Source organism: Cupressus sempervirens, chromosome 3 (genome assembly GCF_028749045.1).
Source record: "Cupressus sempervirens isolate cs-2001-9-10 chromosome 3, ASM2874904v1, whole genome shotgun sequence".
Lineage (NCBI taxonomy): Eukaryota > Viridiplantae > Streptophyta > Pinopsida > Cupressales > Cupressaceae > Cupressus > Cupressus sempervirens.
In genome coordinates this window covers 420,614,557-420,686,645 of record NC_143120.1, presented here as the reverse complement: position 1 = coordinate 420,686,645, position 72,089 = coordinate 420,614,557, and the positions used below count along the sequence as shown (strand labels likewise).

The window sequence follows — 72,089 nt, the reverse complement described above, 5'->3', positions numbered from 1 at the left end:
TGTATCGAGTCCACATCCTCCAAGTCACTGCCTTTCTCACCTTAATCAGTATGTAGGAGTAATACGTGCTTATTTAGGTCTTTGCTGCAAATCAGGATCAGAATATGTGCCCATCGCCTTTTGATCCTTGTCCTGTACTTTCCTTCTAAGTTGATTTCCTTCACGCTAGTTTAATGTTGAGTATTATTCACGTTTAAAACAATTCATTCCTCTTTGGATAATGTGAGTTGAGATATTTTCCCCCTGTACACTCTGATTTGTAACTTTTTGTACCTCCTTCGTATTTTGTCATTGATCCTATTCAATGCATTTGCCAACGAGTTTGATATCTCTTCCCATGATGATCTACTCTATTTACAATCTTACCCCCGGTTGCAATGTATTGTGTCATCTTTTGTATATATCGGCACTTCCTTATTCCACATACTCGATGTCTTTTCTTAATCTATCTCCTCCTTTCTTACTATGTGGTTCAGTGAGATGCGATCTGCTGCCCTTCCACGTTGAGTGCTTAATTCCCATAAATATGGTTTGATTCATTCACGAGTAGACGTGTTAGTTCACGTGAACGGGATCAGTATAAATTGTTTTATTGATCTATGTTTTATTAACATAAATTGTTGCATTAGTTGGCTTTAGGTTTCTAGATTAATTATGTTTGGGTAGTATTGACTAGGTATACTTTATTTGCTTTTCATATATTAATGTCTAAAGACATTAATTAATAATGTTTATAATTAATATCTTTATCAATTTATGTTATTATTAAATAGTTGAGTAGTATAAATAGTTTATAAATATTTATCCTTTCAAAGATAATATATATTTAAATATGTTATTTATATATTAATGTTTAAAATATGTTATATAATATTATATGTTATTATAACATATTATGTTATGTAAATATAATACCATATTGTATTATGGTTTTATATTAATTCTTAATCAATTTATTATAATATCATTAGTTATTAATATCGTATATATTCAAATGTGAGTATATTATCATATTCTTTGGTTTCATAATGTAATTATAATATTTATTATTATCTATTCATTGTTATTCTTAATTGTTATCATTATATAATATGTTATTCAAATATGCATATATCCTAAAATTTGGGGTCATGACATATGTTGATAGGTAGGTCGTGGTAATTTGATAAGCATGTTGTACACGATGGGTGACCAAATACCCACACTCGAACCAAGAATGGAGTGAAACATAAGTTCAAGCCATTAAAGGAGAAAGAAGAAAAGGTATGTAGTGCTGCTAGAATATGTTTTGTTGGTGGAAAAAAAATCTCAAAGGTATGAAGCGTGAGCATATGTGTTTTGCTATAATTTCAAAAGATAGTAAAGAAGAAGTAGAGGAGGTACCTACAAAAGTTGCAGATATGTTGGGAGATTTTTATGATATTGTAACAAATAATGTACCTGATGGGCTGCCCCCAATGAGGAAGATTAGTCACCAAATGGATTTGGTTCTAGGAGCTAGTTTGCCAAAAAAGGCAGTACACAGAATGACACCAGTAGAAAGTGAAGAGTCAAATAGACAAGTTCATGAGTTGTTGCAGAAGGGGTTGATTCAGGAGAGTCTAAGTCCATGTGTTATACCAGTCATATTAGCACCAAAGAAGAATGGAGAATGGAGGACGTGCAATAATTCTTGCACTATCAATAAGATCACAATCAAGTACAAATTTTTATTGTCGAGGATGGATGATATTATGGACTATTTAAGTGGGGCTAAGTATTTCATAAAGATAGATCTAAAGATTGGGTACCATCAGATTCATATCAGATAAGGTGACGAGTGGAAGACTGCTTTCAAGACCAAAGAAAGGATTGTACAAGTGGTTAGTCATGCATTTTGGGCTAACCAATACACCAAGCACTTTCATGCGGCTCATGAATGAGGTACTGAAGGAGTTTCTAGGTAAGTTTGTCATTATTTACCTAAACGATATTTTGATCTTTAGTAAGACATTAGAGGAGCACTTGATCCATATTCACAAGGTGTTTGATAAGTTAAGGGAAGAAAAGTTGCTAATAAACCTAAAGAAGTGCGGTTTTTATAAAGGAGTTGGTGTACCTAGGATTTGTAGTCTCAGCAGAAGGTCTGGAAATGGACCCAGAGAAAGTGAAGGCTATCCTTGAATGACCTACTCCAAGAAGTGCAATAGAGGTAAGATCTTTTCAAGGATTGGCTAGTTTTTACAGAAAGTTGATAAGAGGTTTTAGTAGTATTTGTGGACCCCTAGCTAAAACAATGAGAGGGGATATGAAAGAATTTAAGTGGATGGTAGGAGCAAATAAGAGTTTTAATCTATTGAAATAAAAAGTTATTGAGCAGCACGTTTTAGCACTTCCTAATGTTAACAAGGTGTTTCAAGTAGACTGTGATGCTAGTGGTATTGCAATAGGAGTTGTTTTGAGCCAAGAAGGTAGACCTGTTGCTTATTTTAGTAAGAATTTGAATGATGCAAAAAGAAAATGTTATGTTTATGATTAGGAATTTTATGTTATAGTTCAAGCATTGAAGAAGTGGAGACACTATCTTTTTCCTAAAGAGTTTGTTTTGTATATTGATCATCAAGCTTTGCAATATTTAAATAGTCAAGGAAAATTGAACCAAAGGCACTTGAAGTGGGTTGAGTTTTTGTAGAGTTATACATTTGTTTTGAAACACAGGAGTGAGAAGTCTAACAAAGTTACAGATGCTCTTAGTAGAAGACAAATTTTGCTGATAGAAATGTAGATAGAGGTGGTTAGGTTCAAGGGACTCAGTACTTTGTATCCAGATGATCCTAATTTTGGTGAAGCATGGAAGGCTTGTACAGAACCTATTACACTTGATAGGACAAAATGGTTGGATTTCATGATCCAGGATAATATGTTGTTCAAAAGAAGCTAGTTATGCATTCCTAGAAGTTCAATGAGAGAGAATCTCATCAAGGAGAAGAATAGTGGAGGATTGGCTCGATATTTTGGCAGAGAAAAAATCATAGCTTTAATTGTTGAGAATTATTACTAGCCATAGTTGCAGCAAGATGTGAAGAATATTGTACAGAGTTGTTGAGTATGTCATATGATGAAAGGAGTAAAGAAAAATATAGGGTTGTATCGGCCATTACCTGTACCAAAGAAGTCATGGGAGGATGTTAACATGGATTTTGTTCTTGGATTATCAAAGAAGCAATGAGGGCATGATTCTATTTTTGTGGTGATTGACAAGTTTTCAAAGATGACACATTTTATTCCTGGCAAGAAGACTAGTGATGTTGTTCATGTGGCAAAGTTGTTCTTCAAAGAAGTGGTGAGACTACATGGTCTACCAAACAGTATAGTTTCAAATCGAGATACCAAATTTGTTGGGTATTTCTGGTATACATTGTGAAAGAAATTGAAGACAGAGTTGAAGTTTAGTTCATCACATCATCAATAGATTGATGGACAGACAGAAGTTGTGAATCGCAATTTGAGAAACTTGCTGAGATGTTTGATTAGAGAAAAGCCAAAATGATGGGATGTGGTTTTACCATAGGCATAATTTGCATATAATAATTCTATGAATAGGAATACTAGTAAATCATCATTCCAAATTGTATACAAAAGTAGTCCTAGAAATGCTTCTAAATCAAAGCAGTTGGATAAAGGAGAGATAAGTAGTGTTGAAGTAGGAGATTTTGCTGAACATTTGAAGAACATCCATGAGGAGGTGAGGAAGCACATTATAAAGATGAATACATAATATAACACCAAGGTAGATGTGAAAAGGAGTTATAAGAAATTTTAGACTGGAGATGAAGTCATGGTTCACTTGAGAAAATGAGTGTTTTCCAATAGGTACATATAATAAGTTGAAGATGAAGAAGTTTGGACCCTACAAGATAGTGAAAATGCATGATTCTAGAAATGCTTGTGAAGTGGAGTTTCCTGTTGAATTGAATATTTCACCAGTATTTAATATTTTAGATTTGATAGAACGTTATGAAGGAGGTGACGGAGATGAAGTTGGAGAAGCACAGTGGAGTATTCCAATAGCTAGTTCGACTATAGAGGAGATTAAGGAGATACTAGATAGTCGTGTTGGCAAAAGTACAAGGAACAAAACTTGTGAAGAATACCTGGTCAAATGGAAAGGGAGGCTAGTAGGGGATTCATCATTGCTAGCAAGGGAGGAGGTTCACCATCTTGGTTTTCCTCTGAACACCTAAGACGTGACAGAGTCACTTCTCAAATTACCTCAGGTGTCTGATGCAGGAGCATCCTAGGTGTAAGAGCAATCTTGCATCACCCAAAAATATTTTCTTTTCAGTCTTTTCTATTTTAATAAGGACTACTAGATAGGGTAGTTACAATTTATGGGAACTTGCTATTTTTAGTAAATTTTTCATACAAGCTCGAAATGTTTTCATTTTCTACATGAAGGTTCATTTTAGAGTTATAAGCCTACCATAAAATCTCATTGCTCCAGCTTAAGTATTAGAGAAGTTATTGTAGATTTTCAGTGGAAAAAATTACATAAAATATTTAGGCTCATTTTTGGAGACCTTAGAGTGCCCGGATGAGGTTTGAAAACTTGATGGAAGGGTGCTTACACGATTTCAAGCCTATAGATCAGGAGCTGGCATTTCCAAAAAGTGGTTATAATAGCTAATCAGAGAAACAATTTATGAGTTTTGACCTTTCAAAGTTGGTTTACCTAAAATATCTAAAATAATTGTCACAGATGTATTTGGCCAACTCTATATGTATAGTTAGGGTCGGTTAGTCCTAAGTATTAAGTTTCAATATCTAGAACCTTCCCAAGTGGCATAAAATTGCCTATTTAAGAAAGGCCTGAACATTGTCTAGGACAACTCTAGGGGTAGTTCACAGCTTAATCTTGCAGATTACTGTAATGAAGGCACCCATGTGGGTTAGCATATTATACTTGTGAATTTTTTAATTTTTCATTTGTGGTGCAAATAAGAAGTCCATATTTTGTTCTCGCATTTGTTGTTGTTTCTTTGTTTCTGTTATGGTTTATGGTATGAAGGGGAGCACCCTTCGTCAGAAAAATTGGTCCAAATCATGTGAATGGATGTTCTAAAGGCTAAATCATGCCCATACATCCTAAAGAGACCATAATAGGCCTATTTGGAAGTTTCCAAGGGTCACGACAAAATTGCCGAGAGATGCAAAAAGTTGTATGACAAGATTTTTGACAAAAAGTTACATATTGTGGAAATGGTGGTGATATTTATTATAATTGTTTGAAACCTCTCGAGGAACCTATAAGACCACAAAGGAGACCCATTTCAAGGGTTGGAGTTGGTAATAAACAAGTTTTGAAAATTGAAAGACACGAGTTGTTGTTCAAAACTGATAGATTTTATAGTTTTTGATTACTCGAATGCCCTAATGGATTAAATGACATATGTTCTTGTTTGATTCTTGTATTCCATGCTCTTATAGTACTTTTTAATTTAAGTTTCAATTTTATAGGAGCTCATTTGTTCATAGTTGTAATTTTTTTTTGGTACATAGGCAGTCTGTTGTTCCTGTTTTGTCAATTTTGGGAAAAATGACTCCTCCATGAATCCTCACTGTGGAATCATAATGGATTTGATGGACATGGAAGTGGAGTCTTTGTATAGTGTATATACCAAAGTAGAGGCCTAGAAGAACTTGTTTCTTTTCTTTTTCCAAGTGATGCCCTAGGCAAGCTTTTAATGCATGACTAGGTGATCACGGTGCTTGCGAGATGAAATTGATTGATTGAATGTATTGGATAGTTCAATAAGAGAGTTTTAGAAGGAGGAGGGATGTACGAAGTTGGTATGTGTGCGAGGAGAAGTTTCTAACACAATTTTTTCTATGCATTCCATGAGACCCTAGCAGGTGTTGATTGGAAATGCTTGAAACCCTTATTTTTAGGCATAAAAGTAGCAAAGGGGTGTATAGATAGGTTGAGGACCTAAGACCTACAAAATCTTGAAGTGTTCCCAAAAGGGTATCCATATATGAGATTATTTTGCCACCTTGTCAAAGGAAATTTGGAGTTGTAGCCCAAAAACTAACTTTGGAGGCCTAATTCTACTAGGTTCAATTAGGACAAATTTGTCAAGTTTGAAGGAATCAATAAGGAGACCTATAGAATTTTGAGTCCAGAAGGATAGGGGTATTCTAAAAACCATCAAGTTGAATCCCTCACTACATGTTGAAGGAAAAATGACCAAGTTTGATGAAATTATGAGTTTGAAGGACAAGGGAAGCTATCTAAAGGAAGGAAGCAAGTTTTAAAACATTGGTGTGGCTAGATAGGGAAGAGAAGAGGATAAGATAGAAACCCACTTGAGGTTAGGGTGACAAAGTTGAACCCCTATAGACTAGGAGAGAAACCTAGGTGAGTCCTTAGAAAAAGAAAGGGCTTGTAGCATCCACTTTACAACCTATGTTAATAGCATGACCCTTTTAAAATAAATTGATTTTACTAGGCTTAAGATTTATGGTTTCTGGTGTACACTCAGTTTGTGAACTCCTCTAAACCCTTCTACATAAGGTATCCCATAGATTGGAACACTTGAATAACGACTTAGAGCTCCCTATCCATGGAGTGCAAAGGTGTGTTTTTGTGCATATAAGAAGCTCTCAGCTAAGCCTCAGAGACACAACCCTTGCTAGTAAACCAAGCAATGAGAGATTCCTTAGACAAGAGAAAGAGTGAAAATGTACAAGAGAGCTCTCAAACATGCAATGCAAGAATGAACTATGTTATGATGAAATGCAAAAATGCAACTAAGCTAAAAAAGATGAGCATGTTACAACCATTTTAACAAGATAGGTGATCTAAGCTATTGCAAAAGAAACTAGACTACTTGCAAATGAATCTAAACTAGTATGAGGATGATAATGAGAGAATGGGATAAGAAGCAACAAGTTATCCACAAAGCTCTAAGAAAGCCTATCAAGAAACCTACAGCATAACATTAGCTGAAAATTAAGATCCCTAGAGAGGCAGAAGGCTCTCTCTTTTAAAGATGTTCAGACAACTGAGATCATGATCAAGCAAATGATGATCAAGGGTGGGGGTTGACTTTTGGCATGATCCATGTGTAAGAGCAAGTCAACCAATGAAAAGGAGTTGACTTTTCATGTAAACAAAAGCCTTTTCTTTTAATTTGTAAATAGGGAAAAGACTTTATGTGTGCACATTGAGTGGGTTAGAACAATGGGGTCTTTTATTTAATTAAAAGGGACATGTTCTTTTAATCAAATATGGACTTAGCATATTATAGTCAAACTATAGGTTAAAATCAAATAAATTAATTTATAGCAGTTTGGTCTAGGCAAATAATTGATTAATTTAGCCAAAATGCTGAGAAGGGGGCTAGTAGTCTAGATGACCATTTGTAGGTGATTACACTTGGGATCTTGTGTCCTCCTATCCATTTTAAATTTGAATATCCTACAAGGGAGAGAACGCAAAACCTAGAAGCTGAAATAAGTAAAATGATTTCTAGTAAAAGATGAGACATGGTATCCAGAAGTCATACATTGAAAGTGTGACAAATACCTCTCATCGATCATGGGAGATGAATTCCTTGAATCTTGAAAACCTATGATATTCAAACTTGTGAGCACAATATAGATAGTTTTTGACTTGCAAGATATCCATTATTTATTCTTCATCAAAATCCCAAATTGTGTTTCCCAAAAAAAGACTCCAGCAACGTGGCTTACAATGTTGAGTTGTCCTTACACTATTAACAAGACTACTATTCAATATTTACTCGCATGACAAATGGGACCAATAATTGTTGTGTACTTTAGATGTAACAAATTGAATTCAAAATACTAGTCAGCTTGTTGTAAATGATGCAAGCTACTCAACCCAAGGATTGAGGTCACATGTGTTGTTGTGCCCACCTATAGTTTGTTTTTCCATTATATTTATCGAACTCTTTTTATACCTATTTCATGCATGTGTTAGTTTCAAGGGTATTGGATTTATAATTATGAAATAATTTCATGACATGGATTACATGTATATCAATAAAGAATTACTTAGTTGATAATATATCACATATTGATTGATGATTATGATTACTAGTGCATTAATGATGCTTTAATGATTCATAGTTAATAAATGTGATTAGTTTCATAGCATTGTCAAATGATGCTTTGATGATGATTACTTCATATTTGTAATGATGCATTATTTTATTTGAGCATTTGATGTTTGACTTATAATTATTATGGTACTTACCCCATACTTGTATGTGTATGGTGTGTGTGTCTGTTTTATCTTTCTGTTTGTCGTGTTTGATGTGGTTAAGGGAAGGAGTCGTAGTCACCTGCTAGTTGGGATCTACACGATGTACCACTCCCTGCCATTGTTTGTTTAGTTTAGATATATTTATATACATGTACATGCTTATCTTTTATGCAGGATTGTAGGTACTAGGCATCAACTTCCCTGAATTGCCAAGATGAGCATGCCCTATCACAATAACTCAATGGTAATGATGGGGAGATAATGTTCAAATTCAATCACAACCATAGCCTAAATACTTGTCTTACAAGGAGGACTTGTAATTGACTTTCCACCCTTTTTAAAACCTGCGAGTTTATCTTTGTCTGTGTTGTTTGATTTTGAATTTCGGTCTGTTTTGGTAATGTTACTTTTATTTGGATTTTGCTATGTGATTTATTTGCTAAATGATTTAATTATAGTATTTTGGTTAATCATATAATGTTGAAAATTATCAAATATTATTTGATTAAAAAGAAAATATTAAAGTATGAGAATATTTAATTGATTAAAAAACTAATTAAATATGTAATTCAGTTTAAAAGATTTAATTTAAAAGTCTAATTTGAGAAGTTGGACGAAGAGATAATTAAAATATTAAAATATTAGAGATTTAATATTGCTTTAATATAATTATTTATTTAATAATAATTAAATTATAGTTGCATTTAAGCAATAAGCTTTGATTATTATTATTAATTTAAATAATAAACTATGTTTTAATTAGTGCTTGCACTAATTAATAAACTGAAGGAAAATAAAATATAAAAGAATGAAATTTGAAGATAAAGTTATAGTTCTAATTGCTGTGCAGTTATATTTATTTAATTTAATGATAATTATTTAAGAGTTTTATTTTAATAATAAACTCTAAATAATGTTATTAATTAAATTAATAAATATATTATTAAAAATGCTTCAAAAATTAACTAAAGAGAGAAAGCTAATTATTTAAATTAAGATATTTTGTAATTAAATATCTAAAAGAGTTGTGCATGAAAAGGTAAAAGGTAATAAAGTAATAAACAATAATTGATCAGTGAGTTCCCTCTCATGATTGCACAATCAAAACTCCAATTTAGGGGAGAACTCTTTATCAGAGATCTAAAGCTCATTTTGCAAATACAAAGGTTTTGGGAAGTAAAATTCAGAATTGAATTAAAAGAATTGTTGAAAGTTTCAGATGGTTTGGATTTGCATGCATTCACAGATTGTCTCAAATTTTAGTTGTGGTTTTAAGGTAGGGTTTGAAAACTCATTGTAGAATTTTATAGAAAGATCTGTCTACTTTGTGTCTTCCTAGGTGTTTGCATATTGCTTATTAATTTACTATATTGATCTTTGAATAAGGAATTATGTTGTAGATTTTGAAAATGAAAACTTATTAATTAAGAAAACTTGATTGAGAAAAATTATAGAAAAAATGTAGAAAATTATTATGATTGTATTCTTTTAAAATTCTTTATAATATAAGGAAAATTCGATTATAGAAAATTGGAAGAAAACAATAAGTTGAATAATTTGGGTTTCAACTTTAAATTTGTCATTAGAACCATGAGATTATCATGATTTTTCTAAATATAAATAAGTATTAATCTTATATCTAAAATAATTTAATTGCAAAATTTATTTGAAAAAGAAAAAGATTAATTGAGAGGAAAGCATGTTGTAACAAAACTTATGCATACACATAAAAAATAAATATACTAAAAATAGAAACTAAGTAGAGTATGGTTACATGTATGTGAAAACAAATATACTAAAAATAGAAAGTTAAGTACAATATGGTTACATGCATGTGAAAATAAATATGCTACAAATAGAAAGCTAAGTATAGTATGATTACATGCATGTGAAAACAAACATGCTAAAAATAGAAAAAACTAAGTATAGTATGCTTGCATGATTTGAGAGATCAAAGTGACGTGAAAATACTAATTGCATTTGTATTTTTATTTTTTTAAAATTTAATTTAATTTTTAGATTTAATTATTATTTTTAAATTATGAATTAATTTCAAAATTTTAATTAATACTACTTGTGTAGTTAAAGTGGATGTTAGTATTAGTGATTATTTAAGCCTAATTAAACTCTTCGTTGCATATAAATGATTTTATATTTATTAATGCAAGAGAGAGGTTAATAAATAAATATTTAAAATTTTATTATATTTTAAGAGAAGTTGTGGTAGAGTTCACTTTGTGAGCATTTAGTTAATAACTATTTGACTTAATGAGAGAAATTATAAATAATTAAATTAAATATATAATTTGATCTCTAGTTGCATTATGAATTAAAGGGAAAGTAAATATTAATATTAGACTTAAATAGAAGTCAAATTTACATTTTAGAAATAAAATTGATATTAATATGTAATCTAATAATATATATTTATGTTATTAATTAGATCATTTATGATTTAAGATTATTTAAATTAAAAACATGATAATGTTGTATGATATTTTATATGCACAAAAGATTGGATATTTAAATACTTATTGTTTTAAATAAGTATATTAGCATAACAATTTACATTAACATGTATATTCTTACTTTATTTCTAAACATATCCTTATGACCCAAACTAAACAAGAGAAATTGGTGGAATTAAATCATGAGGATGAAAACTATGTGTTTTCTAATGTTCTATTTATAATTTTGTGATGTTTATTTTTTTGATAGTTTTTCTTTGTGGGTTGTTTAGTTGGCCAAGTTAGGATGTGTACTAGAGCTATTTTTGAGATTTCTTTTATGATTATTTGATTGGATGTCATGATGAACTTTATGATTTGAATTGAGATTTATGTTTTATGAGCTTTATGCTATTGAGCATTTATGAAAACTTAGGTTTTGAGAACCAATGTTATTTTTTGGGTTCCCTGTTAAGGAACCAAATTTGATCAATAGTACTCTTGTAGTATGGAACACTATTGTGGTTTGTATTTTTGGGAAGATAGTCTAGGTGCACGTCTATGGGAGTGGCTTGCAATGGGGGTCGGGGCCCAAAGTGGCTACTAGGGTAACTCATTGTAATTTGTGTAACAAGTGATAACATAGTAATTAAAATATCTTACCTGGGCCTTTTCCTTGAGATACATTAAAAAGATAAGTTAGAGATTTTTCCTCATCCATGCCTTGAGTACTTGTATAGACTAAGGATGAGATGGAGATGATACCTTGAGAGGTATGACTAGTTTTTTTGTCTTTACAAAAGGGTATCCTAGTTCTGCATAGAGTTAGTAGGGGGGCAGGGTCTTGAGAGATTGCTAGGGTAGCCTTAGAGATGGCTCATGTGATGACACTCTATAGTATGTAGCCTGAGTCTCCTTCATGGTTTTGTTTATATTTGCCTCTAGTGGTGTACTTGTTGGATATTAGTTTTGATGATGTATTTATTGTCAGTTGTTACTCATTGATTGGATGCCATTTATTATTGATAGTTGACTTTTATTAATGAATGATTAGTTATTCACTGTTGGAGTTAGTGATTGGTAGTTTACTTTATTGATGACAATTGTTATTTATTGGTCATTGTGCTTGTGATACTTGACATTGATTTTTTGGTGGTTGTATATTTTTTGTCTTGGTATTTGTATGTTGACTTGGTATGTGGTGTTGGTATTGGATGAGTGTTATTTCAACTTTGGTTATATCTTCTTCTTGAGTAGTTTGTGTTACCCTTGAGGTAGTTTTGGCTATCAAGATTCCTTGCTTAGGACTATTTTATGATTTGATCATTTGTGTGTGGATCGTACATTATCTCTCCTACACGGTGGGAGTGGGAGCCTAATTAGGTGACTACGTGGTCAAGAGGTAGTGTATTCTTTCCATTTGGATCCCCCTTAGATTGAAAAATATTGGATGCTCCTTGATACAGTGGTACCATTATCATTCTTACTCTTATCTTGAAGACTTCTATTCATTTTATGTATCTATGTATCATGTGTTTGAGATTCTAAGGGATAGTGTATTGTATATTGATGCACTTGTATCTATTTTCACATATCTTGTGACATGTGTAGTGGATGTTGTTCATTAGATGTGCCTTCATATTATTAGTTGTACTTATGCATTTGTTTATATGATTATGTATATTTTTATTCAATTTATGATTATGGACATTGTAGTTGAGACTTAATCTTATTAATAAAATTTTCTTAAATGTGACTCAACGTGAAGGAACCCTTGAGGAATTGAAACGGTAATTGTAATTGATTACATGTTCTTGATGTGTATGTATATATTGCTTTCACATTATTGTTACTTTGATGTTGTTTAAACTTTTTTTTTAAAATAGTTCAATAAATGTTGTAACATATTAGGTTTATTTCTTTTGGGTTCTCGAGAGGAGTGTTACATGTGTGCTTTTAATAGTTGCAACATATCCCATACTCTAACTTTTAGAGTCAAAGCCACCAATCAGGCACCCATGAAGACATTCCTTCAACCTTTTGGCCAAGACAAATAAACCAACTTGACCTATGGGATCCAACCCCATGCAAAACAAAGGACCAAAATGAACACTAGAAGGCACCCACAGTGCAAAGTGTCCTCTTAGCAAGGTCGATGCCCAGGAAAATTGAAAGAAGCAAACTTTCACCATGAAACCACACAACCTAGGGAAAGAAAAACAAAAAAAAAATAGAACCAAGCAAAGCTTCCTATGACAAAATGAATCCTATACCATGAATTCAAACCACCAACCAATGACCAAAATTCAAGCTACCAAGATCATTCTATGGAAGGAATTTTAACTTGTCCTACACATTAAGAGGGTGGAGCTGAAAAAACTTCACCCTATAATGAACAAATAGCGAAAATAAAATGACAACAAGAAAAAGACAAATAAAAATTGGTAAAACAATACCCGAGAAGGCAAAGTGAATATACACAAAGGACATGAAAGGTTCAAAGAAAGAAATGGACAAATAAGGAAAAACCAAACAAAAACACGACTATTAATTTTTTTATAAAGAAAAGGGCAATACACCAACTTGGAATACTAACTTGTAGAGACACCATGACACTAGGACCTGTCTTTATTTGAACACAAATCAAAACTAGCCCACCCCACCAAAGTACTTGCAGACTTAAGAAATGATCACACACAAGAAAGGTGGCAACCCAAATGAAGACTTTTTCTTGCATCGCACAATTGTGATGATCAAAAAAGTGACAATTAACCCCTTCAAACATCTTAAATAATTTATTAATCAAGGTAGTTAATGGGCACATTAATTATATTTTTTCTTCATTAATAAACCTTGCCACGTGTCCAAACCGAGACCACAAAAGCATTTTCCTATCATGGAAGACATAAGAGAAAGGGTTCTTAATAGGTCTAGAAATTAATTTTCTCATCAATCATAGACCTCTAATACAAAGCCACAAATCCTTAATTCCTTCTCCCACACAAGAGAGACCAAGAACCTGAACAAGTATGTGAGAACCTGAACATTGAAAACTGAAACAAACCACAAAGGACTTGTCTTAAATGAGACAAGAAAGAGTTGAAAAGAGAGGAGTAAACTTTTTTCTCACAAAAAGTAGGGATGGGTACATAGGGCATAACACCTCCTTCTACAAGTGTTGAAACTCCGCTACCAATTTTAACTTTTATTCCTAGCATTCCTACTTATGTGCTACCTCTTGTTACCATTGCAACCTAGTTTTCAATCTATAATAACCCCAACATGTTATAACTTCTTCAAACACCAAAATCTTCTCTAGTTCAATTGTTCAGCATTTTGTCAAACACTTTATAAGCAAGCTCTAATACCAATGCAATATCCTATTGCAAGTACAATTCCTTGTATATTTTTAATGCAAATACATAGAAACTAGATATGAAATGCATACTTACAGCCAACTGACATTTTGACAAACAATTGACATACAATAATGACTATAGTAATGCCAAAATTTGATTCTGAATTATCACAGCAAAATCCTATGTTCATAAATTACAATGATAACTATTAATAGTTGCAAGAGGAACCTGATAATAGTGATGCCCAAGAATGGAAATGAATCAAACATAAATACTACAATGTGACATCATGCATGCATACTGTAGCAGCCAAAATCTATTCTCCAATTTAAGCACAAATAGAACTCCTGAATTGAAGCTCTCCTGAATACCAAATTCAGTGGATATTTGACCACCTCAAATGGCTGCAACACTAAAGAGTTGACATTCTCCAACAGCTTATTGAAATTGAAAACCTTGGTTTCTTCTCCCAACTTAATATCAAATACAATTCACGATAATCGGATGATAAACAATGAAGCTCTCACCTCTATTTATACTTTTCCTTCACCCTTCTAGAAGAAAATAAAATATTTAATAATTGCATTCTCTAGAAGTTTCTCCCTTTCCAATAATTAATGTACTTTTAGGAAATTAAATTACTAGAAGTTTCCCCCTTCCAATAATTAATGCACTTGCTTGAAGCTTATCTCTTGCAATACAATAATTAATTGTGCTTCTAGAAAATTAAATTACTAGAAGTTTCCCCCTTCCAATAATTAATGCACTCTCAATTAATGAAATTAATTAAATATAAAGTCACCTTTTTATTTTAATTTATTTAATGACTTTATAAGAAATTAATTTAATCAATTTCTCCTTATTTCTCCACTCAGCCTTCAGAGAATGTCAAGGCTAAGAACTCCACTGAGATGCTTAAAAAGATGGGGACATTACAATCCACCCTCCCATAAATTGCTTGTCCTCAAGCAACTTCAAGTCTGGATACTGTGAAATCTCCTCATTCTCTCATGTCGCATCCTCTACTGGTAGGTCCTTCCATTTCACCACATACTCCTTTATAGTGCACCCCCTCAAGTTCCTATCCCTAAAATCAATGATAGCCTCTGGCACCAATATCAATCTTCCCTTATAATTTGAGGGTGGGAGCACTATAGAACGAAAAATATGATGGCCTAGCACCTTCTCGAGGCATGGCACATGAAAAACATTGTGCACCTTGCTTTCTGCTAGCAAATCTAACTCATAAGACACCTCTCCCACTTTCTAATAATCCTAAATGGACCATAGTATTGTGGCTTAAGTTTCTTGGCACCACTTTTCTTGAGAGTGGATTGATGGTAAGGTTGCAACATAAGATACACCATATCTCCAACCTCAAAAGTCTACTTTGTCCTCTTTCGGTCTACATACTACTTCTGTTGATTCTGTGCCTTGGTTATATTATCCTTGAGAGTCTTAACAATGTCTTGACTCTCCTGTAACAAATCACCTACACTGGGCACTCTACTATCACTCAAAAGTAGATCCATAAAATTGGGTGCCTCATACCCATAAAGGGCCATAAAGGATGATATATGAATAGACATGTGATAAGTGGTATTGTAGCAATACTCATAGAGATAAATCCACTTTACCCATGCCTTCTGTTGCCCTACTATATAATTTTTGGGATATCCCTCCACCCATTTATTCATTGTCTCTATCTAATCATCTGTCTGAGGGTGCTAGCTAATACTTAGAGTGAGCTATTTCGCACACAACTTGAATAGATCTTGCCAAAAATGACTCATAAACCTATTGGCTTTGTCACTAACAATGCTCTGAGTTAAGCCATGTAGTCGGAATATCTCCTTTAAGAACAACTCTACCACCTATGTAGCAGTGATTGAAAAGAAGTGTGCAAACTTTGTAAGGTGATCCACAACCACATATATGCAGTCCCTATGTTGGGCTCTAGGTAGTCTTATGATGAATTCCATAGATAAACACTCCCACTTCCTATCAAGAATCAGAAGTGGCTGAAGTAAACCACCTAGATAGGAGTGTTCCTACTTATTCTGCTGGCAGGTGGGACACTCCCTAATATATTGAAGTACTTCTACTTTGAGCCCTTTCCATGTGAAGCACTCTCTAATTTGTCGGTATGTCTTGTAGAAACCAGGATGTCCTGCCATAGGTGAATCATAAAAAGATTTTAGAACCATCCTCCTCACTATTAACCTGAAACCAAAAATATTTGCCCTTTGTAAATGATGAGCTCATTCACAAGGGTGTATTTGTTGTCCTGAATAGTTCCATCTATGAATTTGGTGGTCCATGCATCCTTTGCATACTCTGCAAGGAACAAGTGTCTCCAATCCTCCAATATATCTGTCAATAAGCTCAAATGGGGCCTACGTGATAAAGCATTATTAACTACGTTTTGTGTCCCTTTAAAATATGTAATATCAAAGTCATAGGACTATAACTTGCTCACCCACTTTTGTTGCCTATCATTGAGATCTCACTGCCCCAAAATGTGTTTTAGGATATTATGGTCAGTTTTAATACAAAATTTGCTACCTACCAAATATTGCTTGAATTTAGCCAAAGCATGCATAATGGCTAACATCTCTGTATTGTATATGTTGAAGCTCTGCTCTAGCCCTCTTAATTTCCTTCTCTCATAAGCAATAGGGTGCTTCTCTTACATAAGAACCACTCCAATGCCCTCTTCAGAAGCATCACAATGTAGCTCAAAAGGTTTGCTAAAATTTGGTAACACTAACACTGGACAGAAAGTCATCAACTCCTTGAATTTCTCAAAACACTCATGTGCCTTAGGAGTCCACAAGAAAGCTCCCTTCCTCATCAAATCTGTCAAGGGTATTGCATACTTGGAATATCCATCCACAAACCTCCTGTAGAAACCACATTATCCAAGAAAGCCCCTCAACTATGTAAGGTTCACTAGTGAAGGCTACATAATAATGTGACCCAAATACAACAACTCTGTCATACCCAAATCACATTTTGACTCCTTTGCATACAAGGACTCTTTGCCCAACATATCCAACACTGTGTCAAGGTGAACCAAGTGCTCCTCCCAAGATCTGTTGTATGCCAAGATATCATCAAATTTTCTCGACTGAGGATGGAAAACCATATTCATTGTTACCTAAAAAGTAGTAGGCATGTTAGTTAACCCAAATGGCATAACTACAAACTCAAAATGTCCACAATAACATCTAAAGGTTGTCTCCTCAATGTTCTGCTCTCTAACTCTAATCTGGTGATAACCTAATCTCAAATCTATTTTTGAGAAAAAGCAAGCTCCATGAGGCTCATCTATCAACTCATCAATCCTGAGAATAAGGTACCTATTTTTAATTGTCTTCCTATCAAGCACCTTGTAATCTACATATCCTTAATGCCCCATCCTTATTTTTCACCAACACCATTAAAGAAGTGAAAGGAGACTTACTTGATCTAATGTGGCCCATAGAAAGTAACTCCTTTATGATTTTTTTAATTTCATCCTTTAACCTCTTTAGATGCTTATAAGGTGTAATCGTGATGGGCTTAGCCCCCTCCTCTAATCAATGATGTGCTCAATACCCCTGTTTGGTGGTCCACCTGGTGGAATGTCACTGAGCACCTTTGAGTGTTTAACTGTAAGCTTCTAAATATCAGGAAGATATTCAATCTTCTGTTGCCCCTTTTGTGATGGCATTAACATGCACTCTGCTGCCCACTCTACTTGATCATGTCGAATCAATCTAGCCATCCTTTGGAAAGAGACCATTCTAAAATCATTGTTACTGATTGCCTTAAGAATCCATGTCTTTCCCATTTACTTTAAACATTATCTCCATCTCCTTGAGATTAAGAGTTAACTCACCAATATGGCACAACCAACTCATCCCAAGGACTATATTTGTATCCCTCATAGGCACCACATAGAAATCTACCTTAAAGGCATAATTATTAACTTCGAACAAGAGTTCGATGATCTAACAGTCATAATTGAGGACATAGCCATTGGCTACCATCACTCTAATTCCCCTAAACTCATTTTTTTGTATGCCACGCCTCTACACCAACCTAGCATCAATGAAATTATGAGTGGCACTGGTATCAACCAAAGTTATAACTCATTGTCTAGCAAGTACTCCTCTCATTCAAAATGATCCTTCTTGCTTAATACTAGTGAAACGAGCTTCCCTAAGTTTCCCATCTCCTTCCCAATCCTTGAACTCCATTTAAGACAAGTTTTCAGCCCTGTCTTTTTTTTTTCCCCATCTATTTCCTCCATATTAGATTGTTGGTCTGAATTATCTAATTCTGATTCCTCATAGTATGCCCACATAACTCTGTTAGCTTTTCCCTTTGGTCTAAGAGGATAGTCATGGTTTGCATCATAGGGTCCTTGCAGTAGGAACATAATTTTTTCTTTCTCGAATCATTTAATGTTTCCCTATCAAAAGGCGTTGGAGTTTTGTCTTTAGAATCATTTTTGAAATCAATCCTCTTTGATTTTTTATAAAATGGTTTGCTATCCTTACTAGAAGATGCTCCTTTGGACTAAAATTTGTTTGTTGGGACTGCATGTTCCATACTTCTCACCTTTTTCATAGCTTCCTATAAAGAAATGGGATCCAATGCTTGTATCCCACCTCTCAGTGGTTCGGATAGGCCTTCAATGAAAAGAACTATTAATCTACGCTCTGAAATGTTTGGCACCATGATTACCAAGTACTGAAATTCACTAATGAAATACTCCAAGTTGCCTATTTGTTTTAGCTGTGCTAATTCTCATAAATAAACCTTTGGATCTTTCTTGTCAAATCTTTCAACCAACCTATCCACAAAGTCTTGGTACTCTGTCACCTGATTATGCTAAAGTGTTACCATACCATAGTACCACCAATCATGTACCACTCCTTCCAAATACAAAGTGGTGTATTTGATAGCTTCAATCTCTGTCATTGGCCTTAGTGCCAAAAATGTGTCAAGCTTATGAATCCAAGCTTGAGCTATCATCTTACCACTCCCATGAAATGTAGGCATAGAAAGCTTGCTTGTAGCCCTCTTCAGCTCACTATTTTGATCCCTAGGCCTCCTATCCTATCTAAGTGACCTATAATGTGCTCTTCTTTGATTTACAAAGTGTTCAAAGGTCATCCTCTCCCAAACCTCTAGTGCCAATAATTCCTATTCATCATTTGCAACTATAAGGTTATCTACAAATGTCTTGTCCTCAACTTCCTGTGGTGGTTCCTATATTGGTTCTTCTCTAACAAAGGTAGGATGTGTGGGCTTGTCTACTATTCTGGAAAGAGTTCTATGAGCTCTAGGTGTTCCTACTACACTCCTATTATCCTCTTGTTCCTGATTCTGTCTATCTTATGGATTCATGCATTCAACCATGGTGGTGAGTGTCTGCAAAGCCTGAGTCATCCACTCTTGTCCTATTACCATTGCTCTATAAAATTCCTTTATTTCTTGATTCTCATTCCTATTATCTCTTGGTGGGCTACGCTCTTTCCTATCACCCATGGTGTCTGGCTGCCTATAAAAATCTTGTTTCCTATCAAATAAAGCTTGCTTGCAAGTGGAAAATCTGTGAGAGCCAACCCCAGGTGGTTGGATGTGATTGCTAAACCCTCAAGATGGTAGGATTTAGCTCTAATACCAATGTAATAACCCCAACATGTTATAACTTCTTCAAAAGCCAAAATATTCTCTAGTTCAGTTGTTTGACATTTTGTCGAACACTTTGCAAGCAAGCTCTGGTACCAATGAAAATCCTATTACAAGGAACTAATATGCAAGTACAATTATTTGTATATTTTCAATGCAAATACATGGAAACTAGATATGAAATACATACCTACAACCAACTGACATTTTGACAAACAATTGACATACAATAATGACTACAGTAATGTTGGTGGGCCAACATTTGATTTTGAATTATCACAACAAAATCAAATGTTTATAAATTACAATGATAACTACTAATAGTTGCAAGAGGAATCTAATAATAGTAATGCCCAAGAATGGAAATGAATCAAAAATAAATACTGTAGTACGACATCATGCATACGTACTGTAGCAGCCAAAATCTATTCTCCAATTTAAGTACAAATAGAAGTTCTGAATTGAAGCTCTCCTGAATACCAAATTTAGTGGATATTTCACCACCTCAAATGGTTGCAACACTGAAGAGTTGATGTTCTCCAATGGCTGGCTAAAATTGGAAACCTTAGTTTCTTCTCGCAACTTAATATCAAATACAATTCACGATAATCAGATGATAAACAATGAAGCTCTCACCTCTATTTATACTTTTTCTTCACCCTTCTAGAAGGAAATAAAATATTTAATAATTGCATTCTCTAGAAGTTTCTCCCTTTCCAATTATTAATGTGCTTTTAGGAAATTAAATTACTAGAAGTTTCCCCCTTCCAATAATTAATGCACTTGTTAGAAGCTTCTCTCTTGCAATATAGTAGTTAATTGCGCTTCTAGGAAATTAAATTACTAGAAGCTTGCACTCTCAATTAATAAAATTAATTAAATATAAAGTCACCTTTTTATTTTAATTTATTTAATGACTTTATAAGAAATTAATTTAATCAGTTTCTCCTTATTTCTCCACTTAGACTTCGGAGAATGTCGAGGCTAAGAACTCCACTAAGATGCCTAAAAAGATGGGGACATTACACAATCCTACCATCACGAGTCTCCCTAATCCAACTCCTCTTATGAGTGTCCCACCTATTTCATTGCCTTCATCTATGTCCTCCTACCATAACATTCCATTTACATATTCCAATCCTCTTCTAATTACTTTTACCATGCTCCATGCCTCTTTCCAACATTCCTTCTACTTCTCATAACTTTCCTAACACATCTAACGTATCGTATCATTTCCTCTACTACTTCCATCATTAATAACCTAGCTCAAATGGTTTCTTCCTTGCAATGATAACTTGCTTCATTGACTCAATCCAAATTCAACATTCCCACATATGACATTGATAATGCTTTGTCCTTAAACATTATTTAAGTTGTTATTCCTCGAAATATTGATGTAACTTAGCTTGAGACTTATAATGGTAAGGGTGATCATGCAACTCATGTTAAATCCTTTTAAACCTTGTGTAGTGATTTTTTCTCATGACTATAGGTTCATGACTAAGTTGTTCATTGGTACATTTCATATAAAATCATTGCAATGACATTGCTCCTTGCCTCCTTATTTTAATCCCTTTTAAAAACTCTTGAATGTTTTCATTCAACAATTTCAAAATAATATTGGTCCTCATATGTATTTGATTGAATTTAAGTATTGTAAATAAAATTTTAAATAAAGGGTTGGTCACTTTATTGGTAGATTCAAACCCTTGCATTCTCAAATTTCTTATTTTGTGCCTAATGTTTATATTCAATGCATGTTTATTTCTAATTTTAAAAAAGACATTAGATATAATATTATTTTGATTGAATTTACCTCTTTCTCGCAAGTATGTGCTTTGCATCATTATTATTAACTACAAGTGAGTCACTTTGAGAGATATACACTAGTGTCTTATGCGACCATTGGTAAGAGTGATTTCACATCTTATCCTAATAAGCTCATAAGCCTAAAAACTACATCAATATAAATAAATCATCTAATGAAATAGATGATCAAGTGGCAACCATATCCAAAGGTGTGCCACCCTTCTATATTCTTAGACCTAAGAATACCTATACTCCATTGTTTGAATATTTCCATGATGTCGTGATGAAGTTACTCAATGCTAACATGATTAAGCTTCACACCATCTAAACAATTAAACCAAGCAAACATCTTCCTATATCCTTTGATTCCAATGTGTTTTCCCTGTATCATTGTCATCCCGATCATGACACTGAAAGGTGTTATTATTTGAAGAATGTTATCCAAGATCTTATTGACTCTAATAATATATTTTTTTGACTCTGATGTTAATCATATAAATAATATTGTTTCTCCTCCTAATCATAAGTTGTAAATTTACACTAATCCTTCACCATCTCAATCTACCAATACTATTGCCCACCCTCTTCTTATGCTACACATATAATTTTTTATGATAAAGTTGAAGAATCCAACCACGTTGAGCATGTTTAATTTGAACCTAAGACTAAACCTCTATCGAAAGCCTCAAACTCAACCTAAACTTAAAGCTTGCACTACCTTTAATCATGTCAAGATAACTATGACACCTGATGGTTCTCTTTGCATTATTGCTAAAGTAATTGGTATTCCTTCCCATGGTGTTTTAGTTTACCCTTCTTCAATGGTAAATATTATAATTGAATAGCATCTTCATATAAGTATTTTTAAAAGGATTTTTATGATACAACTGATGTGTGAATTTGAAACTGCAATGGTTTTCTTTATTGTCCTCGTGGTTCTCTCTTTTCTAGTGAAACTTTGTAGTAAAGTTGTGAGTACTAGCTTTATTTTTATTTGTACCTCTGGTCAATTTCAAGTTAAGTTTTGTTTTCCTTGGCTCTTGTTCATGCAAGTAGTAACTTATCCTATTTACAAATGTCTTGAGTTTCCCCGTGATGGTGAGATTAAAACCATATCCATAGTCCTTATCATCCTTTTAGGCCTCAAGATTGTGTTGACCTTCATTTCCTTTTGGCCTTCTATACCTCAAACAACACCAAATCCTCATGATCATCTTTTCTATTCTTATTAAGCTTTCAAGATTAAGAAGATTCTTGAGCTTAATCAAACAAAGCTTGATCCTCGTCATGGTCTTCTCCTCCTCATATTAAACATCCTCTTATTCAAATCTCTCAATCTAGTGTGATTTCTTTAGTTATTTCATCACAAGATGAAAAGGTACCAATTTTGATTGATCCTACTCCACCCCAAATATCCACCAAAACAAAACATAATTGACACACCCATGATCATTGTAACAAATGTCAAGCTATAGATAAAGATCACAATCATATTTTTCTAAAATATTTCATCACATAATACACCTTCTACTTCACTTTCTTTGGACCATCCCATGGCTAATCTTGTGGAAGAAGCACATTTGAACAAAGATAAAATGGATAAAAATGATAATACTATTCCTATCTTGGATTATATTATGATTAATCCAGATGAGCACAATACTCTTGATGATGTTATTGATACTGAAAATTATATGCATGCTACTATTCTAATGCTTTATATGAGACTTTGATATTGAACATGATTTACCATACATGCTTTCTCAATAATTATCAATCATTCTTAGTAACAAAAATAGTGATCTAGCTTCATAATACAATCCTTTTTTGGAACTAGCTATTGTTCCTTTAGTTGCGCTCAACATTTCTCCTCTTAGAAGTTGCCCACATTCGCTAAACATTATAGATAGAGATGGGGAGGGAAGATGACATACTTTATTAACTCTTCTTATGCAATTGTCTTTATGTGTTTGCTTGTTGTAATTTGTTTTTCCCCATGATGTGTTGCATGTTATATATTTATTTCATATTTCTTTAAATGACACTTGTTACTCCATTGGTGCAAGGTGACAACATAATCAAACATGTTATGTTCATTATTTAATTTGTACCTCTATTTTTCTATACATTGTTATCTAGTGTGTTGTACATGTGTAATTTTTCATAAATGTGTCTTTGTATAGTCTACTTGAGATGTTGTGACATAGGAGCACAAAAATCGTTTTGGTATTAGTAATGTTGACCCAAAAAGACTCTTCTTTGTAACTATTGTGTTGTAGTCATACTTCCTTTAGGGAATGATGATATTTCATTTTGACATAATATTTCATATATTATTATATGATCATACTAACCCTAGAGTTGATAGATCCCTTTAATTCCCTATTTTTGTCATGTTCTCATTTCTCTTGATGTTTCCTTGCTTGGGAGCATTTCACAATGGAAGCACCTCCAGTAGATTTATGTATATCATTTTAAAGCAATTTCTGTCATTGAGGCCTTAGCAATCTTTAATGGGGACATGCACTCCACTCACATTTTACACACATACACTATGCCTCATGATATTTTGCATTTATGGATCCCCTATTGGATTACTAACAATCCTTAAGGCCTAATCTCTATAATTTTTTACCCCTCTTTAGATTATTAATAATCCTCGATGCATGATCCCCTAAGGACACACATTTATTTATGCCTAGACCACCTCTTGTGAAATTCCCCTTCTAGAAATACAAATCCCCAAGGATGAATCCTCTATGGGTTGACTAGCATGCCACACAAACCTACTAGATTATCAATACCATCTCCCTTAAAGGGCACCTTTTCCGTGATTCACATTAAGAGACACATACACCACTTTATTTTGTTTTTCCTTTTTGGTCAATGATGTCTCTATTGTCTTGATTTTGGATTAAATAAGAACTCAATCTTGTAGGAGGGCTAGTTGTTTCCTTGTCTCCTTAGTCTTGATGAGATCATATTATGCATTTGATCTACTTTACTACGAGTTTAAGTTTGGATCATATTCCTGCTAAAGTGGAGGCTAAGTGTATCAACTTGAAAAGTGTACACTTTCTTTGTAGACCTTTTAGCCCTCCTTTTAGTGACCTCCTAGGTTTATGGATACATTCATGCTCAAACTATTATACTTCCTTGATTTTTTGCTCTTTTTTGGCCCTTCATTTTCCATCCTTAAGATCTCTGTGGCCATCCTAAGGCTCATAAATCCTCAAGTAAGGGCCAAGTCCATCCCTTACCCTCAAATCCCTTGGTAGAGGATGAGGTCATCCCTTACATGAGGGGTTTTTACTTGGATCCTGAGGTGAATTTGGGTTTTGCAAAATTTTCTTGACCGAACGAGGTTGACTCCTCTTGAATTTGATTTTGAATTTGGTATAAAAAGAGGATAGTTCACTTCATTTGGACATCCATTATTTTTGTGCACATCTATGTTATGTTCATGCTATCAAGTTTATGAGCAAGATCCATTCAAGTGATCATTCATTAAAGCAAGTTTTTTAGTTGCAATCAAGGATTCCAAGCCAAGAAAGCAAGGATTCATTGACGGCATTTATTTTAATGTCATCAATCATGCATTTCATTATGAAGATCCAACTTCTTTCTTCATTAGAGATAGTGAATTTGGCCATCAAACATGAAGATCCACATCAATCCACCTTGCACAAGGATTCAAGTGTTCAAGAGAAGAATTACATTCATGGATATATGATTTGGCACTTGTAGATCTATTGTGTTTGTAGAGACACCCTAAATTATCATTATAAATCTTACACATATCTACATAAAAGAATTTATACATCTTTAGGAATAGTGGATCCAGATCCATCCATAAAGATTTAACAAGTGATGTAAATATTTACATTTGTCTTGCTTTTACATGGTTTTTCATTTCAAGGTTAATTCATAAATGGGGGATTGACCAAGAAAATATCACCCCCCCACCCCCCACACAAAAGCAATGCCATTTTTCTTGTGTGTAGGAGATAATCTACAAGTTTTTCAAAGCAATGGGTTTGGATATTGGAACAAGGGTTTTAGATCTCTGACGAAGTTTTAGTTTCTAGAATTTTGTGCAAAGTATTGACCTTGACCTTGACCCAAGTCATCTGCATGAGAAGTCCCTTTACCTTCCCCTTCCTCATCAATTCTCAAATCAAGGTTTTAAACCTTCTTGATTCTCAAATGGTTATACAAAATTAAAATAAGGCCTTGGTGCAAGACCATCTTCTTAGGGTTCTTCTCATGAGCATAAATACTCACAATTAGAGGTGACAACATCTAAAATGAGAAAGAAATGCAATATTTATGCCTAAAATGATTCAAGAAACAAAGTGAAAGAGACAAAGGCGTATGGACCTACCATCTAGATTGAAGAACTCCACAATGACTCTTAACATTCACTTCCATAAAGGTTTGAGTTGCTCAGGGTCATAGAAGAAATTATTTCCTTTGTCTAATAAAACTTTCTCCTCTTGCATCTTGGGATATTTTATGAATGCCTTATCTATGAATTTCTTATCATTATAGTATTTTGTTTTAGTAGTCAACATTCTAGCGGCCTTCACAATTAGCTCCTCATCGATGACGAAGCTAATGCCCTCAATGTTGATAGCCCCATTATCTCATTCCCTCACAAAAATGACCATGACATCTATCTTACCCTCTAAGCTTTTTCATGACTGACACCACCCCACCCTTGACTAGATTATTCCATATCTTTAAGCCTTTGTGAACATGTTCACAAGTAGCAAGCTCGAGTCTGTTAAGCTATCCTCCCATGATGCAACCCTTGCTTTGTAAACAATTCCATAAACAAAGAGAAATACCAGTGCCCTTCAAACCACAAAGTCATAAAAGCCAAATTGTAACCCATAAAATGTGTGAAGGGAAATCATAAATAAACACTTGTCATTCTTCCAAAAAAATATGTAGATTAGTGAAATCAAGAATACACCATGTCACCATAATTTGTCTTGCTTCCTATTAAATCTATTATAATTTATGAGGCCAGTCAAATCATGATTAAAAATTCCCTCACCTCTCCACTTTTCCTCATTATTATTCTTCTAAACTGAATTTGCTATATAGCCTACCACCTTATTATACTCCATACATATATGAGAGATGTGGACTTTATTAAATGCCAATTTCGCTATATAGTTCATCGCCTTATTACACTCCCTTTAGATATGAGATATGTGGACTTTATTAAACCCACATATGATATTTATCGCTTCATTTATAAAAAAAAATTATAGTCAAAGATGCTAGACTTTCCCCTCTTAAACATCTAATAGTATTTAGAGAGTCTCCTTCAATCCAAACTTTATCCACATTCATATCCTTAGCCAATTTGATACCCTGAAGGGCCCCAATGGCTTCTATGAAGTGGTTAGAATGGGTACCCAATGGCCCCCAAAAATTCATATTACGAAAGGTAACTGAAATTTTTTTGTTTACAATTTTAGTATATATATATTTTTATAGTTTTTGTCCTTGATGAAAAATGGGGATAACAATAAGAAAACATGCATTCACAAACAAGGGGGAAAATAGAAGAAAAAGTACATTGTAGGAGGGGGGAGTATAAAAGAAATAACTAAATAATGGTGCAAGGAGTGAGGGGCCTGACAACTTATCTATACAATTTTGAATAAGTTTTTATTTCTATATGTTGTCATCAATAAATATTATTGGAACTTGTCATTGATGAAAGAGAATGTTGTCATTTATGTCAACACGCTTCCATTGACTTAGCTAGCCATGGTTCTCAGATATTTAGTAATATAAGGGATACTATTTTGGTTTGTATGTCTTCATACGAATAAATATAACAATATGATTTTGACACATGTTATAGTACATATTTTTATTCAATATTCAAGAGTTTATGGTTTTTGGTGCTTTGATTAGATTGTAATTTTGGTCTAGTAACTCAAATTTTTAGTTGCTTTGTTTATCCAAAACAAAACATGTGATCATTGTGTCCACTCTTCATTGCGTGGATGTTTTTGGTCTAAAAATTTTGGGATAAGGAGGGATTGAAACATGTAATCACAAGTTGGTATTGATATTGGTTGGACTTTAGCTAACACATGCAAGTGAGCTTAAGATTTACTCTAGATGTGCAATGTGTGGTGAATTATCTTAGTAACTAATGTGTGGGTTTGGCCGACATGCTATATGTTTGAACTAGGTATATATATGTTTGTTATATCTCTCCTTGGTATGGATGAGATGTGTGTGTGAACCTATAAATGAATATTAGAGCTACATAGAAAAAACTCAAGTGATTTGGTGAAGAACAAGCAAAATATATCAAGTCAGTATTATGAGCTAAAAAGGAACCATTTTGTGCATATTAGTTTATTTTTGTTTACTTATCATTCTCTTTGTAGCGAGTCCTCCAACAATGAGTCATGCAATGAACACTTGTAATATTCTATAACTTTGTATACAATATTGAGAGATAACCCTCTCCATTTTTCCCCATTTGGGTTTTCATGATGAAAACTCTAGTGTTTTCTTGTGCTTTGGTGTTTTTTATTTCACATAATTACTTTGATTATGAATGTTAAGAATATTGTATGACCTGTGAATAAATTTGAATTTAAGTTTTTGGGGAGTATCAATTCAACCCCTCAGTAATTTAGTTGTTCAGCAATAGGGATATCTTCTAGACCCAAGGAACACATGCGTAAAATATGTATTTGATTCATTTAATAATTTTGGCTTCCCATACTTAATTGACTTATTTTAATACGATAACATAGACAAGTTACCAATAGGTTTGTTGGCACATAATCCTTCTACCAAATCTTCCATTAGTACTTCTTGCAACCATTTTGACACGAATGACAACCAACATGCCATATTTGCAACAATTTTAATTCATATTTTTTTCTTGAACTAGAACAAGCTCTCGATTTCCTTTAATACAATATTTCCTTAGATTAGTTTAAGGGAGAGATTCTCACTAATTCTCTTTCACCTAACACTTTTTACCATTACTTTAATTTCTTTGAATAAACACCTCAAAAGCTTGAATTAGATAATAATTTTTTATCATTCTAGAACTCTCATTGTTAATTATTAAACAACCATGAGTATCTGAAATTAATCAATCCTTGGACATTTTTAACTTTCATACTGAGGCACAATTGTTGGCATGAAGTGTCTTAAATCACAAGTTGCTCGACATAGATAAGTTAAGGTACATTAAAGTTAAACTAGCAAACTATCCTTTATGTTTTGTATTGAAATTATGAAGCACATATTTTGTGATTTATCTTTTGTTAGAAAATAATAAAATGTTGTTTAAAATTTTTTTTACACCATTTCTAAAATAAGTTGAATTGGAAGAAGCTTCTCGACATTGGTTCACATAATGATATCTTGGATAAGTCTATCATATAGGTTGTTCTAAGACATATGTGGACAACCATGTGTTCTACAATGCTCTCATGCAATTATTTTCATAAAATTGACATTTTGGTAATGCACTCTAACATAATTTTTTCTTCTGTCTTTCTTCTCTTCACAACCACTAGACGTTGCCAAGAAAATTGTGTTGTATATGGGAAAAGTTTGTCAAAATCATGATTAGATTGAGAAACTTCAAAATAATTTCCATATAGATTTTTAAAAAAAGTTTTCTATCTTTGTAATTTTTTTTGTGTAATGGTATCTACTGGCCTTTGTAATTTTTATGTGCTTACTACTATTTTTGTCTTTAAATGACATATTATATTTTAAATATGTTGTGACAATTTCTCTTTCGACTACCTTTGATAGCTATTGCTATGTGTAATGTTGCTCTATTTCAATAAGAAAGGCAACACACAATAGTCAATTTTAAGGATTGTTCAACATATAAGTCATAAAAGTTAAAATTTAAAAGAGCTGGTCATGTTTCCATGTGAATCTATCATGGGAGCATATTCACACCCATGGTCTAGTCTGAGAGAGAAAAGGCTTAAGGTTTTGATTTAGTATAGACCCATGTCAAAACAATGGTATGCACGTATAAGGTTATTTGTTAGAAAGGATAGGGTTGCTGTTGCACCAAAAGATTGGCTTGTTAATGCCTGATACAACCAATAGTCTTATATAACCACAGGAGGCAGTTAAACCATGTAGCGACCCTTGCGAGGGATGCTGGCTCATTACCAACAATCCCCCTGCCAACATCACTCATTGTGGCTTGCAGGATTCGAGCCCTTGACCAAGCTTTGATAACAATTGTTAGAAAGGATAGGGTTGCCGTTGCACCAAAAGATTGACCTGTTAATGCTTGATACAACCAATAGTCTTATAGAATCACAAGAGGCAGTTAAGCCATGTTGCGAACCTTGTGAGGGATGCTGGCCCATTGCCAAAAATTATAATTTTACTATAAAATTTGAGACACATTAAGCATCAAGACATTATTTTTAGGATAACGTGTAAAAAAAAGGGGCAGCAAAACAAGACTTGCATTTTTACATTGAGAGTGCTTACATTTTTTTGAAGACCTAAATTACTTTTCTTGAATTAGAATAGGAGCTCAATTTCCTTCTATTCATGATTTCAGTCAAACAAAGGGATGGGTTTCTCTTGTTCATCTTGTTTACTCAACACTTTTAACAATTACTTTAATTGCACTTACAATAAATACCTTGAATACTTTCTAGATCTGCCTTTCTTGATTCATAGATAACCATTATAAACTAAGTTTAATCCATTCAAGTAGACATTTTTTACTTCCAAATTATTTATTTCTCTCATAGATTCACCCATGCAATCATGCACTTGAATTGGTTTACTTATGCACCCACACATTTGAACCAATTTAGTTTGGGCTCGTGAATTTAACTCCAATTTTTTAGAGTTTGAATTTAGCTATAAACCCTAATCAACAGTTCTAGCTAGTTGTCATGTGTCTAGTTCTATGTCAAAACCCTCAAATATATGTGTAGACAATGTATGAAAAGACAATAAGTCTTATCCTAATATTATTGACCATCAACTACTTTCCATCAATTAGCTTTTAAATTTATCTCAGTGCGCCAACATATCAATTATCAATACAAGCTTATGGAAGGATCTATATATTGAATCAAAAACTTTTGGAATCATTCTTGCTTTCATCACCTCTAGGCACTTTAACATCCTAATCACCTACAAGACCTTATTGCCTCTTTTACCAGACTTAAACATCAAATATCACATCCTAATATTTCTAGATTCTTTATTATTCTCCTTACATTTATCATATGTTATCTATCCCCATATCTATCAAGTTATTATTTATTATCTTCATGTTATTAACAAATAGAAGACTTTATATTGACCATTTCTTATTAGATATTTACAAACACCACAAAATCTTATTGAACAACTACGTATTAAAATATATACAAATAATAGTTAATAAACTCAGACTTATGAATGGAACTCACATTTATCTTAAATTTAAATCCTTAATCTGAAATATAATTTAAATAATGTTTACGATCAGAAAATCAAATTTAAACAAATTTTAAATTTACATCAATTTAGATTTTGTAATTCAGCTTCTAATATTTTTTAAAATTAAAAAACCAGACATATTTGCCAAAACTAATTTGAAATATCGTCCTGATAAAGTACAATAGTGATCCTGTTCGTTGAAATTCTTGGGAACCTTTTGAATTGTTTTTGGCGGACAATTTTACTAAGAGGGTTGCAGTGCTGTTAATGTCTTGCGAAATACAGTACAGTGAAGATCGTAAAATGGATCCAGAGGGCAGACAGGCAGCTCAGTCTCTAGAATCCCTCATGCTTTCCTTCAACCGCCGCATTTCTGAATTGCAGGAAATGATTCTCTCCAGAAACGGTACATCTTTCTTTCTTTTCATCCTTTTTGAAAAACAATTCCTCTTTTTGTTTTAAATGCTCTTGCAGATCAAAAGGCTTACGAGTTATTATTTGCGATGCATTTGAATGTGTACAGTGGATCCGAATAGCTGCGTTGCCGACTTTGCATCAGTGGATTTGGCGGTGACAGGAATGGAAAAACAAATCGACGCTATTAAACTCTATCTAAAGGACGAGGCCCAATCTTTACCCAACGCTCAGGTCTTGAGTCAGTAACCTTCTCCTCGCTCTTAGATATGTTATTTGCTTGATTAAGGTTCTGCTAGGTTATAGGTGTCCTTTTAAAGTTGTGTAGGCTACAACCTTTTTCTATTTTTAAGTTTTGCCGTAGCCACGGAGATTGAATTTGGATCATAGTCTTGTAAAATCTCTCTAATAATTATATGCCTAGCATTTACATCAGTTTTGACCTTGAACTCGGGCAGGTCCTTTATGGCTTTGGACTCTGCCTCGGTCAGCAAAAACTCTTTAAACTGATTCAATCAAGACTCTAATCAAATTATATGAAAAATTTAGACGCCAGAATGAGGCTGGGGAATAACATTTTACATCTTTTATATTTTTGCCATAGATTTTCGCTCTCTTACTATTGCCCTCGCAATCATCACACCTCAACTGTTTTGACAATCCTTCTTATCCTAGATTTAGGTCTTCCCGAGGAAGAACCCTAAGCTACATTCCAAGTTCTTGCCATGGTTGTGATTTTTGTATTGCTTATTCTCTTGCTAATGTTTCCATTTCCACTACATTGCAACTGCTTGGAAAGCCGACGTACTTTCTCTGGGAGTCTTTTGGATAAGGTGGTAAAACCAAGTTCTATTATATAAGGATAAATAATATTTACACATTTTGCACTGGTTTACTGGTTTGAATATAGGGTACTATGCAAACATAATATAAGAGAATGTGGCGCAACTTTAAAAAGTAAAGGTGAATATTTACAAATCTATGATCACATTCTTTGTTATATTGTTTATGGGTGACCCTATCGATATGTGATGATCCATAATTTTTCTTGCTTATAGTAGCAATACACAAATCACATGCCTTTGTTGCCGCACTATTTGATTTATAGACATGGTTACCGGGAGACCCGTCTCCCCCCTAAAAGTCGCGTCTCGGAGACTTTTCGCGTCTCCGGAGACCTCAAAAAAGGTTGGAGACTTCATGACAAAGTCTCTTGAAGTCTCCCCGTCTCCTAATCCAAAAAGTGAAGTCTCCCCGAAGTCTCCTGGTAAAATATAATATTAAATAATTTTATATATTTTAGCCCTCATTTTAATGTTTTTAATACAAAAATTAAGACCATCGACAATTTAAATGATTAAATCATTTAAAATATTTTATTTAATAAATTAATAACTTTAAAAACATTAGAAACACTTTTAAAAAATTATTTTTATTCAACAATTTAAATGATTAAATCATTTAAAATATTTTTGGAGAGTGATGATTTTTTGGAGAGAATTATAGCTGAAAACCTTGAGATGGATGATCACAACCTTGCGGAGTAGATGATAGTACCATCGACATACTAATACTAGAGATATTTCTGTTTTTGGTTTATTGTACAAAGTGTTCATTTTTGTTTGCATATCAGCAATTCAGCATCAAACTATACTTTTTTGAATTTAAAATTTGAATATGTAATGATAATCTCAGTGATTATCAATCTGATGATGGTGATCATATGCAATATTCGAAAAAACAAATATGTCTATGAGATACAATATTGTGATAATGTGAGTTTTGAAATCTTTGACTCTATGAGTCTATTTTAATTTTTAATGTGACATTACTATTATCATTTACTTTAGTCTTACAATATTACTATTTTCAAATTTTGTATTTACTTTTAGTATTAGACTCTTTAAACTATTAAAAAAATTATTAAAAATAAAAATTTGCCGTCTCCAAGTACCCCCATCTCCTATTTGGAAAAATTGCCGTACCACTACCAGTACCAGTATCGGAGACCTCGAAGTCTCCCGTCTCCTGGTGACCTTGTTTACAGATGATAGCTAATAGAGGCCTGACATTTCAGTTGCAGCCGATAAGAAAATAACTTAAAACGACCAAATTTTTCAATGCAACACAACTTCCATCCTTGGAAAGCTGGATGGAAATATTGGCCATTGCTCATCTACTTGATTGTTGTTGCCTAGAGAAGATATGTACAGAGATAAGAGATACTAGTTTTAGTTGTTATCCTCATTGCCAAATCTGCTACACTAATTCTTATCTGGAATTCTTCTTTATCTAGATACTTCAGTACTCAAACTTGCTTCTCATGCTCTAGCTTGCCCTCCGCATGTCTTCAAATCAGGTGCTGAAAGCCCCTAACTATGCATTGAAAGGTCTTGGTTTTTCAGAAACAAAGACAAAGTTGAGCCTATTGTGTGCAACTTTCGTGCGATAGAGATCTTTATCTTTGATTTTGCCATTAGTTTGAAATAGGGATAATATTGTGTCAACAACTGGAGAATATATTTATGATAATATTTGAGATAATATAATTTGGAGAGACGTGTCATGTGAAGAGTCATGCATTTGGAAACATGAAGAGTGTTGTATTTGGAAATTGAAGAGACCTTTAGGTGTAATACGAAGAGTCTCTCATTTCACTTTACAAATGTGATTGCTTAGTGTAATGATACATCAGATCAAGTGGAAAACATTGTACTTGAATATTAATTATCGATATAAGTGATTTTTTGGTGTGGCTGGGTTTTTCCCTCTAGATTGTAGGGTTTTCCAAGATAAATGTCTTGCGTCTTTTGTACCTATTTTTGTTATTTATTGCTGTCCTCATAATTTTTGGACTAAATATTAACATAGTATCAGAGCTAGGTTAGCTAACAACAATAAAAGAGTCTGTATATCTATTGTAGATTGCTTTGTGTATTTTGTCTACAATTTGTATGAGATCTTCCGCATTTTTTGCTGTTTATCCTCTTTCATGTCCTTCGTAAATATTATATCTTGTTATTATTGTAAAGTGTTTGGGTTCTTTCCCAATGTATTTTTTTTAGTTTAGGTTCTCTCTTCTACTATATTTTCTTAGTAGATGTGCAATACAAGTGAATAGAGATCTTAACAATGTTGATAGAACATTTGTAGAAGCGATTGGGCATTTGAGACGTTAGAGTAATTAGTTTGAAGCTCCAAGCTGACCGTGAAGAAGAATTTGAGAGCATTTTAATGAATCATTTAGGATTCGAAGATAAGATTATTGGATGAGATTATTTTGAGGATAGACCAAATGACACTGAGGGTTCCCTTGCTTTTTGTCTCGTGTTCAATAGGGACATTTGATTTTGTTGCCTATGTTGTATATTTCTCCTCATCATATATATGTGCTCTCCCAAAGACACAATTACAATTAAAATGTGGGCCAGACGAGGACTTCCCAAAAAAGTAACAAGTATACATTGCATTTGTGGAGAGATAAATGAACTACGGGCCGCTAAGGGATTACTGGTTGAAACTAGATTCGAGGAATGGTGATCTCGAAGAGGCGATGTTGGCTTCTGGCAGACTTATTGAACTCTTCAAATGGGTTTGAGCAATAGGTGGGGACGCTTGAGGATGCAGATATCGTCTTTGTCCCATTCTTTGCTACATTCAGTGTAGAGTTGTAGCTAGACAAGGGTAAGGCCAAGTTTTAACATAGATCCTATCAAAATAGAGATTATTTAAGACAATGAAAGGTTGTGGATCTCATGAAATTCTTGCTTGCATGGAAAGCATCCAATGGTCAGGATCATATATTTGTTCTCGTAACAGATTCAAGTGCTCAAGAAAATAGTATCGTGTTTTAAGGATGGAAAAAGTCTCATAGTCAGTGTATCAAGAACTGTTGTTGATTTGAGATTGAAGCTTTTTGATAGTCATCATGTTCACAAGTGCCTTTGGAATATAAAAACCTTCAAGATTTGATCACCATAATTCCACTTCACTAAGTCCTGTTTGTGCATCATGAAGTTCTTTGCTTCATGTATGCGTATATGCAGGGGAGTATCTTTGACTTGGCAGTCGTGTGTATTTTCTTGGTAACACGACATTGTAAATTTTTGCTAGCGATGTGTTTCTTGGCTCCATATTAATCCTAGCATCGCTTGTTCTTATTCTCCTTGTTGGCATTTTGTATGTCTCGGCTGCCACATACTCTCCTCTAACATTGGCATCGATGCCTTCTTTTTATGGACTGGTGAATGCCTCTTTAGGTATTGATAGTATGTTTTTTAATATATTCATGAATGTTTCTTCCATATTGTGCATCAGATCATATTTTTGATATTCTTTGGGGAATATCCTATCACAAATGACTAAAGATTAGATGCAAGTAGAAGAAGAGATTTTTGGCAATACTAAAGAATCTTGATAATGCCATTGTCGACAAAACTAAAGGAAGGTTGGCCTTTTCATATTTGCATCGAGTTACTGAAGATTGCAGTGCTATTGCAATTTTTCTTAAGGCTACAAAGTCAATGTAAGGTGTCTCATGTGCGGACAATGCTCATCAGGTGAGATGAAGATTCAAAAGTGTGGTGGAAAGATATGGAGATCAAAATCTGGAAAGAAAATCAAAGATATAATTTTTTTTTCATATCCATAAATATTGATTTAATTCATATTAATTTATAATTGTATGCTATATTTCTCTTCATTATCTAATAATTTTTTGAAGCTACAGAACGAGAATAATGGATTGGCACTAGCATAGAAATAAGTATTCCATGGGTATAATTTTGTATAGATCATGATTTTTTGTTATATAACTAGAAATAGTATGCTTTTACCATTGATATTTATAAGAGGTTGATCTCTCTTGGTTGCAAGACACATCAACAAGTAATGAGATTATGAGAGATTATATGCAAAAGTCATGAACAAGTGAATAATTGCTTACAGTCGTGGGACTGAGTTGATAATGCAAAAAATGATATTCAGAGAAAGTATATTCAGCTTTAGAGGGAGATTACATGATAGAGGGAGATGTCTAACTATTTGCATATTTATGTGGAGGGGTAACTGATTGTGGTGATCAAAACTGTCCCTGTTGAGAGGGAGTCTCTGTTGAAAGAGAATCTCAGTCATTCTTATTCATGTGACTATAACGAGTTCTTCTATGAGAGGGTTAAGTTTGAGGTGAAATCCATTGTTCCACCTTTGCGAGTAGGTATGGTGGATCCACCCTCTGTGATGAGGCAATGGTGGAATTTATACGAGTGATTTCATGATGTTAATTTTATGCTAGCATGGAGAATTGTTATGCTGAGATAACATGTTCTTTTGAATCTATGTGATGAGAATTAATCATTGACATCTTTGGTTGCAGCTATGCATGCCTGCCATACTAAAGATCTCTCTCTTGCTAAGAGAAAATTGAAGATTGTAGCTGCAATAGAGATCTTTATCTCTGATTTTGTCATATGTTGAATCAGAAATTACAGTGTGTCAACAACTGTAGAATAAATTAATGATAATATTTGAGATGATATAATTTGGAGAGGCATGTGTCATGTGAAGAGTTATGCATTTGAAAATATGAAGAGTTTTGTATTCGGAAATTGAAGAGACCTTTTGGTGTAATATGAAGAGTCTCTCATTTCAATTTATATATGTGATTGCGTCGCCGTAGTGTAATGATACATCAGATCAAGTGGAAAGCATTGTACTTGAATATTTATTATCAATAAAAGTGATTTTTTTGGGTGTGGCTGGGTTTTTCCCTCTAGATTGGATGGTTTTCCTACAATAAATGTCTCGTCTTTTGTACTTATTTTTGTTCTTCTTTATTGCTGTTTTCATTATTTCTTGACAAAACATTAACACTTTTGAGGGATGTGATATTAGTTCTTTGTTGTGATTATAACCTTAGAATTAAGATCAGCTCCCAGCTTGGACTTAGGCAGGTGCATTGTTCAGAAAAAATGCTGCAAATTAAACCACTCAAGACTAAATCAAATTATCTGAAAAACCTAAATACGAGAATGAGGGAGGGAAGGAGCGTTTTCACAACTTTTATGTTTCCTCTGTAGATTTTCACACCCTCACTGATACCGTCTCAGTTATTACATCTCATCTGCTTGAAAACATCTCATCTTATCCTAGATTTATGTCTTTTTGAGGAGGAAACCTAGGCTACATTTCATGTTGTTGTATTTATAGTGATTTAAATGCAGTTTACACTTTTACTAATGTTCCCATTTTTACACCTCAACTCAGAAGTGCATGGATGCTTGTGATGCTTCCACTGGTAATCTGCTGGACAAGGTGGTTAAATCATGTGCAATTTGTTGAAGTTTTATAGCTGTGTGAGAGAATATCTACCTGAGATGATATGTCGTGGTTTCTAGAGATTCATCTGCCGTTCTTTATATGATGAGACATGTGACATGCAAAGAGACACATGTTTGGAAATATGAACAGGCTCGCATTTGGAAAATGAAGAGACTTTCGGTTATGATATGAAGAGTCCCTCCATTCATGATATATATGATTGTTTCGTGTGATGAGTATAGTATTCAGTTAGAAGTATTGTACTCAGACCTCTATTTTTAATAAAGGAGATATATTTTTGGTGTGGTTGGGTTTTTCCCCTCAAGTTGGAGGGTTTTCCCAGGATAAAATGTTGTCTTTCTGTGTCTTAGTGCTCTTTTTTTTGTTTATTGCTGTTTATCTTTACTTCTGGGCAAACACATTAACACAATTACATAGTGGTAATTTTTAATTCAAAGTATGCATTGGTTAAAATATAAGGTAGCGACTAAAAAAAGTATAAATATAGGAGAATGTGGTATGAATTCCAAAGGTAAGGGAGAATATTTACATATCTACGATCATGTGTTTTTTGAATATTATTATGAAGAGGCCATGTGGATATGTGGATGTAAAAAAAATTCAAAACCTAACATCATCATGGTTTTGGTTGTTTCAGGATTTGATTAAAGAGTCATGGCATCAACAAAAGAAACTGCAGCATATGCTTAACAATATTCCTCTTCAAATGCCGGGAAGCTTTAATCCTGTTTTAGATGAAAAGGCCATCAGGTGGTTGTTTGAACAAGCTTATCTCTCTTTTGTAGGTTACACTCTGATGATATGGCAAGTGGATTTATGAATGCTTGTTTTTATTGTGGTTCAGCTTGTCTAAAGCAGATGGTAATGATGTGTCGTCCAGTTTGACAGAGGAGTTAAAAATACAAAAGGCAAGTTTATACTTATCTCCAAATATTTTGATTTAAATCTTGGTGTTAAGCTTATTTTCTTTCAGCTTGTGCCAATTTTGTTTTGTCATTCTAAGCTCTTTGAAACAAATCCATTCCCCTTTAAAGACTACACCGTGATTGTGAACTTCCTTCTTGTTTACATTTTAGCTTTGATTGCTTAATACACTGTTATAACTGCAGATGTTGATCATTTCTTGTTGCTATGGGAAAACAAAAAATGTAAATTGCTGTGCAGATTTTAAAGGTTCATTGGCAAAACTTACCATGTCTGTGATACATGGCCTCAAACAGTAATTATATGCTATATGCTATATTAGTTTTTTGGCACAGTTGGATTTGCATACCCAGAATCTACTAGCACTTGCTAGTGCTAAGTGTAAGAATGCTCAAAATAGAAAAATAGAAAAGCCATTCACCGCTAACTCAGAGATACTGCTACTTTCCTAATATGTCTGGGCCAGATAACTGGGCTAGTTTACACAAAAATGTTGAGTGACATTAGTATTATGAATAAGACCTGATGGCTGATGATTCACCTGCCAAACTTGGCAGACTAGATTGAAAACAAATAATTGCCATGCTGATTTTACCTGACAAGTGTGGCAGGCATTGCAGAGTTGATGTTATTATTCATATCTCAGCCGAGTGGTCTTGGTGGTAGCTACAGTGAAAATCATTGATGATCACATGAAATTTTTGACAGATTCACCAATGAAGCATACCCTATTGACATTTTGTGGGAAGACATGAATTAAAGATAAGTCTGCTATCTATTCTTGTATAATTGTGCTTGGGAAAGAAAAAGAATCCAAACAAAACTAACGGTGAAAAAAAGGCTGTAGTAAGTAGACAGCAAGGGTTGGTGACATTTAACGTGCATTGTGCACAAGTGCCACTGCTATTAATTGCCTTTAGATTGCTTTATATTTTCAAGAAGACTTTCCATGGAATAGTAAGAGACTGAACTGGATTTGATTTGTGCTAAACAACACTAGTCATGGTCAACAACCAAATATGAGCTAATATTGTTGAACTTTTTATATGTTATCATTAAATAGGAAAGTGTTCCTTGTTTTCCCTCTAGGGTTAACAGAGATTACTTGCACACATAAGTAAAGTACTCAACAATGGATATAAAAATAACATAACAGCATTGTATTCATCAATTCATTGCTACATACAAGTTTCTCTATACACGTGTCTTATTCCAAGAGAGAAGTGCATACATATAGTGTTTGAGGGGGTGCGAGGTGAACCGTCGGGGATGCGAGGCTAACAGTCGCATCCGTAACTTCCTCGGACAGACCAATCATCTAACTACCTGTTTTCTTGACAACATTCGTGAACAGATCCTACCAAGGCATAAAAAGAATTAGAACCATAGTTACATCGGCTTGGGTACGGGGGAACAAGTTTCAGAGATGGGGGGATAGAGGTGCCTCAATTTGGGGATGGCGGCGGGGGATGGGAGGTGGGGACGGGGGTTATATAGTGTATACTATACATATAATACTTAAAATGCTAATAATGAAAAGATGTATAACAATATAAGACATAAATATGAAATATAAGTTCATCAAGACCGTTATTGCTAGTTTAGTTTTACATTGTATTGGATTGAACATTGAACAATGAACAAGGGAAGAGATCTAAGTTCTAAGTTCTAACTTGTATCAAATAACTTAAATTAAAATAGTCAAAGATTGAAGATTCAAATGGCATCAAAGAATGAGTATCATTATCTCATCAATCATTTAATGACACCATAAACTTAATTACATCAAATAGCAACAACCATGATATGATCACAATGTTCAATGTTCCAAACTTCAAATGACAAATATGATAATATCCAAGTCTCAAGTACAAACTACAAAATCAAAAGACAAAATGTCAAGTACTAAAGGCCCAAGGGCTGCCAAAATGCAGTAGAGGCTGCTTAGAGGCCTCTAATAATCCATGTCAACCTAAGGCTTAGGCTCAACAAACTCATCCTCCAAACTCTCAGCCTCTTCAAGGGTAAGAGTCGTGAGAGGAATACCAACCAACCCTGCAACAGAAGTATCTGCATCCTCATCAACCTGTTAGGGCTCCTTTGGCTCTACATCCCATCGTGCTGCAAGGCTCTCCTTGTACATACGTGTCTTGTGATCTTTGATATGCAAGGCACAATGTACAACCACTAGATTCTCTACTTTCTCAGAGGTAAGTCTGTTCCTCTTAAGAGAGTGGATGAAGTTATAAGTAGACCAGTTCCTCTCAAAAGTTGAAGAACTAGATACCTAAGATAACATCATAACAATCAAATGACTAGTGTGAGAATCAGAAAATTGAAATTGAAATTCATGACTAAAAGTAAAAGATTGAAGTAAAAGTGAAATAGAAATTTGAAAGTGGAAAGTAAAGGTTCTAAAGTTGAAGAACATGAAACCTGAGATAGGAGACAGATGGCTAGTTTGGTAGTTGTTGATTTGGGTCCATGACAATTCCACCACAGAATAGGATCCTCTTGTGCCATTGTTTTTATGTCGGCCTTTTCTCTAGCTGGATAGCCCCTAAGAGTAGCACAGTTTGGTCCACTCAGTGCGAACCTTTCTTGCTGTCTAAATGTCTTACATCCTATCAATGCACTTGAAGAATCCTTCCTTCACTTGAAGTTCAAATTTTAAAATTAGTAATTAACAAATTAAATATTTGTAAGCGCAAGTGTACTAACTTCTAACTTTCAAGTGCAAGTGTACTAAATTCGAAATTGATAATAGATTACCTCATCATCATTCGATGGTGTAACTCTCCCAAGCCTAGGCATGTACCACTTCGGATTCAATGCATAAGTAGTCATATGTAAGGGAGTGTTGAGGTTGTCCCATCTACACTAAATAATAGGCCGAATGTGCTCAGTGTAAAATGCTAACCTCGGTGCCTCTCTCGCACAACTACCCTCATCTAGCCAAGCATAGCATCAATGCATTCATACACCTCTCCAAGAGTAGTTGCATCCACATCCCCATATTTGGTGACATAAAAATCTGGATTTATGAAAGAGAGAATGTATTTTGCATCACTCCAAAATACATGGCTTTTCACTATCTCCTTCACCCTTAACCCTTGCTATGTCCTGGAACCATCCCACCTATTCCCCTCATTCGTCATAACTATGAGTTGTAATGGCTCCTGCAACTCAATCAATCTCTCCAAAGAAATGAAGTAGGATGCATATCGGGTCTCAATTGGTTTTAGGAACTCCTTCCTTGCGAAGCTCTTGAAAAGGGCATGTGATGAGTGGTGATTGCAGATAAACATTTGCACATCTCTAGCATCACTCACTACTCCCTTAATCTAGGGAATCTTCCCCATGTCCTTTAGTGTCTTGTTTATGGCATGCACATAACACGAAGTCCACCAAATATGTCTGTAAGTTGTCTCAACAAGTCTCCCTACAGCTCTACACACAGGTGTCGTATTTGTCACTACTTGGATCACATATTGTGGCCCAACCTCCTCAATAACATCCCGAAGTATATGAAACTGAAAATCAGCATCCATTCGATGCCTTGAACAATCAATAGCCTTACGAAAAAATGGCCCTTCGATGCATGTAATGATGATATTGATGAGTGGACGGTTCCTAATGTCCGTCCACCCATCCATGATGATTCTGCAACCATATTCCTCCCAAATAGGCCTCAAGTTCTCCTTCTGTAAAGCAATCTTGGCATACTCTTTATCTAGGATTGTAGTTTGCAAGTTGTGCTCACCTAGTGGCACAAATGATGTTCATCCTCCCCTTGCCACCAGTTGCATCATCTCCTTATAATAAGGAACCGTGTCACATGAAGAGGTATGCCATTGGAAAAAAGAAATCTACCAATGGCCTCCTCTATCTCATCTCTCAGGCAGGCATTAAATAAATCAGCAATGGGGTTACATTCAGATGACACCTTTCTTTTCCCCTTGCTGGACTGTGCTTTAGGCATAACACTAGATGTAGAAGAGTGACCCAAGGCTGCCTGTGCAAATGATGTAGCCGAAGGTCTTTGTTGTGGTCTACCCCTAGGACTAGGAGTAGAAAAATGTGGCTGCCCCTGCTCATAAGCTTGCTGAAGACTTTGAATTTGTTGCCTACCAATCGAGGTGGTAGGTACCTCAATGCCTAAGTCATTTGGACAACCCCAAAGATTGGTGAACTCAATTCTGTAATCAAATTTTTCGATTTCATCAAGAACTTGCATGCACCCACACCTTTTCTTGTCTAAAAGAGGAAATATGCATTCACTCTAGTGATGCTCCCAAACCATTCTATCTTACAAATGTTACATATCCACTTCCTTGTACCACCACCTGCAGCTGTCCGTGCAGCTATCCTTGTTGCAAATTGCTTGAGAGGAGATTTAGAGTCATAACTACCCCTAGCACACTTTGCCAAAAGAGGGGAGGGGTAATCTATCGCTCGTGGACCAGGTGGCCAATTATTTATTTGATTATGAATATGTTTCTTCATTCTCTTCATAATGCTCAGTCTCAGGGTTATAATCTTCTTGGCTGCTATGAGAATGGGCCTTTAAATCCTTCTCATCATCACCGTGAATTGACCCACTTGAGTCATGACTTTGGGAGCTCATTCTCACATTGCATCCCACAAAATGAAAAAAATATAAAAATAAATTCATGCTTTCAGCCTATGCCCTTCTTCAAAATCACAATTTTTTAAAGCTACATTTAAGCAACAAAAATTTGGAAATGAAACAAGAAACATCTACTAAAATCTAGAAATGAAATTCAACTAAAAACTAAAAGCTACAAACTAGAAACAAAAAACAATAATCTTGACTTGAAAAATCAGAAAATAAAATAAAAAAACCCTACCTTTTTCTTCACAAATCTCTTGAACAAGCTCAAAAATCTTGCTTCTCCTCTTCTTCTTGCTCCTTACTCCTTTTTGCCTTCCACACATTCTCTTCACTCAAATATCACCCTTCTATGAGCTCTTCACTCTTCTTTTTGCTGCTGTTGCTAAAATTAGAAAACCATGGAATGAATAAAAATGAGAAAACTTTATTTTTTTTGCACTTTTTCATGCCAAAAAGCAGGGGACAACCGACTGTCCCTATTTGGGTTGAAGGTTGCGCCCCCACCCCCCATGTCTCCAATGGGGACGTGGAGAAGTCCCCCTCCTGACAACAATTTAGTGGTGCCGCTAGGGATGCGGGGACGCCGTCCCCCCGTCCTAGGTTCGTCACTGTCGCGGGTGCGGCCCCCAAAAATGGTGGGGATGTGTCCCCGTGTTACTATGATTAGATTTCATTACCAAAACTTTAGGTTCCTTGGGCTTATAGTTATAATCCATGTTTGTGTGACATGAATCTTTCAAAATTCATTAAAGGTTTGAGTTTACAGATGTATTTTTTGAGTCTACATTTTCCCAGAAAATGCAGATTGGTCATGTTTTGCACAATTTGGAGTTAGATCATTCTGATGACAATTGATCTACCTCAACACTCTACCATGGGTTGTTAGACTGCTAGTGGATCCAAATCTTAAAAGACACTCAAAATGCATTAGGACATAATCAAAATTAGTTTAAACCTGCTAAGTTCTTTTATACCTACACATCTGCATATGTAATACATGTATGCACCCATGCATGTTATTAAAGGTTTTTTGTTTATCTATTATTGTCTAGTAAGGGGTTTCTCCTTTAATAAGAAAGAGATATTTTCTACAGCAAGCCAAATTGTGATATTGCTATCAGGAATTGACTGTGTAGTTATCAAGTCAAACTCAATGACCTATGTTTCATGATAGTGCTTCACAAGAACCCATTTGTCATGAGAATGAATGGAAGTTGGAACAATTAGCACTCATTGCATCTAGGCAATGCTCTTAGAGGTGAAGCATTGAGCCTTCCCGAAGGTCATCCATCCTAGTTTTACTCCAACTATGTGCTTAACCATGGAGTTTCCATCAAGGTTAAGCCCACTTAGTTTACAACCCCATTTGTAAAACCTTCAACAAGTGTTGTGCCTTATGAACCATTCATTATAGAGCCCATTTAATAGATATTTTCCACAAGAAGTTGAATTGTGATATTGCTATCAGTATTAAAAAATTTAGTTCTTGGGTCAAACTCTTGACCTGTGTTTCATGAGTAGTGCTTCAGAAGAACCCATCTCTCATGAGAAAGAAAGAAATGCTTAGCACTTGCTGCATCTAGAGGCTCACAGAGGTGAAGCATTGGGCCTTCCCCGGAGGTCACTAATCCCAGTACTACTCCAACTAAAATAGTTTCTCTTTTGTTAATCAATGGGTGTTTCCATCTAATATGTTTAAAAACATGTTAAACCAAGATCTACTTTGTTAATTGGAGGTATGAGACAAAATATTTTTGGTTAAGAATTAATTTGTTAATAGCAATTACTGAAAACAGATTCTAAATTTAACCTGCTAAAATGATTAATGAATTATAATTTTGCTGGTAAATGACGATTAGAAATTTCTGTTTTATTTTATTTCTCAATGTGCAAAGGTTAAAGGAATTAAGTGCATAACTGTGTGAACTGAGCAGAAAATTTAGTCCCTAATATGATTATGTTATTTGGACATATATTATAGTTTCGTGGTTAGTCGAACTGTGGGTCAGAAGCAAAAAAAGCCAAAGCTGAGTTAATTTTTTGTTGCTGAAAATACTAATTACTCTTTATTAGTACACATGTTTTTTTTATAGAAATTTGTATTTAATTGATCATGTCAACTGTTGGGAGTGTATAATGACTAAAACCCCCACCCCCACTTGAAACCTCCCCTCTTCACAACACACACAGAGACGGATACATGACAGTGCAGACCCACACCCACACTCACACCCTCACCCACACCTATACATAAGAGAAACATATAAAGGCCATTACAATTTTTTTGAGACATTTTGATTTTGAATTTTTTATCACCTGAACTGTCCATGGGGATACAAAACACTAGTTCTCAACAATTACAACAATTAGCAAACACAATCAGATTCTGAATTTAAAACTTCATAGTCCATGAGGATACAAAAAAACTAGTTATAAACAATTATGACAGCAAGTGAACAAAACCAGATTCTGAAGTTCAATTTCATAACTTGTTGAAATTTAGAAATCAAAAAAGTTAAATTGAAGCTGAAATCTGATTTTTTGAAAGTTCAGAAAACATTTTTCTTTTGCATGCCCCATTAGACCACCTTATATGTCCAACTCCATATTCTTTTAAAATTTATGTGCCCTTCTTGGACATAGTCGGACAAAAAGACGCGTAGCTCAGCTTGAATCATTTTGTAGGCTATTGGAATGTTGCAAGGGAAAATCTATTTAACAATTTAATTTAAATTGTTTTAGAGGGTAAGTTTATGTTTCATTTCAAAAGAGATGATTTTAGTTTTGAACTATGAAACGATGAAGAGTCTAAAGTATTTTAAAAAGACATTTTAATTGTTTGTAATGTCCCCTCTTTAGACTGATTGCAGTTGGCAGAGGGCTGACCTATCATACAAGTTCTCGTAGATCAACAATATGGATAGAGGACTCAATCAGAGGGTCATGGAGCTTTGCAGTGGTTCTGCTGACCATTTTGGACTTTCAGATGGTAGATCCTACATTTTGGGGAGGGGTCCTATTTTTAGCGGGGTTTGTCAATTGACTGGTTGACCACCCGAGGATCATGGAGCAGAGAAGAATCCCTTTTGAGCAGTTTCAGTTGATTGGACACAGTCTCCTACTTTTTAGGGCGGGTCCCTACATTTTAGGAGGAACTGTCAGCTAGCATGCAGGATTCTGGTATCATCAGTGATGCTTGGCTTCAGTCATATTCCAGTTTTGAGCTTAGATTAGTGTTTAATGAACAAATTTAGAAATATTTAATTGTTTCCTAAGTTGGGATTAAAAATATTAATAATAGAGTGAGTATTATGACCACTTTATAACAATAAGTCAATGGGCCCATTTCCATAGGAGTAATAATTAGTTTTTAACTAAGGGGGCCAATGATAATGATAAATAATTATGCCTTGGAGGATTCAAAATTTTAAGAAGGCTTATATAATTAGAAGTGAATAAAATAAAATGTGAAAACCCTAAAACCAGTTGAACTTGTTGGAAGAAGAATAAAAGAAGTTGGGGAATTCATTTTGGGCATCCAGATTTATTATTTTCTTTCCAGAACTGTGGTTGGAGCCCTGATTTCAGGGTTTGCAGTGTTTTCATACAGAGAAAACTCTTGAAAAAGACAAGTTGGATGTACGCCCGGTTTGCCTGCAGATTGTGTAATCATTGATGCATCAACTAAAAGGAGCAATTTGAGTATTAATTGTGGAGAGGCTACTATAATTTGTTGAAAAAGAGGCAAAATTCCATATCAGATTTGTTGCAGTAGAATTGAGGTTTTATAGAACATCTTTGCTATCTGTACACTTTTAGGAAGGAAATTGATGTCACATATAGTTGTTAATTTCATGGTTTCAGGTTGGGGTTTAAGTTAATGTTGTGATCTGTTCAGATTGGTGGCTGGGAGAGTAAAATTTAAGTATTGCACAAGTCTAATCAGCTAACCGTGCCCTACAAGCAAGCCCTGAATTTTCTGATTGGCCGCCCAGCTTGGAGTAGCTGCTGTCAGCATTGGTGCTGCAATTTGTTGAAGATTCAGATTCGACCAGCAGTTGGAGTCAAAGAAATTTACCATGAAACATTAATTTTGAAGTTGAAGAAATTCACCATCAAACATTATTGTGCTGTCCAAAAATGTGTCTGTACAAATTTGATGCAGTTTTCATGTTATCTATTTGGCTGGAAAATTAAAATCAGAGTTGTTTCAGATTATTGTGAAATTCGTTTATGGTTACTTGTTTTAGTTCATTTTGTTCATTGCAATTTATAATATTAAAAAAGACCCAAAAAAGAAAAAAAAAAGAAAAATCACAATCTGAAAAATTAAAGTAATTGAGACATTCCTCATCAATCGCTGGTCAAAAAAAGAAATCAGGAAAAAACAATGAAATATAGTATTGAAATCCTGTTCGGTACATTTCATTATTTTCAGAAGGAAAAGGTGAAAAAGGAAAATGATATTAAAATCATTCAAAAAGCTATAAAAGGTATGAGGAAGTCATTTATTGTTGAAAACAAAATTTGCCTTCGAAGATTGAAATTGAGGATGAGAACCCTTCAATGCTATGTTCCCCCAAGTTTCCGGTATGGGGACGGCGGGGGACGGCAGGACGGGTTTCCGGGACGGCAAATTTTTTTGGCGATTTTGGGGACAGGGGGGGACGGGGACGGCTATATATATAGGAAAATTTTAAAATATAGTATATACATTGAAATTTGTAAATATACATGTCATTCATATGAAACTAAGCACAAAGCATGTCATTTAAACATTATAGAACCATAACATACAACATTTGAATGCCATCTATGAAATAATATCCGATTTTAGTATTTTACTATTTAGTATTTTAGTAACCAATTCTCAAAATGCATATCAATACAATATCAGAGAACACTGAACAATTAACATTAAGTTATTAACCATTGTCAATATCATAAGACTCATAAAGATAAGCATGATAAATCATAAATCTGAAAATCAAAATCAAAATATGCCCAAAGCTATAGGCTGCCATAAAGTAATAAGTATCATATAATCAATGTATCATAATCATGTTCATGTTCAAAATAAAAAGCAAAACATAGAAAATGAAGCAGATTGCTGCTCCTATTTTGCCTCTACTAATCCATGGCATCAAAATTAGAATCCTCCTCACTGTCATCCTCCACAAGAAGCATAGTCTCATCTAATGGAACTCCAACCAGTCCTGGTGCTATGTCATCCTCATCTATTTGGGCCACATCCTCAGGCTCAACATCCCATCGCAAAGCTGGTGTCTGCCTATACTCTGGAGTCTGGCGATCGGCAAGTCGAAGAGCATGATGCACTGTCACTAGCTTCTCCGCTCTTTTAGAGGTAAGTCTATTCTTCTTGATAGAGTGGATATCTGAATATGTGGACCAGTTCCTCTCTGCAGCTGAAGAACTAGCAACCTGTGAAAGGAGGCGATCGGCAAGTATCTTTAACTCAGGTGTATCTCTCCCATGCCAAGTCCCCCATCCAATAGGATCCCTCTGTGCCAAAACAACTTTATCCAACCTTGCTTGTGGCTTACCCAAGTTTGGGCAACGAAGGTTGGTGAAGTCAAAGAACTGTGCATGAAGAGTAGAGGCATCTTGAGCTGAATACATCTTATCAATTATTTTTGTGAAGCCATCCAAAACCTCAGGATCATCACATGGGAGGTCCCTTCCACCCAACTGTGCATACCATTTGGGATTTAGAGCAAATGCTGCCATATGAAGCGGGGTATTCATTATGTTCCACCTCTGCGTCACAATAGGCCTAATATGCTCCTCATAAAAGCCCAATGTAGGATCCTTTGCCGCAACAATTCTCTTCATCTTACCCAACATGCTGTCAATAGTCTCATAGATCTCTCCTAAACTAGGAGCATCAGTATTAACATATCTAATGACATCAACAATGGGTGCTATGACAGAGCAAATGTATCTACAAGATCAAAATGCCAAAAAAAAAAAAAATCAGAATTAGAATTTTAAGAATTTTAAGATTATTAGTAGGAAAATCAGCAAGCAAAAGACTAATAGTAAATTTAAAAACCAACAACTTACTTCATTGTGGACTACCAACTCTCATCAAGGATCCTTTGCCTCACCGCTTTTCCTTCAGTGGACTTAGAATGAGACCATCGTCCCCACTCTGGATTCACCACCATCAATTGAAGGGCCTCATACACCTCAATCATCCTCATTATCAAGATGAAATATGTGCAATACCTATAGCAACAATTAAAAATTAAAAATTTAAACTTAAACATTAATGATTAAAATTTAAAACAAAAAGCATCACATGTAAGTAAACTTATAAATAAATTTTTTAAATAACTTAAAGTTAAAACAAACTAAAAGTAAACTATAATTATAATTGACATACCTTGTCTCGGCTGGTTTGAGGAACTCCTTCTTAGAGAAGGACCTGAATAGAGCAAGTGAAGTGTGGTGGTTGCAAATAAACATTTGCACTTCTCTAGCTTCTAGCAGCGCTTGCTTCACCCATTCAATCTTCCCTATGTCCTTCAATGCATTGTTCAAGGAATGAACACAACAAGGGGTCCAAAATATGTGCCTATAAGCACCCTCTATCATCAAACCTGCTGATTTGCACACAGGTGCAGAATCTGTGATAAGCTGTACAACATTAGAGGGCCCAATCTCCTCTATGGCATCTCGCAAAATGGTGAACTGAAAATCTGCATCCTTCTTCTTTGCTAAGCAATCTATGGCTCTCAAAAAATAAGAGCCAGCAGGGGATGTGACAATGATATTGATGAGTGGCCGATGTCTAACATCGGTCCACCCATCCATCACAATAGAGCAGCCTGTCCTAACCCAAGTGCGTCTCATATCCTCAAATAAGTAAGCAACCTTTGAGTACTCTTCATCTAGGATAGTGGTTCGTAGCTTATGCTCACCGGGGGGCACAAATGAGGAATTCATGCTCATAATATCTTTCACCATTTGTTTATAATAAGTGGAACGGGCTGCATTATATGGGATACCATTAGCAACAAAGAATCTACCAATGGATGCCTCACACTTCTCCTTTGCCTGTGCATTAAACATACTTTCCACCGAGCTCTTCTCACTACTAATCTTTCTCTTCCCTCTAGACCCACTAGGGCTGCCACTAGTACCAATGGCGGATGAAATATGCCTAGATGATTGTGATGTCACTGTCAAATTTTGCTCCTCCATTTCAGCCTCTAAGTGCAATCTTTGACATTCTAATTTTTGTTCATCGGTTAGGTTAGGACAAGCTTTGACTCCTTGGCATGTAACACCTAAAAAATGTGACTTCACTCTTGTATAGCTGTCCCTAAAATCATCAAGACAAACATGACAATCCCACATCCTAGTCCCTCCCGAATTCTTTTTATCTTTTGGCCTAGGTGTGACATATTGGAGAAGAGGTTTTTTCCTATTGAAAGGACCCTTTGCAAAATTCTTCATTATGTCGGAAGGGCATTTAAACAAATCAGCTTTAGGATTGGGTTTTTGCCTAGTGTCACTACTAACAACATCAACCTCTACATTTTCTTCTTCACTACTACTACTTGTACTCCCACTGCTGCTCATTGTTTTTAAATATGCAATTGAATAAATATATGAGCTGAAACAATGAAAAAAATAAAAAAAATCAGACTTTGCAAGCTACAAATTTATTAAAAAAATGATAGATGAAAGCACAAAGAGTTTTATACTTATTTGGTGGACAAAATAGAAGAACAAACCTTTGGTCAAGCTCTTGGAAGCAAAACTATTACCTCCTCTACTTGCAAAATGAAAACTTCAGCCGGCTGCAACATAAAATGAAAACCAAAGAATGGTTAAAACAATTTAAATGTGTTGAGTTATATACATTTTAGGGTTTTTGGAGGAGTGGGGCCCACTAGCCGACCAAAAAAGACACAACAAATGTTTTTTTTATTTTTATTTTTTATGTTTTGAGCTTGCAAAAAAGGGGGACGGTCGGCCGTACTCGGTACGGTCGGGGGACGGCTAGACGTCCCCTTTCCGTACCGGGAACGGCTAGCTGTCATCCCCTGCAAAAAAAGGGAATTTGGGGACGGCTGGGGGATGTCCCATACTCGTCCCCTCGTCCCCGGGACACCCTCGTCCCCGAAACGGGGGGTTTTAGGCCGGGTACGCGTCCCCGGGGAACATAGCTTCAATGCCTTTATGGTGATTTCATATATAGGTCTCATTAAGTTTGCCAATTTAGCATTTTGATAGAAGCTTTTGTGAAAGGGTATAATGTGGACGATGCTATAGTTATGCTATACATTCTGGCTGCTACTTTGCGAGGTTTTCTACTGTTTATTGAAGGTTGAATGGAGGCATTTTGAGGGGTAATCAATGGCAGACAGTGGTAACAGCAGGCAGTAAGAAGCAACAGGCAGTTTCTCTTTCTTCTACAGAGGCTGAATATAGAGAGACTGTTAAGGCAGGATGTGAAGCTGTTTGGCTTTGTTGGATGCTTGGAGATATGCAGATGTCAACAGTAGGTCCGACTACTCTGTTTGTTGATAACGAAGGCGTTATCAAGTTAGCACGGAATTCAGTCTTCCATGAATGAACCAAGCATGTGGATGTTCACTGTCATGACATACGAGAGCTGGTTGAAGATGGGACTATAGATTTGTAGTATGTTCCTACCATAGAGTAGATTGCAGACATTCTCACCAAGCCTCTTGGTTTTGATAAGTTTGTCAAATTCAGAGGACAGCTTGGTGTGTTAGATAGATTAGCCATTAAGGGAGGGTATTACAATAATAGATAAGTCGTCTATTATTAGTTAATGGTTATCTATTGTAAATATCTTAGCTTTAAGTTTGCTTTCGTTTTTTGCCTTCTCTAGAATATAATGTTTCTATTCTTTACGATCATTTCCTAGGAAAACATCGTCTGTTTCTTTTGTATAAATTGACCTTTCGGTCTTTGTTAATAACAAACAAATATTTACCAATTACCCCGTAATACATTTTACTCTCCCTTTGACTTAGTCATTAGGTTGTTTTGATTTTTTTGTAGGAGTATTTCATGTCCTAATATCCCAATATTCCCTAAATGGAATATTCATCCTAATTTCAGGCTCTTTCATGATTAAGCGTTGACATATTATCAAAATCATTAATTGGTGGATTGGTTTCTTCTTCTCTTGTTAGCACTTCTCTTATTTTATGTTTTATAGGGTTTGAAGTAATTGGGCCTCCCTCATTTTTTTCCATCAAAGCTTGAGTTGTCCTCTTGTTTGTTCCATGAAGGCTTGTGTGTGCTCTCCTTTTTTCCATAAGGCTTGTGCTATCCTCCCATTTTGTTCCATTAAGGTCCATAACTCATTTCTTGGTTGTTTGCCCTTTTTTTTACTTTAGTAGTATATATATATATATATATATATATATATATATATATATATATATATATATATATATATATATATATATATATATATATATATATATATATATAATAACTTCTCATATACATTAGTGTCATTTGATTTCCACAATCCATTAACAATAATCAGAGTTTTTCTTGAATTTGATTGTGTCTATATTTTTTAGCATCAACGTTTCGGATCACACACAGTGATCCATCATCCGGATGAAGAGCAAGAGAATAGAAAATAAGTAGTAGACTAGAGGAGACATAGTGATCTCCCGTCTCGGTCTTCGTGTCACCCCCCACACTCCCTCCTCTTTTTATATCTCTGTGTCTCCTCTAGTCTGCTACTTATTTTCTATTCTCTTGCCTTCATCCTAATGATGGATCACTGTGTGATCTGAGACGTTGATGCCAAAAAATATAGACACAATCAAATTCCAGAAAAACTCTGATTATTGTCATATACGTGTTTGTTAGCAGTACACAAACATGCACACATGCACAAACATGGACGTACTTGTACCCATACTTGGCTGCCCAAATTTTTTTTTCTGCTGTACCAATGTTTCGTACCCACATACCCGCACCCATTCTTGTACCCAATTTGGCTACTTAGCTTTCAATTGATCAAAAGGTCATTGTACACCAGAATAACAATATCATCATCAAAGATTCAAAACATTGTACACACGCATTCAAATTTCGATGGGTCTACTATGCATGAGATGATTGTTGATGTTGATATACCCGAATCTTAGCAGTTGTTTTATTCCTTAAAGGGTCTGCAGTAGGCTTCAGAACTTTGTTGCAATGAAATAAAAATCCCTTCGTTCAGATAGCCACGATAATGTAAAATTCTTTTTACATGCATTTGCTAGGCGTGTCACTTGAAGTACAATGCAATAACCATATCCATTCTTATTTCAACCATTTTATATTTGAGAAAACTCTCTTCCTAGTGCGCTGCCTCCCTTTGTCCAAACTCCAAAGCCCTCTGTAACTAACAAGCTCTGGTACTTGTTACAAGGGCAGGGCTGGCGTGATATTATATTTTTGTACCACATGCCTATCTTCAGCATATTAGAGACATCAAGGTGACAATGCTTGTAAAATCCCAATGTTTTATGATTCATGAGAGCATCATACTTGTTTTCTTTTACTACAATTTTCCTTTCCCTTAAGACTCCTCATAACTATGCCGCAATTGAATTCAAACCAATATACCGTAAAGCACAGTGTAAACCTTAAAATGGCATATGCTGCATAATTTGAATTACTTGCTCACCTAGAATATTTGGTCTACCACACGGTTGTGGTTATGTATGTCCCTGCAGTAACCTCAAAGTAGCATAGAACTGTTCCAGTCCCCTCTTTGCTTTTTTGTTAACCCAACTTGCAGCTTTAGAAGCATTTGCTCCACAGTGAGGGAATTCAAAAAACTTATTTGATGAATGTACTTAAGGGCTAGAAGATGAGGAATTGTTTGCAATGATTTGTTGTTAGTAACATGCATACAATATACAAGGGAAAGTAGTAGTGATACAATTTTAGATTAGCTGTTTCAGTGTCAAAATGCGGGATTAATCTGAGGTGTAAAATGCTCACGCAAGATGCAGTTTAACATATACTTTTGTAATGGATTCTTGGTGTTTGGGTTGGTCAGACTATTTTCATGATTTGCCAGTTTTGTTTTAGTGATCCTCAAAAGGAAAAGAGGATATCTGGAAGTGCAGGTTATTTTCAAGTTACATTTGTGAATGTTCTGTCCTTGAGGACTTTGGTTGAGGTCATGCTTAATATGGGCAAAATTCTTTAATCCTTTATTGGTGTAGCACCGACATGGAATGCGAAGTTGAAACATAGTGAATATGACATTGTAAGCAGCTTCTTAGAAGTCATCATCCCCTTAAGCTCTCTTTGAAAAGTTTGCAAACTCTTTGAATTGCCGATTACTCATTCTTTTGCTGGATGAGTTTTTACAAGTTTAACTTGTGAGTTTGCACAAACATTGGAAAAATGTGATTAAAATGCTGTAGGATTTGATAATGAACAAATCCACAAATCCTTGGATATCCTGTATGCAAATAACATATTACAAGTAAGAAAGGCAGAGAGAGAGAGAGAGAGAGAGAGAGAGAGAGAGAGAGAGAGATATGAGGGTTTGCTCAATAAACAAGAAGATTGTATTTACTTGTACAAAAAATATAGAATAAATTTACAATTGATCAATCCTTATGGAGATTGAAAACCTAAAAGGGAAACCCTAAGAGGTAAAAGACATTTAATAATTAAATAAGCATGAAAGAGAATCTTAAGAAGGTAGTAAAGATTAATTTAATTATTGTAATTAAATTAATTTTTTACTCTAACACCCCCCCTTAAGATGAGCAACAATGTAGCTATAAACTAAGGAAACTACAATGCTGAAATGCAACAAGGCCTAATTAGGTACGCAATCACAACCAAATCACTATGAAATAGAGAAATAGATAAAACCCAGTGGAAAAACCCTACTCTAAAAAAAGATAGAAAAGGATGCACAAATGAAGTATCTCAAGAGACTCTCTCAAGATCATAAGTACAATGAACCCCCCATGATAGAGGCTTGAGACTCCATAGCCCCCCCAGAATGACAGAATTCCTGTGTCGATGAACATACCAATGTGGCTCCAATCTGAAAGAAACAAAGGCAGTGGACAAGGAGAGTGAAAGCCCTGAATGTAAGGTGAAGCTGGAAGTCCTAGGTGATGCTCAAAGGAGAATGCATGAGAATCTTGAAATGGAATCTCAAATGGAGGTGGGATAACAGGTGTGCTGAATCTGTCATTTGAGAGTAGATGTGTGCCCTTTGATATATCGTTAACAACTATAGTAGCTGGCTCGATCACTGGAGCTACAATGGTAGGCAATGCTGAAGAGTAATCCTGTGCAATTGATGGAATCTGAACAGGAGGTGGAGGTGTAGAAGTCACAACACTAGTCTCAGGAACAACACATAAGTTCAAGTAACCTGACTTCACCTCAATAGTCTCTTGTGAAGAAGGAGAGCGAGTCTCCGATAGTGGAGATGGTGGACCAAAATGAGAGAAAGAGTATAAGTGGGAAGAATGATCAACAATCCCTGTAGCAACAATATTGCTTCTCTCACTATCTTTGATGTGCATTGAATTTTGTGCAAACTCAACTGTCTTCCCTGTCCCACTGTGTGTAATTTGATAAATAGAGAGAAGGTTAGAGGACAAAGATGGAACACATAGTACATCATGAAATATACCATCATCAATGTCATTAAAATATTTTCTACATATAGTCATAACAGTGTTGTTCGCCATCAAAATGTGTGGAGTAGGAGAAGCCTCAAACGAAGAGAACAAATCCTGAGAAGATGCCATATGGTGTGAAGCACTTGAATCCAATAACCATCTAGAAGAATGTGGAGTAGTAATTGCACATAGTGCATGGCCCTTTCCTATATCTTTGTCATCTGATTGAAATGATGATGATGAAGCTCTGTAAGAAGTAGAAGGAATATCAATGTTGCTCTTTAGAAGGAGAGCTGTCAAATTTGAAACCTATTTGGCATAGCCATCTAACTTCTTCTCATAGCAACGTGACTCATCATGATTGGGCTTATTACAATAAGCACACTTCGGTCTTTCTGGCTTTGGTTTATCTCCCTTAGGAGGAGGTGGGATTGATGTGATGTGAGGGCTAGAATCAATCTGAGACTTTGTAGGATGTGACTTCTGTTTTTTCTCCTTCGTCCCAAAAGATGGCCAACCTACCCATGCATAAGTATGAGAGCTTGTGAGAGAATCCAACTGAGAGAGCTTAGTTTGCTCTCAAGTCAAATGATCACAAAAAACCTCAAAGGATGGCATGGTAAATCTAGTACCCAAAACATCCTTGGTGGAATAGAAGGTAGAAGCAAAACTTTGAAAGTTTCCATGAAGCTTAGAAATAATTAGGTAAATGCACTCAGTGTCAGTCGTGGTTTTCCCACAACCCAACAATAAAGATCTATATTGTTTGAACTTCTTCAAGAAGTCCTCAATGGAAGGAAAAGAATCCAGTACAAGAGAGGTAAGCTTTGCCTCAATTTGAAGAGCCCTGAACTCATTCATTGTACCAAACAAGCTGTTAAGCTTGGTCTACATAGCTAGAGGGGTATTGCACCCATCAAGATGAAACTGTAGACTGTCAGATACCTCTAAAGCAGTCAACCCCATTCCCTCATCCATCTTGTTCCTGTGTTGCATGACCTCAGAAGGGCTTTGTAAAACTGGCTGCACTGTGTCTAAACAAAACCACAACCTTTTTGACCGAAGAAGTTGTGTTATCAGGGTCTTCCATGTGTGATAGTTATGAGGGGTCAGAAGTTCGAGACAAGAAGAGGTCTTAGCCATTGTTTTTAGAAGATGTTGGATTGTTTTTTTGAAAAATTCTAGTTTACTGATGTAAATAACAGAAAACTAATACAAAACACCCCCTACAATGCAAGAAACCGAACCCCACCTGCTAGAAGGAATGTGTATACAAGAAAAGAGCAAAAAACTTCAGTTTGAGAATCACATGTACCTTTGAAAACTATGTTAGCATGAATGTTGATGATACTACTTTGGGGGAATATCCTAAGCATTGGAAAGTATTGGCATGTTGCATTCATGACTTTGTTTGTCATTGATTTCAATATAGTATAGTTTTTGTAATTATTGGTTGAGTAGCAGACATAGATCTTAGTCGTGCGGCCATGGACGTGTTGTATAATATGTCTTGATGACATGTTTCAATGCGCAGAGTCTAAGTCGAAGATGTACTAAAGTTGTACTTGATTTACAGAGAGCAGTTTAGAGACAGAGAATTAGGAAATCAGTTCTTGATGTTTGTTCACTATCTTTCATTTGAAATGCAATGAGAAGATGCACAGTCAGGCAATGGCAAAGTACAATCTGTTCGTGACGTCAACAACTACGCAAGCCCTAGTAATGAATGTGTGAAGTCTTGTATAGACTGTGAGCCGACAGTGCTATTGTAATTGTAATTAATTAATTATCTTATTATAATTAATTTGGAAAGCCTTAAGGCTGACTCAAGAAATTATTTTGAAGATATGGTATCAAGGAAAGATGTTTTTCCTTGTTTGTAATGTGTTGTGATCATTTTATATGAAGTGCAAAGTGCTAAAAGGAACAGAGTGTTTGGTGAATGCGAGTAGGCGATCCAAGGGATTATTGGATGCGAGATTTGTGATCTAGTTACAAGATCAGAAGGAGCAGAGGTCCGGTTGATAGGACATGGATCGAGGAAGGAAGAACGAAGTACATTAAGTACATTTCATTTCTATTATTTTGTAAGGAATAATACAAAGATCATTTGGACAGTGGGTTCTGTTGGTTCGCAAAACCGTTGATTAGAAACGTACAAGTCTTGCCTTCTTGATGTTGGAATATCTAATTGGTTTTGGTCAACTTGACAAGATTAATCAATTTAATTTAAATTCTCTGCGCTTTTGGCTCCGCAAAACCAAGGCCTGTACACTTGATCTTGGACAACAAAATTTGGATCCAAGATGTTTTATAGCGAATAGATATAATGCAAAGACAATTTCCTTTAGTGGCAAGATTTTAAGGAAAGCTTTTGGATTACAAATGGTGAATATTAATCTTCAAATTTTGATTACTTTAATAGAGTTGAGAATTTTTGAAAGAAAAATTTAAAATGAATTACTAAAACAAATAAGTATCAAACTCTTAAAGGAAAGAGACTAGATTATTGCCAGCATATGGATTGAGAATTATGAGCAAATTAATGATCAATGCCGAAGTTTAAATGGGCAATAGAGTAAAAAATATATGTTCTCTCATACAACTTTATGATATTAGGTATACTGTATCTATAGACAATTCAGTTATCACGATGCCTCAAATTGTTTCGCTCTTATGCGTATTTAAACTAGTTTATGATGTTTTAACCCTTATATGGACAAAATAGATACAAATAAAGAAAACAATAATATTTTATAATATTTGTATTTATCAGATTGAAGTAGCAGTGAGCAATTCAATCCACCTATCGTAATAATGAATTATAAATAAAGAATAAAATGATCACAAAGGATGAACTATATAGATTTTAATTCTAGAACAAATAAACTCTTACTAATTATATTGTAGAAGAATTTGCATTGAAGACACTCTGATGTTGATGCTCTATTCAACACAACTTGATCTCAAACAATATCAAAGTTTATGCCCAAAAATCTCAAATTCCACCTGCTTGGTTCAAACTTCAGTCTTTCCTTAGGAAAAAATTTAATAACATATATATTCCAGAATATGCAGAGTTCTTTTTTGGAGCAATATGAATGGTAGTTTTTTGATTTTCTAATACACATTTATAGAGGACCAAACAACATCGGTTACCTTAGTAAACGTTACACCTTTTCAAAATTAACTAACTGATATATATGATTTGAATTATTTTGAGTGTTAATCGATAATTAATGCATTTCGATGGCTTATAAAGCCAGAAACCATTCTCTTCAATTCCTCGAGTGCATCAATAAACTTGTAGTTTGCTCATCCTCCTAATCTGATCTCTACCTTTTCTGCCAATATCATGCTCTGGATCCACGTGGGTTCTTGAGACTCCACCATATTCAATAGGCCTGTATCCTTTCACTGTTAGTGCAATTTTGTAGATTCCTCGTATCCTAGCGCGAATCTCCCGCTCCCATTAATTGCTCCAGAACCTGCACAAAAATACCACATATTAATGATATGAAATATTCATAATTGATACAAATTTATCGACTCAAGCGGCCCGACTATTTTATTGCCTTGAAGATCAACTTTATCAAACAAATTGCCGCAACCCATTGCATGAACATACTGGAACATATGACTCATTATTCGCCCGTGACTCGTCCTCATAAATTTAGAAAAGAGACTATAAATCTTTCACGTGATCCACACGGGTGTCTACAGATGGCGGTTGTTGAACTTGGAAACTATTTAACCATTTACGTTCTTGCAGTAAGCATATAGCAACCGTTAAATACCAATCGACTAAGTAAGATTGAGCACTGAAATCATAAGTTTTTTGCTTTGGCGGCTCTGAAGGATATAATCACTTAATTCTCCATCATTGCGGGTGAGAAACAACTCAAAAACTCCCCAAAAAAGCATCTTCAAGCGTATGAAAGCGGTTCATGGCCTATATTTCCCATGTTCCAGACTTATATCACACCCTTAGCAACGACTTCTTGTCATCTTGAACGAAGAGTAACCATGAATGATGCGTCTTCAGCACATATGAAATCCTTGACGATATTTCTGCCGTTGATTTGAAATATTATTTGTCTTCAAACTCGGCAGCTCTTGGGTTCAAATATGCTATGCTTCGCAGTTTGCACAGATTACAGTGTACTCCTTCATTGCGTTGAGGACTTTGATCTTTCTCAAATTTTGAGACCAAAGTCATACAACTTTCTTATCTAGCACTGATTTCCTTGTGTGCACATGATTTACAGGATCATACTACTGTCATCCTTAATGCCATGAATCACTTAGAAGTTTTCAAATGGCCTGATGATTGTGAAGAGTAGCATTCGTGTTATGAAATATCCATTGTGCTCATACAAAAACTCCCATTTTACATTTTTAGGCTGGGCTCTTGCTTTCTTAGAGGAATATGTATCCCGCTCTAAATCGGCTATTTGCTGTTGCAGAAGATGTTACACAATTAGTTGCAACCATTTTATAATTCTTGTCTATTCTGAGAATCATAGTTTAATTGTCCTTGCAATTTCTATTGTGCAGCAACACAACATTTCAGTATTGTTATTACTTCATAGACACAATACATTTCTTCTTGGTGCTTGACCTCATCACTGCAGAATCATTGCTTTCAAACTTCTAATACTTATGCTTGTTCATTCGTCCTTGTAGCAATTGCTTTGACAACGATCCAAGGATTAGATGTGCATTTGTAGCATATGCTATGTGTTGGAACTTCTTCTTGCAAAGTCAGGAATTGCTGTTATTAGTTTCATCTGATCTAGATGGATCATATATGAATACACAACCAAATTGATCCTAGAATTTTGGGTTCCATTAGGTTCATTGGTCTTATCCTTGAAGCTGTTTGAGTAGTGGGTCTAGCTGTCTTCCACAACTCCTAACAAAGTTGGAATCTCCTAATAGGGAGTTAGAGTCTCCTAACAGGGGCTCATATGTACTAAATGTATTCACAGACTCCTAATAAGGTCCATTCTCTAACAAGGAATATTTATATTAGTGCATCATCTTGTGGGTACCATCCCCATCGGGGTTTTCCCTCTAATCAAGGGTTTCCCTAGTTAACATATCTCGTGTTATTGTGTATGAGTATCTTGTTGTGGTTTTTGATTATATTGCTCATATAGTTAAGTTTGTTTAAGGTTGATAATTGTGATAATAGTTGAATAACTGATTCACCCCCCTCCCTCCCCTCTCATTTATATTGGTGGACTATATATTCTAACAAACTACTGATGAAATAAGAGATAATCTGGAAAGTTCTCAAGAAGAGCTTTTTGACGCTTCTTTCAGATTGAAAAATGGGGCTAAAATGAACAAGTTATGTCTCCCAAAATGCAAGAAGAATCATATGACTTCACTTGAAAAAATAGGTAACCAAACAACACCAAAAACCAAAATATCCTCCATTAATGCATGCGTCTTGGAATCAATTTTCCAACAATATTTTGTTTTCCGAAAAATGACACTGTATGCTCAAGATACAACTAAAGAAGAAATTTGTTGGTGGGTGCACGGACATTAAATTAAAGGTCATGTGAATGATGTCCCCCTCTGCATGTGCAGGTACTTGCTTGCACCATCTGTACAACTATGCATGCTCTTGAATGTCTTCAAAAAAAAAAAAAAATCAAAAAACCACTTTTTTTCTCTTTCAAAAAAAGATCCACGGATTTTTTTTTATTTTTTAAATATTATGAAAATATCGTCTTAGGAAGCGTGCACAAGGCTATATAGTCCGATTGGGCAAATATTTTTTGCCACAGAATGCAACGTTGTCCAAAGGGGACGTGCTTTATATGAAAATGGGGGTTTTGACATCTTTTGAATCTAACTGTAATGTCCATTTGGGCTCAAAGCTCCCCCAATTTTAGAGACCCCTATTTGCACAGAAAACAACAAAAAATCACAAGATTTGTCTGAAAAAATCGTGTACCTTCTTGTACTCCAAACAAGAACTATTAACTGCAGACAAAACTCTAATACTATGTAGGATTTGATAATGAACAAATCCATAGATCCCTGAATAACCTGTTACAAGGAAGTAAGAAAGACAAAGAGAGAAAGGTTTGCTCAATAAATAAGAAGATTGTATTTACTTGTGCAAATTAGAATGAATAAACATACAACTAATCAATGCTTATAAAGGAGAGGGAAACCTTAAGAGGTAAACGAAATATTAATTATTAAATGGAGATGCATAAGCATGAAAGAGAATCTTAAGAAAGTAGTAAAGATTAAATATTGTAATTAAATTAATTCTTTACTCTAACAAACACTAATGTGGATAAAATGCTGGTTAATGGTTTGCACATGTTTTATTTCCTATAAAATTATGCATTTCTCCTTTGAGATGTCAAGTTTTCATTTAATGCATTCTGCAATTGAATTTCACATAAAAGAAAATTACATTTAATATTAAGTCCTGGAATTTTTGCCAACTCAATTTTTTTTTGGACGAGTACAAGTCTGTGAACAATGGTTCTTTCACTATTCAAATTCTGCATCTGTTTTTGGACCTTAGTCAATGAATTTTTAATTACAAAACTTTATTTCCAGGAGAAGAAAGGCCGTGGTCCACCTCCACATTGGTATATTAGCAGTAACGAACTTGACTCTCTTTCAAGGTAATTCGACAAAGGAGAGTTTGGAGGGTGCAAATTACATTCTTTTTTAATGTCAAGTCAGCTAACTAGTATTTTGTCCAAAATTTGACACGCAAGAACTATCGGAACTTAAATAAGATTGTTTATGCACAATTATTTTGACAGCTATATGAGAGGCCGTCTCACTTTAGATAAGATTAATGCTGCTATTGATGAGATGGCGCAATTTGCAGAGGCTAATGCTCATCTGATAAAAGAACCGAGGAACAAGGTCTGCACTTCATTTGTTTCTTAATAACTTTTTGTTACACAATTAATTGTTGTTCCAATCTATTTTCCTTCCAGTCTTACCAACATCTGTCAAGTTGATGCTTGAGTTTGCATTTATCTAAATTTGCAGTACCTAAACTACCGACTTGTTCATAAATGTCTTTGCAGCTGGGAGAAAGTCTTTTGGAGAGAGCACTTGTAAGGACATGTATTCTGTAGCAGTCAATTATTTTAAATTAAGTCCAAAGATATTGTATACCCATATTTCTGGACCATGTTTGGTGAGCAGGAAATGCGTGAGATTTCTACAGCAGAGCAAGTGAAGGGAAAATATTTCTGTCTGGAGACTGATCTAAAGGGGCCTGTGTTGAAGTTAGACAACACTGGCAAATCAATACTTACTGTAAGTAGTGATGCATTAAAGGTATGAAGATTTTTATGTATGAAATGTGGTTTCTTATGATAAATACGGGATACAGGTCCTTCGTCATCTTGGGCGTGTTAATGAGGCTCGAATCGGACGCCACCGAGTATTAATTCTTGCAAAGCCTCACTGAAACTTTATTTAGGTTGGTTTTATTTTTGCTTTTGTTTGCGTGTTTGGGAAATACACTTCTTTCTTTCTTCTATTAATGCATTCATCTTGAAGCACGTATTGGACTCAAGAAAGCTTTGCTGACCGTGGCATTTAGGTAGTTAGTTCTTTCGAATTCTGAAAAGATTATTGTTTTGGTTCACCAGGGTTTTACATTTGAGTTTCTTTGTTTTGGGTATGGTCTTTAATTGTATCTTTTCCACTTTTTTTTGGCTGTTATAGGTGAATGTTGGAAGAAATCTCTTAGCAGAGGTGAGAGGAATTGAAAATCGATAGCATTATATTTGATATTTGTATTATAGCAGCAAGGGATGGACTTTGTTTCAGCATGTGTGATATTTGATCACCGATTTCTTTGATGTGTGACTCAATAAAATGCGATTATAGATGGCTTGTATGATTAGCCGCCATTGGTTCCGCATTCTTATTTAAATCAATGTATTACTCTCCATGCATATGAGCGATTGGGTGGGTGTATAAAAGCAGGTTAAATTTGATTGAAATTGACATTTGTATGCCTGTTCACGCCGGAGCAATGTGCTCGAGCGTTTTATTATCTCCTTTTAAGGACGACCACCTTATGCTTAATTTGAAATTCAGTGGAATCATATAATTCCACTTTTCATTATTCAATCAAAAAAGGAAAGAAAGCGGCTTTTATAGTCCACTATACTGGTCATAATTTTTGGGTTGACCTAGGGTTAGAGTGATATGGAACTATCTCATAGTCCTTTTGTGGGAAGTACCTAACTTCACTACAAACAAGGCGTACATACCCTACCCTAGTGAGATTTGAACTTGTGACCGATGAGTTGAAACTTCTAGGCAACATATTTATAATTTCATTTAATTTGTTTATTTTTACTAATTATAAAATTACTAATTATTTATCATATAATTGATCAATAGCAAAAATGGTGAGGATAATTTTTCTTTTAATAATTAAAACTAAAAATAGGGAGCCCTAAATTATCTACCTACAAGAAGTACTTTAAGATGATTTAAAATTTAAAAAATAAAAAATTTTATATATATATATATATATATATATATATATATATATATATATATATATATATATATATATATATATATATATATTTTCTACATTTTCTATTAGTACAAGTAAAAAAGAAATAAATTTTGGATTCCACCATTTGCACACATTTTAAGAGTACAAAGTTTTACAACACCAAAAAAAATTGAGGATCTTAAGGGTAATTTAAAAAAAATATTTGCTCATCTTTTACCTATATTTTTATTGCTCTTTGACTAATAAGCAAGAATATAAATAAATTAAGGCAAGAGCCTTATCTAAGAGGTCTTGGGGTCGACTCTACACAAGCTTAATAAATAATAATAATTAATCACATCACATAATAATGAATCTTGACTTGGCCTTTTATCGATTTAAAAAAAAAAAAAAAAAAAAAAAAATATAAATAATTAAATTTATTAAAAATTCAAATATATTTAAATTTATAAATAATTTTGAGTTATATTAGAATTTTATAGCATATATTTAGTTATAGTAATTGTTAAAATAATAAAATAAAAAAAATTATATGAATAATAATTTAAGAAAAAATCAATTAAATTAAAAGTAGTTAAAAATTAGAAATGGGTTTGCCAATAGTGGCATGTTGTGATGGTTAAGTTGTTGAATTGTTATCCTTGCTATCAAGGTTCAAATCTAATGGGAATGAGGTCCTTCATTTGTGGCCTCACTGGTTCATAGCTCCAAGTCAAAGCGTTTACTTCTTAACAAAAAAAAAAAAAAAAAATTAAAAATGGGAAAAAAAAAAAATTAGTTAAGCTTAAAATCAAAAAATTCTTAGTGATAGTTAGGTTTAAAAATTATTTATTTTTTTTAATATACTTGATTTTAATTCTTTACTTATTATCATTTTTAATATTAGTTCTTACCAAAGGTATAGCATAACATAGAAAATTATATAAAACTTCAAATGTCTATTATTGTTTTTCATTTTATGTAATTAAAAAATTTCCATTTTTGTCAATGGGTCCTTGGTCTACTGGTGAAGTTGAATGGCTCACAAAGAGCCCACTAGGGATCAAGTTTTGTTGAGTGCAAGGCTTGAAGACATCATAAGGGATGAGGTTGGGATCGTGCCTTGGGCGAATTTTGTAGCGTGGATGTTCCTTAGTCCTTGGCTCTTAGTTGAAGAGGTTTCAGCACATGTGGGCTTGTATCAGATACTTAAAACTTGTTTGTGGATGACCTCCATAAAAAAAAAAGTCTCATTTTTCATCAACTCTATTGGACAATAGTAATTTTGGTAAGGAGTAAAATTCATTTTCTCTCTACAAAAATTAGAGATTTTTCAAAAGATGAAAAGACATCAATCTATATGCATTAATGACTTATCTCGAAATCTCCTACAATACAAATGTATGCTATGAGTATTGGACCCCAACTATACTCATCCATGTTGGTACGATCAAAATCAAAGAATGATTTATTTCTCTTTCTCGCAAATTCTTGTTTAGAGCAGTTTATTTGATTTGAATGGAAATTTGTATGGTTTTGTGTACATATTTAATATGTCGATGTTATCTGGTTGTAAATTTAATTTGCAACAATTTTTAATGTTACATTTACTATTTCGTATAATTAAATATATAATTTATGTCTTTTAGAAAATTTAATGATTTTGTTTAATATATTTAAACACATTAATATATTAAGATTATAATACATAAAATATTATAAATAGATAAGTAGGAGATGATTTTCACAGCTAGTTGAATTGTGATGTGAATATCAAGATTTAATTGTGTGATTTTTGAGTCAAACTCGATGACCCATGTTTCATGAGTAGTGATTCAACATGAATCCATCTCTCATGAGAATAAATGGAACACTTAGCACTCATTGGATCTAGGTGATGCTCACAGGGGTGAAGCACCGGGACTTACCGGGAGGTCACCCATCCCAGTACTACTCCAGCCTGAGCGCGCTTAACTACGGAGTTTCCTCCACAATTAAACCCAAAGCTTGCAACCCCATTCGCAAAACCTTCACCAAGTGTTGTGCCTTATGAACCATTCATTAGAAAGCCCCTTAAGCCATCCCTTTTTTTTCTTCCACAATTCTTTTTCTTTCTACTTCTTACGAATGCACATGATGGCTCAAATTGCAACTTTGAAATCTTTGAGATGAATGTAGATTTTTCTCCTCTCAAAGGTTAGGATGTAACCTTGTCTTCCAAACTAGAAATTGGAATTGAATTATTTTTCATGGTAGGGACATACAATACATCCTCCACCAACAAGGGTTTTCCATACTCTCTCTAAAAGTTGAAACACCAAAATAAGTTGCATGGTACTTGGCATTATCTTCGAGCTCAAGAATAAAATCTAGCTTCTTCTCGTCCACCATTGTGAAACACTCTCTAACTCCTTTCGTATGGAGAGAAGCCCCTTTGTTAATACACATACCTTGTTGGCAATCAAACTTGAGAGACACACGATGAGTTAAAATTCATTCTCAAATTGTAATGCAATTTTTTCCACCTCGGTTATAAGTGCAACTTACTTCTTTTCCTTGTTCTTATTTTTCTTATTGAAACATTGACTGACATAGTGACCCATCTAATGACAACAAAAACATTTTATCATGCTTAGGGCTTTCTTCTTCCCACTCTTGGAATAAGCAACTTATATTTTCCCTTTATTATACTTCTTTCTTTTGCTTGCAAGAGAAATATTTTCTTTGTATGGTCTCTTCGATGACCACCTTCACAAATTTCCATTTGAACAAAATCATCTGAAAGCCTTTCGCAATTAGGTAATATATCTTTGTTGACAACATAAGTGACAAACACTTCCCAGTGCTTTGATAAACCATTCAAGGCCATAAGTAGTAACTCATTTTCAACCATTGTATCTCTAACAACACTAACTCATCTTTGACTTGTGTCATCTTGGACAAGTAAGAGAGAGTGTGGTCATGGATAATATCATGGATAACCAACATGGTCAAGATAACCAACATGGTCATTTATTGACACTGTTACTTATGTACTAGCATAGATCCAAAACATGTTCTCCTCAAGATCAAATATAATTCTAACTTTCCACTAAAAGAAGTTAGGCACACCTTCAAGCATGTCCTCGTATTGAACATTGTGTTAAATTTTCAAGCATTTTTTAGTTGACTCATCGAGCATTTCCCAAGGTTGACTCATCAAATATGTTTAGGGTTAACTTGTTAAGCCAACATAAGTCATGTAATATTAGCTCCAGGTTAGGGTTTTCTCAAGAGAATATATAACTTCTTGCAGTGGTATTGTGTTGTAAGAGAGATTGAAGATTGTAATAGGTTGAAGATACTGGATAATAATATTGCTCTTTGTTTGGTGGGTGTAGCTCATTGAATCTTTGTGTCTTTTGTTCCATATATGTGTCTTTTATTCTTTTGTGTTATTGATTATATGTGCATGTAACTATTTTTTTTCTTCTAAATAATCACAAATCCATTGGTTTCCACAGCCACAAAAGAAATTGGAGGCAAAAATCTTTTTTTTTTAATAAAAAAATCTGTGTCATGAATCTTGGCTTTGTATTTAGAGTTTAAATCTCTAATATCATGTTGATTTCTTATATATGAACTATAGATTAATTACACAATAAATTCATAGCATATAAACTCTATATGATCTATTACAAATAATAATATGGGTTAGTTAACAAAAACTAATAGAAGGCAAAATAACAAAATTAGCCAATCATAAAAAAGACAATAAAACAAATATACCCAAGAAACTATAGTTTGGGGAAAAACATACAAATGTTGGATCTTCTATTCGTTCTAACAACAAAATTTCTCTTAAAAAACATAATACAAGTTCACTACAAAAATATTACATTTCTAAAGTGTTGAAGTTGATTAAAGCTCAACCCCACAGCTTCAAAGAATCATTGCATTCAACAATCCACATGAGATGAGACATTCTCGATGTGCAAAAAAGAATTTGAAATTGTATTGAATGAATTAGACTGCAAAGAGAGACCATCCTTATAAAGGAGATCAAAACTCTAAAAGGTGAAACCTAGGTTGGATGGTAATAATAAATAAAAGGATTAATTATTAGATTCCTAAAGTTTAGCTTAAGTAAATTAGAGTTAATTAGAAAATATATAATTACTCTAAGACCCTTGCATAAGATAAACTTAAGGAGTAGCTAAAAACCTAGAAACTACTACTAAAAGTAGATCTAGGTCCTGAAAACAAAGCTTGATGAGGTACTCAAGCACAACAAAATCTCTGTAAAGAGAAAAAATAAAGAAAACCACATGGGAAAAACACTACTCCAAAAAGAGATGGAAAGAATGTTGAAAGAACTAGTGAAGGACTGAAAAAGTTGTTAGAAATATTTAGAATAATTGAGAAGGGGGCTGGGCGGGGGTTGGTGAATTAGTTACTCAAGGTCCATAAGTACCATTTGAACAATCAAACATTCAACATTCATTGTTATGCTTATCTTGCTATTTCTTAGTCTTTATTGTATATTGACAAACAAAATTACTAGTAGTTCACTGTCCTATTATAACATACTTTGTTGAATGTAAACATTTTAATGTAAAACATCATAAAACATTCAACACAAGTTTGACACTAGGATTTTTCGTAGAAATCTAAATTGGGAAAAACCACCAGCAACATGTCACCACTTTTTCACTCTTTTGAAGTGAGCTTTGTTAGGAGCCAACCTTGTTAAAGGTTACAATACACACTATTAAATGTGGCTTGGATAAAGGATTTAATCACCCTGTTAGGAGTGGCCTTGTCAGAGGACTTTGATAATTGCATTTAGAATGTCACCTTGCTAAAGGATTTACATAGATTGTTAAGTCCTTCAAATAACTGTTAAGTCAACCTTTGAATAAAAGGATTTCAATACAAACTGGTTACAACTATTAGAAAGAAAACAATAGGGTTTTGATTTGTATGATTACAACTCACTTTTCTAGTTTCAGATCATTGTTCGGTTCATGTGTTGATTCACTAATAAGTTCTCCATTATCATCTCCGTCCTTGATTCGCTTGACAACCCTTCAAGTAGTCAATCTTCACCTTCCAACCAACTTAAGCCTTATGCTCAGATTCACTTATCAACTTCACCAGTATCTATGCAAGCATTTCTTCTTTTGCTTTGCTCACATACACTTGTGTATTCACCCTTGTGCACCTTTGTTCACCTTTCTCTTTGTGTATTTTTTAAAAGTTTGGCTCTATACCTTCTTAAATAGGCAGTTGTGGCTTTTCCATTTTCCATGATCACTGTAGATCTTAGGGTTTGTGATTTGGTTCATTAGGTTCATTGTATTTGTTCATCTTCCTTCTTCTCTAGAAACTTCTCATCCAACGAATTCAATCATAGTTATTATACGTAATCCTCTCCTTGAACTAAATGATCCAACTCATCAATCTTATCTTCAACATGCTTTCCATATCCCAAGAAATAAACTGAGCTGGATGGAAATCATGATTCTTCAAACACATTAAAATACTGTCACTCAACAATTACTAAGTTCTGACAATCGATCATCAATTAATCAGTCAGTCACTGTAAAAATCTTGGCTCGACATCAACTAACTTGCTTGGTTGATACTGATGCTTAGTCAATACTAAATTTTCTTGGCACCTACCGTGACTTAGTTGACACTAGCATCACTCAACACACCTTAATCTTTTACTCGATTAAGCTTTACATTCATGATATAAACAATCACTTTGGTTTGTCAAAGTCTAACTAATCAAATGTCTATTATAGATTCCTTTTCATAACTCAACCTTTCCTCTAGGTGCTATTGTTATGAGTAACTTCTCAAATCCTCTTTATTAATCAAATAGATATGACATATAGATCAAATATCAACATGTCTCCTTAGTAGATTTGACATCAATAACAAAACAACAATTGTTCCAGTTGTAAATTTCCAACAATCTTCCTCTTTGGCATTAATGGCAACTCCTCAATACATCTTACGATACATATCTATGTAGGAATACAATCTCCCTCTTTGTAACCATGCAATCCAAAATATTCACTATCATGAGTGATCAATATCCTTAGTTTCATTATGATTCTCATCATTCTCATCTCCACAAGTTTAGAAAACTCCCTCTATCATTGTTTAACATTTTCTCCCTCTTGTGTTTATCTTTTCTTCTTTCTTTCCCTCTTGGGTACATCTCTCCTTTTTATTCAATGACTCTCTCTCTCTCTCTCTCTCTCTCTCTCTCTCTCTCTCTCTCTCTCTCTCTCTCTCTATAATATATCTCTCCCTCTTTGACAACAATGTCAAAGACACTTAACCTTCTTTTCTTGAGTTACTTCATAGAACTAGATTATGTAGATATTTACATGTCTGGCTGAAATTCTGTCATCTTTATATGATTGATCAGTTTTGCTGTACTTGACTGTCTACCTTAGGCATCTCCCAAAGTTTAACTATTGTGCATCAATGTGTAGGATATTCTAATTAGCACATTTGATGCAATGCACCTATTCTCCTTAAGTTTCTTTGTTTGGGGGAATCACCCCTAATTTACCTCTAAGGCTTTAGTGAATATGTCAACAATTTTTTCTTTGGTGTGCACATATTCTTACTTCACTTCTTTGTCTTGAACTAGCCCCCTCAAAGTGATACTTGATATAAATGTGTTTTGTTTTAGTGTGCATCACTAGATTCTTTGAAATATTAATAGCACTTGTGTTATCACAATAGATAACTACTAGATTTGTAATATATTTTTTCATTCCTTTCAGCAATTACTTGATCCACATAATGTTTGAATAGTTCACTACAACTGCCACATACTCGGCTTCAACTGTTGATTGGGAAATACAATTTTGTTTCGTGCTTGTACATGACACCAATCTCTTTCCTAGAAAAGAATGCACCTCCACTAGTGCTTTTTCTATCATCAATATTCCCTAGCCAATCAGAGTCAGTGAATACCTTCAGTTCAAATCTATCACTTCTCTTGTGATATAATCCACATTCTCTTGTACCCTTTTGATAGCTCAATATCCTTTTCACTGTCATCATGTGATTCTCCTTAGGAGTTGCTGAAAATATAGAAACTATCCCAATTGCTAATGCAATATCTGGTTTACTATGAACAACATATGGCAATTTTCCAATCATTGATCTCTAAAATGTTTGGTTCACATCAACAGATTCATCATTTTTAGATGACTTATGCCATGTAGACATAGGTGTGCTCACTGATCTTGATTCTTCTATTCCAAAAGTTTTTAATATTTCCTTGATATATTTGGATTGGGTAATGAAAATACCAAACTTCATTTGACATACTTGTAGTTCAACAAAGAATTTGATTTCACCAAACATATAGATTTCAAATTCCTTCTTCATTTCATCAGCAAATGATTTGCATAGTGCTTCTTTTCCTCCAAATATAATGTCATCAACAAATATTTGAGATAGCAACACTTCATTGTTCTTACCAGTCTTCAAATATAGGCTACTATTATCATTTATCCTTTCAA

The 72,089-nt window shown here is 34.4% G+C and overlaps 1 protein-coding gene across 1 annotated transcript; it reads left to right on the top strand.

Annotated features, from left to right (window-relative positions):
* Positions 1-31,205: 31,205 nt before the first annotated feature.
* LOC149566821 (spindle/kinetochore-associated-like protein) lies at positions 31,206-64,045 on the top strand. Its single transcript, XM_089820145.1, has 10 exons — positions 31,206-31,449; positions 31,567-31,691; positions 38,434-38,546; positions 38,641-38,704; positions 62,631-62,698; positions 62,843-62,948; positions 63,116-63,145; positions 63,237-63,350; positions 63,427-63,516; positions 63,765-64,045. The coding sequence occupies exons 1-9, from the start codon at positions 31,311-31,313 to the stop codon at positions 63,502-63,504; spliced, it is 837 nt and encodes a 278-aa protein (XP_089676271.1). The 5' UTR covers positions 31,206-31,310; the 3' UTR covers positions 63,505-63,516; positions 63,765-64,045.
* The last annotated feature ends 8,044 nt before the right edge of the window (positions 64,046-72,089 follow it).

Coding starts and splice junctions, on each gene's coding strand:
- LOC149566821 (XM_089820145.1), top strand. CDS start 31,311: ATGTCTTGCGAAATACAGTACAGTGAAGATCGTAAAATGGATCCAGAG. Junction 38,547..38,640: donor TTAGATGAAAAGGCCATCAG/GTGGTTGTTTGA, acceptor ATTGTGGTTCAG/CTTGTCTAAAGCAGATGGTA. Junction 63,351..63,426: donor CTGGCAAATCAATACTTACT/GTAAGTAGTGAT, acceptor TACGGGATACAG/GTCCTTCGTCATCTTGGGCG.